At 53.4% G+C, this 70916-nt stretch overlaps 3 long non-coding RNA genes across 6 annotated transcripts; all 3 read right to left on the bottom strand.

Moving 5' to 3' along the window:
• Positions 1 to 5603: 5603 nt before the first annotated feature.
• Positions 5604 to 8652, bottom strand: LOC137456133 (uncharacterized). The gene is made up of 4 exons (XR_010990957.1): positions 8474 to 8652; positions 8193 to 8349; positions 6668 to 6829; positions 5604 to 6574 (listed from the first exon to the last, which is right to left on the bottom strand). It is a non-coding gene; the product is annotated as an uncharacterized lncRNA (long non-coding RNA).
• A 27615-nt stretch (positions 8653 to 36267) lies between these two features.
• On the bottom strand, positions 36268 to 37795 carry LOC137456154 (uncharacterized). 2 transcript variants are annotated; one of them, XR_010990975.1, is made up of 4 exons: positions 37715 to 37795; positions 37119 to 37251; positions 36471 to 36559; positions 36268 to 36387 (listed from the first exon to the last, which is right to left on the bottom strand). It is a non-coding gene; the product is annotated as an uncharacterized lncRNA (long non-coding RNA). The 2 variants fall into 2 exon arrangements; XR_010990974.1 differs by having other exon boundaries at positions 36268 to 36559.
• A 908-nt stretch (positions 37796 to 38703) lies between these two features.
• Positions 38704 to 47478, bottom strand: LOC137456144 (uncharacterized). 3 transcript variants are annotated; one of them, XR_010990966.1, is made up of 5 exons: positions 47393 to 47478; positions 44813 to 45787; positions 44403 to 44498; positions 42592 to 43664; positions 41547 to 42207 (listed from the first exon to the last, which is right to left on the bottom strand). It is a non-coding gene; the product is annotated as an uncharacterized lncRNA (long non-coding RNA). The 3 variants fall into 3 exon arrangements; XR_010990967.1 differs by lacking the exons at positions 41547 to 42207; positions 47393 to 47478 and adding an exon at positions 38704 to 38974 and having other exon boundaries at positions 44813 to 46174; XR_010990965.1 differs by lacking the exon at positions 47393 to 47478 and having other exon boundaries at positions 44813 to 46174.
• Between the last annotated feature and the right edge of the window lie 23438 nt (positions 47479 to 70916).

Here is a 70916-nt window from a genome sequence, read left to right as displayed (position 1 = left end):
CAGATGGTTGAGCTATGGACCCAGCCCTGAGGTAACCGATTCCATTGATACTGTGCTCCCCTCCAGGTGAAAGCAAACTGTGGCCGGCATTCTTCTGCAATGGGAATGGAGAAAAAGGCATTAGCAATGTCAATTGTGGCATACCACTTGGCCGCCTTCGATTCCAGCTCGTACTGGAGCTCCAGCATGTCCGGCACGGCAGCGCTGATCGGAGGAGTCACTTCATTCAGGCCACGGTAGTCCACAGTCAGTCTCCATTCCCCATTTGCCTTCCGCACTGGCCATATCGGGCTGTTGAAGGGGGAGTGAGCCTTGCTGATCACGCTATGGCTCTCCAGTCGTCGAATCAGTTGGTGTATGGGGTGCAGAGAGTGTCTGTTGGTCCTGTATTGCCTGCGATGTACTATGCGAGAGGCAATAGGTAACTTCAAATCCTGCACCTTATGGCTGCCCACTATGGAGGGGTCATCTGAAAGCTCGGGCATGGTGGACAGCTGTTCTTTGCCTGCAGTCTCCACAGCTGCCACCCCAAACGCCCACTTGTGCCCCCTAGGGTCCTTGAAGCATCCCTCCCGCAGAAAGTCAATGCCAAGAATGCAAGGTGCATCTGGACCAGTCACTATGTCGTGCTTTCCCCATTCATTCCCGGTCAGGCTTATCTCAGCTTGCAGTACAGTCAAGTCTTGTGAGCCTCCTGTGACTCCTTGAATGCTTATGGACTCAGCCCCTTTGTACCCCGATGGTATCAGGGTGCATTGGGCCCCTGTGTCCACCAGAGCTCGGTACTTCAGGGCTTCTGAAGTGCCAGGCCATTTCACGTACACATCCCAGTATACTCTGTTATCCCTGGCCTCCACCTGGCTGGAGGTAGGGCACCTCTAATGCTGGCGGCAATGTCCACACTTGTCACATGGTCCTGTGTTACTAGGGGAAGGGTCTCTTGAGCGAGAGCGACCACTCCAGGAAACTGGGGCAGCTCTTCTCCTAGATGAGTTATCCCCGTGGTGCCCACCTTGCAGTTCCCGCACCCTGTTCCAGAGGGCAGAGGTGGGTTGGCCATGCCAGGTGTCCATGTCCTCTCCATGGTCACAGAGGAACCTCCACAGAGACCCCCTTGACATTCCCCGATTGGCTTGGGGTGATCTCCTAGGGGAAGGTCGCCTGTTCCTGATTGCTGAAACCTGGACCCATTCTGAAGGAGAAGGGGAAAAGGAGGCATCGCTCCCCTTTTTCAGTTCAGACATGGAGGTCTTGATCTCTTTGACAATGTCTTTAGCCATAGTTTCTATGGCTGAGATCAGGAGTTTCTGATTTACGCTGTCCTCATGTTCCCTTAAATCATTGGCAAACTCACAGACAGTTTTAGGACTTCCATCCTGTCCAGTCAAGAGTATCCCTCCTAATGCGTGAGCATATTTCTGAGGAGCACTCTGGGTGAGTTTCTTTACGAAGGGCCGTCTCATGGGCACCTCATCTGGGTCCGAAGGGAGCTGGCCATCTCCATAAATTATTTCCATCACGGCCATCTGCCTCAGATACCGAATGCCCTGTTCCATAGTTGTCCATCTAACTGGGGCCCAGGGCAGGTCATCTCTTGAGCGGTACCGGCTCTTGATGGCGTTCAGAATCCGGGCCCAGAGAGTGTGTATTCCATCAAGTTTGGCTAACTCTTTGTCCAGACCAGCATCACGAGTCAGGGAGCCTAAAAGCTTTGTCTCCCTCTTATCCAGGTCCACTGTGTCCACCCCCTTGTCCCAGCATCTCAGGGCCCAGCTTAGTATTGGCTCACCCTCTTTCCTGGCGTAGTCCAGACGAGTTTGCCTTAGTTCCTTTCTGGGCAGCGATGTAACAGTTATTTCCTGGTCTGAATCATCTTCATCCACCGCTGGATTCTGTGAGGTGCTGGGGCCTGCTGAGATTCCTTCCTCACCATCCGTGCTTGGCGATGATTTTTGATTTCTTTTCCTGTGTGTGGTGACCGGTGCTAGAGAGACTGCATTGGCAGGAGCATCAGGGGTCAACTGTGGGACTGCTGGTGGTGGGGCAAACCCTTGTGCCTGGGGCTCAGGCTGAGAGCTGGCACAGTCATTACAACCCGACCCCTCCCTCTTTGTGTCTACAGAGTGCTTACAATGCCCACAGCAGACACGCCCCCAGTCATTAAAGAGCACAAAGGAGTGTGTTATCACCCTCCAAACAGCTCTTAATGGGTTAGCTAGTCCTCCACCCAACACGGTCCCAGCAAATGCCACTATAAGGATTACATTTAGGCATATGGAGCATATTGCAACGTAGAGCAATTTTCCATCACAGGCACTTTTATCTACACCATTGGTTTCACAACTTGCTTCAGGAAAGTTTCCTATGTTAGAAAAGTTACCACTGACAGTGAAATTCAATGGATTCAAGAGATACATGCCTAACTTAATTGGTAAAGTTTTTATCCACTTGATCAGCATCTCTATCATTAACCACACCACGTGGTAAGTTATTAATTTGTAGATGTGGGTCCAAAAGATCCAGCCAAAAGCCCATGAAAAGGCTTGGACCATCAGGTTCTTTAAAATTGCCATTTCTACTTCAAGCTCCTTTTTCAGAAAAAAAGTATTGCTTTCCCAATACAAGATCAATTTCCAAGCCCCACGTTGGAGGCGCCAAAAATTGTAGTGGTTTGAGCCTTAACTGAGAGTTAAAAGCTCAAAAGGGGAAAAGGCTGAGAATCTCTTCCCCACTTCCCCCCCACCTCCTCCCTCCAAACAGGGAGAGGAGGGAAAAAAAAAAGGTAAGGAGCAAACCCACTAAGCAACAATCTGGAGTCAGCTTGGAAGTAGAGAGGCAAGTAATTTTTTTTTCCTTATATATATATATATAGCAATAACAGGGAAAAAAGGGTTCACAAGGGCAAGGAACAAAAATGGATGGGAGGGGGATAGAAAAAGAATAATACAAAACCAGTCTGTCTCTGAGGAGGCGCAGAGGCAGCAGGGAGAAGGATCAGGTCCGGCCACGTGGCTGAGGATCAGGAGAGCAGCTGCAGTAGCTCTCATCCAGCAGAGGCAGGAGCCAAAAAGGAGATCCAACAGCTATGAGGTCCTGCTTTTTTATACCCTTGCTGGGCAGGGAGGGGGAAGTGGAACAGACTCAGCTTTCCTAGGGGGGAGACGCCCTTCAGGGAGTGTAAAGTACCCGCAAGCCCTCCACCCTGCTTTCTTCTTTTGTTTTCAGAAAAAGGTGTTAACCCACCACAACCACAAACAGAGACAGACAAAGCTTCCTTTTCTCCAATAGTTCCAGGAAGATTTCTGGCACTCCTAGGCAAACACCGACAGAGTGACGGCTGTGAGGTGACATCAGCCTGGCACTGGAGCTGGGCATTCTGAGCAGATGAGGAACCCTGGGCAACACCTGCAGAGAAATCTTGGTTCCTCTGCAGAGAAGCACTGGCCTTAGAGACAAAGCTGTCTTTGATCTGGGCACCAGCTGCAGCCCAGAGTTCCAGGTATCTCTGGGTACAGTTGAGGCAGCAGCCGCCACCCCCACAGAGCCCCGCCAGCCGAACCCGGACACCCCCCGCCGGCCGCCACCTCCCCAAAGCCCCGCGCTGCCCCGCTGGCAGCCACCCCCAAAGCCCCGCGCAGCTCCAGCGGCTGCTATAGAGAAACCCCACAAAGCAGCAGAGACTAGCACTGACCTGGGACACAGAGGAGGAGCTCCGACCTCTACCAGCCGCAACCCTGCACTGAGCCGTTTTAAAGCATCCGGCGCCATGTTGTTGAGGGCGGCGCTGCCACGCTGGGGGGGGCGGTGCCTGCGTTGTCACCTCACGCTCAGCTTTCCATGGGTTTTATTCCCCGCCAAGGCAACATGTTGAGTTCTGAGCACCTGAGGAGCCCTGGGGAACACCTCTACAGAAATGTTCCTCCAAGAGCTGTCAGAAAAACGTTCGTTCCCCCAGCAGGCAGCTCTGGCTTCAGAGAAAAAGCCTTCTGTGATCATTCTGTTTAGCTCAGCACCAGCTGCAGCCGTCAGTATTACCAAACTACACAGTAATGGCCTCCTCCCGGTGCCCTCCCGGTCCCAACAGTTTCCTCCCACCAAAGGACTGGGAGAGAACTGGAAGCGACTGGGAAGAAACTGGGAGGGACTGGGAGGGCACGAGGTGGAATCTGGGAGGGAAGGAGGAGGAAACTGTCAGAGACTGAAAGAAAACTGGGAGGAAACTGGTAGAGACTAAGAGGTAGTGGAGGCTCAAGTGGGAGGCACTGGGGAGAACTGTGAGAGAGCTCCGAGGGAACTGGAAGGGACTGGGAACAACTGGGGAAAAAGTCCCAAAGAGGATCCTAAATGGGCCCAAATGGCCCCAAAGTAAACAGAGCCCAAACTGGGGCGATCTGGACCAATGGAGCCAGTGGAAGCACTTCCCACCTAAACTGTACCGACCAAAGGGAGCGCGGCTCTGCTTTCCCACTCCGGGAAATCTGCCACGCTGCAAGATGAGAAGGAGACTGGGAGGGATTGAGAGGAACTGGGAAAGGACTAGGAGAGACTGGGAGGGGACTGGGAGTGACGGGGATGGGACTGGGAGGAGACTGGGAGAGGATTGGGAGGAATGGGAATGGGGATGGGGACAGGACTGAGAAGGGACTGGGAGAGACTTGGAAGGGACTGGAAGGAGATTGGGAAGGACCGGGAGGGACTGTGAGGAATTCCAAAGGGAATGGGAGGGAATGGGAAGGAAACGGGAGGAACTGGGATGGAAATTGGAAGGACTAGGGGTGACTGAGAAGGACTGGGAAAGAACTGGGAGGGACTGAGATACCACTGGGACCCTCAGAAGTCTATGGCACCAGATGGGATCCATCCCAGGGCAGAGAGCTCTGGCAGATGAGCACCTAGCCACTGTCCAACATTTGCCACCAGTCCTGCCCTAAAGGCTCGGGCCTTTGATCTAATCCTCAACAGCCACCAGTGACACCAGAATGGGGAGAAATGCCATTTCCCCAATAGATGGAGTCACATGCTCAGACAGCAAAAAGCAGTCTCGGGGACAGGAGGCTCTTGGCAACAGCCAGCCTGCTCTTCTGACCCGAGTGCCACAGAAGGGTATAAGAGTAGATCACCTTGAAGGCCACCGCACGGACCGCAGAGGACATTCAGGTGCTCGTGCCTAACAGAAAAGATGTGTGAAAAGCAGGTGTTGCATCACTAACCTAATGTCCCTCTGTGACCAGGGGACCTTCATCCCAATCCCATCATGGGGTGGAAAAGATTTCCTGCTGGTCGCTGTAAGGCAGGACTTTAACGCTTTCCCTAGCAAGTTTCTCTGAAAAGAAAATGGGGAATGAGACTTGAAGGAGTAAGGAGGAGATGAAGAAGATGGACTGTAGCACAGGCCATCTCACCAGCTACAGACATTTTCCCCTGCCCATGTGCTCTGTGGACTAAGAAGAGTTCCCTTCTTTTGGCGTGAAAGCACTGGCTTCAATGAAAGAGCTGGCTCCTCCTGAAGGGCAAGTATGAATGGAGCTCTCAAAGTACCACACTTCAGAGCCTCCTACTTGCTAGCACTAAGACAACTGTTCATGTAGAACGACTGGCCACTCACTTCAACAAACCCCACAGAACTGGCTCCTATCAACTCTCCAGAAGACACTGCTGCACTAGCTTGGCTGCCTGACCGGCTCAGTTCAGGTGGCTTAGGATCTCACAGAGAGTACCACAAGAACTGAGTGCCGCAAGAAGGGGCCGCTTATTCGACCAATTTGATCAGCGGAATCCAACTTTATTGAGCATCAGACACATCTTATATACAGTCTGCTATAATTATGCCCACTTGGCAACATACTATTGGTTGCTCTCTAAAAGGTTACATCATTGTTTTCACAACTCGGTGGAATTCTTCTATCAGGTCTAATTGCTCTCTTCCCCAGATCTCGCCTCCTCCTTATCTTGCTTGCCTCCCATCTCAGAGGCAGCTGGACTTCAGCATACCAAGCAATCAGCACTTTCTCACATCTCTTACTCCGCCACTATATTATCACAGAGAATTCTTCAAGGCCTGAATTGCACAGGCGTTCCTGGGACCCAAGGCCCCTCTTGCTCAAAACAATCCTCAACAACTGAGGGGACTGCAATCTTTGCAGCTTCAACTTTCCTTCTCTGCTACTTCTTTTTTCAGATGGATTTTTTTTCAAAGGGACTGCTGGACAGCAGAACAGGATGGATGGCTGGGCCCCAAGAGCGGTGGGGAACAGAGTTAAACCCAGCTGGTGGCTGGCCCGGCAGAAGTGGTGTTCCCCAGCACACAGAGGTGAGAGAGTGTCCCCAGAGAAGGGCCACAAAGCTGGTGAAGGGTCTGGATAACAAGTCTTATGAGGAGTGGCTGAAGGAACTGGGACTGTTTAATCTGCAGAAGAGGAAGCTGCGGGAATTAAGGTGTGGTCTGGCTTCAGCTCTCAACTAGTTCCACGTTGAACAAGAACAGCTTGTACTCACAGAAGGCACTGGCTGCTTGGGTTCAAGGTTCCTGTAGAGCTCAGGCTATCTCTCTTCTTTAGTGAGGTCATTCTCTCACCTAGGCAGAGAGAAGAAAATGCAGCTATAAAATTAGACCACTGGAATCGTGAGACTCGTTCTGTGTGCGACTCCAGGAGAATCCAAACCTAACCTTGGAGCTGCCCTTAAGAGCTCCTCTTTGGAAAACTCTCGCTGCCGGGCCCCACAAACCCCACACCCTCTGTCAGCAAACCGGATGTACGAGCTGAAGAGTGTCAACAGAAACCGTACGTGGACAGCTCAGGAAAATCCTGCCAGTCCCAGCACACCAGACCTGGAATGATCAAAGAAAGTCTGTTAACAACTGTCTGTGTGTCTGCTCATAGCTTGAGGAGTAACAGAGCAGGAACAATTCTCAAAAGGTTTTCACTGCATTCCTAGGGCACTTGAAGGATTGCCCTGGCTGTAGTTAATACCTAGAAATTCCTATCAAAATCTTTGCAGCACAGCAAGGAAACTAAAACAACCAACAAAGCACAGACTACTTTATATTATCAAGCAGGAACTTGAAATCCTACTGGAATTGTGGGGTTTTTATGACAAATTGTGATGAATATACTGGTGATCTATGTTTAAAATTATAAGACTTAGAGTGCCCTGGGATTAAGGGTCAGGATCTTGTGAGGCCTGTTTTGAGAGCAAAGGGAAAGAAACATATCTTGCAGACTTGCAAGGATACTGTCTGGTTAGTTGGACACATCACGGCTGAGGCGGAGCTTATCTTAAAGATAAACATTCAGACCTAGGAATTTGTTTTCTTCAGATAAGAAGCCTGCAAAATTGTGCACGTGAGAAAATGGATACATTGACCCTTACCACCCGAATGTGGGGAGAAGGGATTTGACCGCCTACTCTAAGACTCATTATCACATGCCTGCCTTCTGTTTAGCATAAGTTTGCTTATGTAGATGATGTAACTATAGAAGATGAAGAAAACTATTGTAAGGCTGCTGTGGAGGTGGAGTTTTGTCCCCTCTCAAGCCCAGCGCGCTGCTTTGCTTGCCTTTTATTGCACTTTATTCCCTTTTTATGATCTTTTAGTGCCAATAAAACTGTTACCAAAAACTTTTACCTGGAGTCATCTATAACGCAAATTATTCCTGTTCTTTTTTCCTTCTTTTGGTGTCGTACCACCTAGTACACATTCACCACCTAACCGAACGTCACAGTTGTGATTCAAAGCCAAGCAAGACAAAGTGTATCGAGGGAAAGAAAAGAGAGAGAAAGCTAAAGAGTTCTCCTCCTCTTCACTTTTCCCCTTGAGAGATCCAACACTACAGGAAGGCAGGCCTGAATTTCATGAGCTCTGGGATTCAGATGAGCTCGGGAAATCATTTGGTTTGCACTTCACGGCTGTACACACACAGCTGTGTTCAGCTGTAGAACGACCTCCTTGCAACATGAAATACAGGCTTCCGAAACTGGAGCGTCTGTCCCACTGAGACTTCCACGACCCTGTGTCCAAACCCTACTGACATGTCAATTCAATTGTTCACAGCTTTTACCACAGGTCACTCTTAGCACCTGAGTTTCTGAGCCTAGATGAGACATCCTGCTGTCTGGCTCTGAGCTCAGGAGAACATGCCAAGCTGCTGGCTACCTGCAGACATCACATTGCTAGGACTGAATTGGCTCACCTTTATCTTTCCAACAGGCAGCGCCTCTCTGAATGCTGGATTCACATGAATGTGCCTAAGGCAGATGACACAAGCAGGCTCTGTGGCCGGCACAGCCCTGAGGGCACTCGCCAGCTAGCAAACAAGCATCACACAGCAGGATGTGGGGGGAAGACAACTGGAAGGGGGAAAGTGAGAAAACTCAGGGGTAGGAATAATAGTAATACCAATAATAAGAGCAATAATAACAATAGCAGAAGTCCTAAGGAGGATAAGGAATGGAAATTAAGGCTATTGCTCACCATCAGCTGAGTGAGGTCAATCCAGTCCTGGAGAGTAGTCCACCGGCCAACCTGCCCTCCAGTCTTCTGGCTGAGCATGTGACATAGCCTTGCTAAATTAGAAAATCCTTGCTGAATATGCAATGCGCTCAGTGGGAATTAAAACGTCCCTGCATTATCAACGCTGTTTGCAGCACAAACCCAAACCCAAACCCACCCCGAGACACCCCCAGCTCCCACGGGAGCCTGCAGAGACCTCCCAAAGGGTCCGTCGGAGGTGCCCAGCTGCCTCTCCACGACCCTTGATCCTTTCAGATGGCCCCACCAGAACTTTACATATCCCCAGACCCTTTTAGGTGCCCCCAGACCTCCTCCGTCACCCCCAAAAGCCCTGCCGATGGCCCCAGACCACCTTCAGACGCCGGAAGGAACACACCTGGGAGTCCCGGGCCGGCAGCGACACCGGAAACCGCACTGCAAGCTCCCTGAATGCGCCAGGACCCCTTGCCCCGCCAAAGGACGGCGGTTCGCAGGCACCCTGGGGCACAGAACGGCATCATGCGCCGAATCAGGGCTCTCCGCGACCGGTCCGGCTCCAAAGCTGCTCTGCACGGCGCCCGCCCCCCCGGCCAGAAAAGCGGGGCGCAGCCCGCGAGGAGGGCGCGTGCACGGGACCGGACCCGCTGCGGCGCAGGCGCCGTATCCATAGCGACGACCGGGACGCTGCACCTCTGGCGCGAGCAGAGCCGGGCTAGGGCGCAGGCGCCGTATCCATAGCGACCACCGGGACGCTGCCCCCCTGGCGCGAGCAGAGCCGGGCTAGGGCGTAGGCGCTGGATCCATAGCGACGCTCGAGTCAAGCTCTCCGCTCTCCGCTCTTCCCCTAAGAATTTTCGAGCATTCAGCGCAGTTAGGCTGCAGAAATTAGCTCCCCCGGGGCGGCACACGCCGCGGCACGGCAGCACTGGCCTTAGAGACAAAGCTGTCTTTGATCTGGGTACCAGCTGCAGCTCTCAGCAGTGCCTAGCTGCAGAGCAATGGCCTGCACCTTCATCCTGATCCAGGTGGAGAGAGAACTGCCAGGAACACAGCTTCTCTGCTACGGTTGCAGCATCCCCAGGGGCCGAGCGCAGCCTTGCTGTTAGTGAGGAACACAGCCCCTGTGAGAAGCTTCTGGGGTCAGGGGACAAACAAGGGGTTTTCCACACTGGAAACAAGGGAAGTCTCTTTGCCACCCCCTTTGCCACCACCCCTAACCCTAACCCCCTAACCCCAACCCCCTAACCCTACGTCTGCTGGCCCCTGCACCCTCACCCTGGTGCTGTCCACGACACAAACCCTAAACCCCCTGACCACCACACTATCGTTAACCCCGACCCCAAACGCAATCCTCACCCGGACCCTAAGTTGCCCATCCGCCCCTTTGCCCATCCGCCCCTTCCCCTAATCTCCGCCTGAATAATCTCTCCTCCCTACCTCCATACTCACAAATGCTATTACTGGGCATTTAGAAAGCTTTAGCTAGCACCCCTGTCCTTCTCCTCACTTACCTGCAAAGGCTTCTAGCATGTAAAAACAAATTGCACATACTACAACACACAGTTTAGAAATATGCCAGGTTCTTCCCTTAGGCAGGGGACCTTCCTTCATTTGTTTTCAGAAGGATGTTGCTACTTCCTTGCCCTGCTTTTGTTTCTTAGTTTATTAGTACTAGAAACCATATACGCATCCTACACCAAACCACAATGAAGTGCAACAACGACTAATGCTGCAGATTCCGTGACTGGCCGTGCTCCCATTGACACCTTTCGCTTCGTCCGTCTCTGGCCACGCTCCTTGCGAAGACGTGGAACCGCAGATCGGGACTCCCGGTCGCTTCGCAGCTATTTTCTACGTCTCAGTCGTGCCCGCTCTCACTCGCACGCTCAAAGCATCAACAGAGTGTCAAACATAGGAGGAACCTCCCCTGCCTCCACACAAGCCCTCCTACAATTCATTACGTCCCTAAGGGACACAGGCTTTAGGACCAACACAGTCAGTTTACAAGGTTCAGTGGCAACATTGTCAGTTCACAGGGTTCAACAGCAACACCATGAGTTTACAGGTTTCAGCAGCAACACAGACCGTTTACAGAGTTCAGCGGCAACACTTTCACTTTACAGAGTACAACGGCAACACAGTCTGTTTACAGAGTTCAGCGGCGACACTGTCAGTTTACAGAGTTCAGCGGCGACACTGTCAGTTTACAGAGTTCAGCGGCGACACTGTCAGTTTACAGAGTTCAGCGGCGCCACTGTCAGTTTACAGAGTTCAGCGGCGCCACTGTCAGTTTACAGAGTTCAGCGGCGACACTGTCAGTTTACAGAGTTCAACCGCCACACAGTCCACTTACAGAGTTCAACAGCAACACTGTCCGCTCACAGAGTTCGGCAGCAACACTTTCAGCTCACAGAGTTCAGCGGCAACACAGTAGACTTACAGAGTTCGGCGGAAGCACAGTCCGCTTACAGAGTTCAGCGGCAACGCTTTCAGTTTACAGAGTTCGGCGGCAACACAGTAGACTTACAGAGTTCGGCGGCAACGCTTTCAGTTTACAGAGTTCGGCGGCAACACGGTTTGTTACCGCTGAGCGTGGGAAGGAGCTTAGCCAGCTTTTGTTCAGATGGCTTTCCATTCTAATAAAAGACAGAAAACCAGACACGCCCAAGTCAGTGAATACTTAAAAACCCTACAACGCATGCAAAGGAAAAAGCGTTCCTTGCATATTAGACAGACATGCTGCAAGCTTACGTATTCCGCAACCCCGTGGAGCTCGTTTCAAAGCCCCTTTTCGGGCAGATGAATACCACACTTCCACACCTCTTAAACAAGAGGGCCTTGGAGTTGGAGGAGAGGGGTCAGGGTTAGCTGGCCTACTAGAGGTCATAATCCCCTCCAAGAACATACAGGCATTTCAAACCTTCTAGGTTGATACAGAAGAACCCCAGAGAGCAGAAGAGGCTTGGACTTACCTGGAGGGGAACCCAAGGACATCCAAAAAGCCGAGCAGAGAGCCGACCTCAACGGAGCCGCCGAGGGGAACTGAGCCCGGCCGAGCCCAGTCTAAAGTAGCCGGGCTTGACGGAGCCGACATCTGTCTAGGGAAAGAAAATGCTCTCTCTTTACTGACCAGTCCTACGCATACAATTACTAGCCACACACCCATTCACAACTTTCGCTTCGTCCATCTCTGGCCACGCTCCTCGCAAAGACGTGGAACCGCAGATCGGGACTCCCGCTCGCTTCGTAGCTACTTTCTACGTCTCTGCCGTGCCTGCTCTCACCCACACGCTCAAACATCAACAGGGTGTCTAACATAGGAGGAACCTCCCCTGCCTCCACACAAGCCATCCTACAATTCATTACATCCCTAAGGGACACAGAGTTCGGCAGCCCCACAGTTTGTTAGCTTACAGCGTTTGGCAGCCCCACAGTGAGTTTACAGCGTTCGGCAGCAACACAGTTTGTTACCGCTGTGCATGGGAAGGAGCTCAGACAGCTTCTGTTCGGAAGGCTTTCCAGTCTAATAAAAGAAAGAAAAACAGACACGCCCAAATCAGTAAATATTTAATAACCCTACAACACACGCAAAGGAAAAAGCACTCCTTGTGTATGACACGGACACGCTGTAAGCTTACGTATTCCAGAACCCCGTGTAGCTCATTTCAAAGCCTCTTTTCAGACACATGAATACCACACTTCTACACCTCGTTAAACAAGAGAGCTAGAGAGTTGGAGGAGAGGGGTCAGGGTGACCTGGCCTCCTAGGGGTCTTAATCCCCTCCAAGACCATGCAGGCATTTCAAACATTCCAGGTTGATACAGAAGAACCCCAGAGAGCAGCAGAGGCATGGACTTACCTGGAGGGGAACCCAAGGACATCAAAAAAGCTGAGCAAAGAGCCAACCTTGGCAGAGCTTGGCACCACCAAGCCCCACCGAGCCCGGTCTAAAGTAGCCAGGCTTGACGGAGCCACCATCCTTCTAGGGAAAGAAAATTGTCTCTCTTTACTGACCGGTCCTACACATACAATTACTAGCCACACGCCCGTTGACAACTTTCGCTTCGTCCATCTCTGGCCACGCTCCTCGCGAAGACGTGGAACCACAGATCGGGACTCCCGCTCGCTTCGTAGCTATTTTCTACGTCTCAGTCGTGCCCGCTCTCACTCGCACGCTCAAAGCATCAACACGGTGTCAACCATAGCAGGAACCGCCCCTGCCTCCACACAAGCCATCCTACAATTCATTACGTCCCTAAGGGACACAGGGTTTAGGACCAACACTGTCAGTTTACAAGGTTCAGCGGCAACACTGTCAGTTCACAGGGTTCAACAGCAACACCATGAGTTTACAGGTTTCAGCAGCAACACAGACCGTTTACAGAGTTCAGCGGCAACACTTTCACTTTACAGAGTTCAGCGGCAACACTTTCACTTTACAGAGTACAACGGCAACACTTTCACTTTACAGAGTACAACGGCAACACAGTCTGTTTACACAGTTCAGCGGCGACACAGTCTGTTTACAGAGTTCAGCGGCGACACAGTCTGTTTACAGAGTTCAACTGCCACACAGTCCACTTACAGAGTTTGGCGGCAACACAGTCCGCTTACAGAGTTCAACAGCAACGCTGTCCGCTTACAGAGTTCGGCAGCAACACTTTCAGCTTACAGAGTTCGGCAGCAACACTTTCAGCTTACAGAGTTCGGCGGCAGCACAGTCCGCTTACAGAGTTCAGCGGCAACGCTTTCAGTTTACAGAGTTCGGCGGCAACACGGTTTGTTACCGCTGAGCGTGGGAAGGAGCTTAGCCAGCTTCTGTTCAGAAGGCTTTCCATTCTAATAAAAGACAGAAAACCAGACACGCCCAAGTCAGAGAATACTTAAAAACCCTACAACGCACGCAAAGGAAAAAGCGTTCCTTGCATATTAGACAGACACGCTGCAAGCTTACGTATTCCGCAACCCCGTGGAGCTCGTTTCAAAGCCCCTTTTCGGGCAGATGAATACCACACTTCCACACCTCTTAAACAAGAGGGCCGTGGAGCTGGAGGAGAGGGGTCAGGGTTAGCTGGCCTACTAGGGGTCATAATCCCCTCCAAGAACATACAGGCATTTCAAACCTTCTAGGTTGATACAGAAGAACCCCAGAGAGCAGAAGAGGCTTGGACTTACCTGGAGGGGAACCCAAGGACATCCAAAAAGCCGAGCAGAGAGCCGACCTCAACGGAGCCGCCGAGGGGAACTGAGCCCGGCCGAGCCCAGTCTAAAGTAGCCGGGCTTGACGGAGCCGACATCTGTCTAGGGAAAGAAAATGCTCTCTCTTTACTGACCAGTCCTACGCATACAATTACTAGCCACACACCCATTCACAACTTTCGCTTCGTCCGTCTCTGGCCACGCTCCTCGCGAAGACGTGGAACTGCAGATCGGGACTCCCGCTCGCTTCGTAGCTACTTTCTACGTCCCTGCCGTGCCTGCTCTCACCCACACGCTCAAACATCAACAGGGTGTCTAACATAGGAGGAACCTCCCCTGCCTCCACACAAGCCATCCTACAATTCATTACATCCCTAAGGGACACAGAGTTCGGCAGCCCCACAGTTTGTTAGCTTACAGCGTTTGGCAGCCCCACAGTGAGTTTACAGCGTTCGGCAGCAACACAGTTTGTTACCGCTGTGCATGGGAAGGAGCTCAGACAGCTTCTGTTCAGAAGGCTTTCCAGTCTAATAAAAGAAAGAAAAACAGACACGCCCAAATCAGTAAATATTTAATAACCCTACAACACACGCAAAGGAAAAAGCACTCCTTGTGTATGACACGGACACGCTGTAAGCTTACGTATTCCAGAACCCCGTGTAGCTCATTTCAAAGCCTCTTTTCAGACACATGAATACCACACTTCTACACCTCGTTAAACAAGAGAGCTAGAGAGTTGGAGGAGAGGGGTCAGGGTGACCTGGCCTCCTAGGGGTCTTAATCCCCTCCAAGACCATGCAGGCATTTCAAACATTCCAGGTTGATACAGAAGAACCCCAGAGAGCAGCAGAGGCATGGACTTACCTGGAGGGGAACCCAAGGACATCAAAAAAGCTGAGCAAAGAGCCAACCTTGGCAGAGCTTGGCACCACCAAGCCCCACCGAGCCCGGTCTAAAGTAGCCAGGCTTGACGGAGCCACCATCCTTCTAGGGAAAGAAAATTGTCTCTCTTTACTGACCGGTCCTACACATACAGTTACTAGCCACACGCCCGTTGACAACTTTCGCTTCGTCCATCTCTGGCCACGCTCCTCGCGAAGACGTGGAACCACAGATCGGGACTCCCGCTCGCTTCGTAGCTATTTTCTACGTCTCAGTCGTGCCCGCTCTCACTCGCACACTCAAAGCATCAACAGGGTGTCAACCATAGCAGGAACCTCCCCTGCCTCCACACAAGCCATCCTACAATTCATTACGTCCCTAAGGGACACAGGGTTTAGGACCAACACTGTCAGTTTACAAGGTTCAGCAGCAACACTGTCAGTTCACAGGGTTCAACAGCAACACCATGAGTTTACAGGTTTCAGCAGCAACACAGACCGTTTACAGAGTTCAGCGGCAACACTTTCACTTTACAGAGTACAACGGCAACACTTTCACTTTACAGAGTACAACGGCGACACAGTCTGTTTACACAGTTCAGCGGCGACACAGTCTGTTTACAGAGTTCAGCGGCGACACAGTCTGTTTACAGAGTTCAGCGGCGACACTGTCAGTTTACAGAGTTCAGCGGCGACACTGTCAGTTTACAGAGTTCAGCGGCGACACTGTCAGTTTACAGAGTTCAACAGCAACGCTGTCCGCTTACAGAGTTCGGCAGCAACACTTTCAGCTTACAGAGTTCGGCAGCAACACTTTCAGCTTACAGAGTTCGGCGGCAGCACAGTCCGCTTACAGAGTTCAGCGGCAACGCTTTCAGTTTACAGAGTTCGGCGGCAACACGGTTTGTTACCGCTGAGCGTGGGAAGGAGCTTAGCCAGCTTCTGTTCAGAAGGCTTTCCATTCTAATAAAAGACAGAAAACCAGACACGCCCAAGTCAGTGAATACTTAAAAACCCTACAACGCACGCAAAGGAAAAAGCGTTCCTTGCATATTAGACAGACACGCTGCAAGCTTACGTATTCCGCAACCCCGTGGAGCTCGTTTCAAAGCCCCTTTTCGGGCAGATGAATACCACACTTCCACACCTCTTAAACAAGAGGGCCGTGGAGCTGGAGGAGAGGGGTCAGGGTTAGCTGGCCTACTAGGGGTCATAATCCCCTCCAAGAACATACAGGCATTTCAAACCTTCTAGGTTGATACAGAAGAACCCCAGAGAGCAGAAGAGGCTTGGACTTACCTGGAGGGGAACCCAAGGACATCCAAAAAGCCGAGCAGAGAGCCGACCTCAACGGAGCCGCCGAGGGGAACTGAGCCCGGCCGAGCCCAGTCTAAAGTAGCCGGGCTTGACGGAGCCGACATCTGTCTAGGGAAAGAAAATGCTCTCTCTTTACTGACCAGTCCTACGCATACAATTACTAGCCACACACCCATTCACAACTTTCGCTTCGTCCGTCTCTGGCCACGCTCCTCGCGAAGACGTGGAACTGCAGATCGGGACTCCCGCTCGCTTCGTAGCTACTTTCTACGTCTCTGCCGTGCCTGCTCTCACCCACACGCTCAAACATCAACAGGGTGTCAAACATAGGAGGAACCTCCCCTGCCTCCACACAAGCCATCCTACAATTCATTACATCCCTAAGGGACACAGCGCTCGGCAGCCCCACAGTTTGTTAGCTTACAGCGTTCAGCAGCCCCACAGTTTGTTAGCTTACAGCGTTCGGCAGCCCCACAGTTTGTTAGCTTACAGCGTTTGGCAGCCCCACAGTGAGTTTACAGCGTTCGGCAGCAACACAGTTTGTTACCGCTGTGCATGGGGAGGAGCTCAGACAGCTTCTGTTCGGAAGGCTTTCCAGTCTAATAAAAGAAAGAAAAACAGACACGCCCAAATCAGTAAATATTTGATAACCCTACAACACACGCAAAGGAAAAAGCACTCCTTGTGTATGACACGGACGCGCTGTAAGCTTACGTATTCCAGAACCCCATGTAGCTCATTTCAAAGCCTCTTTTCAGACACATGAATACCACACTTCTACACCTCGTTAAACAAGAGAGCTAGGGAGTTGGAGGAGAGGGGTCAGGGTGAGCTGGCCTCCTAGGGGTCTTAATCCCCTCCAAGACCATGCAGGCATTTCAAACATTCCAGGTTGATACAGAAGAACCCCAGAGAGCAGCAGAGGCATGGACTTACCTGGAGGGGAACCCAAGGACATCAAAAAAGCTGAGCAAAGAGCCAACCTTGGCAGAGCTTGGCACCACCAAGCCCCACCGAGCCCGGTCTAAAGTAGCCAGGCTTGACGGAGCCACCATCCTTCTAGGGAAAGAAAATTGTCTCTCTTTACTGACCGGTCCTACACATACAATTACTAGCCACACGCCCGTTGACAACTTTCGCTTTGTCCATCTCTGGCCACGCTCCTCACGAAGACGTGGAACCACAGATCGGGACTCCCGCTCGCTTCGTAGCTATTTTCTACTTCTCAGTCGTGCCCGCTCTCACTCGCACGCTCAAAGCATCAACACGGTGTCAACCATAGCAGGAACCGCCCCTGCCTCCACACAAGCCATCCTACAATTCATTACGTCCCTAAGGGACACAGGGTTTAGGACCAACACTGTCAGTTTACAAGGTTCAGCGGCAACACTGTCAGTTCACAGGGTTCAACAGCAACACCATGAGTTTACAGGTTTCAGCAGCAACACAGACCGTTTACAGAGTTCAGCGGCAACACTTTCACTTTACAGAGTTCAGCGGCAACACTTTCACTTTACAGAGTACAACGGCAACACTTTCACTTTACAGAGTACAACGGCGACACAGTCTGTTTACAGAGTTCAGCGGCGACACAGTCTGTTTACAGAGTTCAGCGGCGACACAGTCTGTTTACAGAGTTCAACTGCCACACAGTCCACTTACAGAGTTTGGCGGCAACACAGTCCGCTTACAGAGTTCAACAGCAACGCTGTCCGCTTACAGAGTTCGGCAGCAACACTTTCAGCTTACAGAGTTCGGCAGCAACACTTTCAGCTTACAGAGTTCGGCGGCAGCACAGTCCGCTTACAGAGTTCAGCGGCAACGCTTTCAGTTTACAGAGTTCGGCGGCAACACGGTTTGTTACCGCTGAGCGTGGGAAGGAGCTTAGCCAGCTTCTGTTCAGAAGGCTTTCCATTCTAATAAAAGACAGAAAACCAGACACGCCCAAGTCAGAGAATACTTAAAAACCCTACAACGCACGCAAAGGAAAAAGCGTTCCTTGCATATTAGACAGACACGCTGCAAGCTTACGTATTCCGCAACCCCGTGGAGCTCGTTTCAAAGCCCCTTTTCGGGCAGATGAATACCACACTTCCACACCTCTTAAACAAGAGGGCCGTGGAGCTGGAGGAGAGGGGTCAGGGTTAGCTGGCCTACTAGGGGTCATAATCCCCTCCAAGAACATACAGGCATTTCAAACCTTCTAGGTTGATACAGAAGAACCCCAGAGAGCAGAAGAGGCTTGGACTTACCTGGAGGGGAACCCAAGGACATCCAAAAAGCCGAGCAGAGAGCCAACCTCAACGGAGCCGCCGAGGGGAACTGAGCCCGGCCGAGCCCAGTCTAAAGTAGCCGGGCTTGACGGAGCCGACATCTGTCTAGGGAAAGAAAATGCTCTCTCTTTACTGACCAGTCCTACGCATACAATTACTAGCCACACACCCATTCACAACTTTCGCTTCGTCCGTCTCTGGCCACGCTCCTCGCAAAGACGTGGAACCGCAGATCGGGACTCCCGCTCGCTTCGTAGCTACTTTCTACGTCTCTGCCGTGCCTGCTCTCACCCACACGCTCAAACATCAACAGGGTGTCAAACATAGGAGGAACCTCCCCTGCCTCCACACAAGCCATCCTACAATTCATTACATCCCTAAGGGACACAGAGTTCGGCAGCCCCACAGTTTGTTAGCTTACAGCGTTCGGCAGCCCCACAGTGAGTTTACAGCGTTCGGCAGCAACACAGTTTGTTACCGCTGTGCATGGGAAGGAGCTCAGACAGCTTCTGTTCAGAAGGCTTTCCAGTCTAATAAAAGAAAGAAAAACAGACACGCCCAAATCAGTAAATATTTAATAACCCTACAACACACGCAAAGGAAAAAGCACTCCTTGTGTATGACACGGACACGCTGTAAGCTTACGTATTCCAGAACCCCGTGTAGCTCATTTCAAAGCCTCTTTTCAGACACATGAATACCACACTTCTACACCTCGTTAAACAAGAGAGCTAGAGAGTTGGAGGAGAGGGGTCAGGGTGACCTGGCCTCCTAGGGGTCTTAATCCCCTCCAAGACCATGCAGGCATTTCAAACATTCCAGGTTGATACAGAAGAACCCCAGAGAGCAGCAGAGGCATGGACTTACCTGGAGGGGAACCCAAGGACATCAAAAAAGCTGAGCAAAGAGCCAACCTTGGCAGAGCTTGGCACCACCAAGCCCCACCGAGCCCGGTCTAAAGTAGCCAGGCTTGACGGAGCCACCATCCTTCTAGGGAAAGAAAATTGTCTCTCTTTACTGACCGGTCCTACACATACAGTTACTAGCCACACGCCCGTTGACAACTTTCGCTTCGTCCATCTCTGGCCACGCTCCTCGCGAAGACGTGGAACCACAGATCGGGACTCCCGCTCGCTTCGTAGCTATTTTCTACGTCTCAGTCGTGCCCGCTCTCACTCGCACGCTCAAAGCATCAACACGGTGTCAACCATAGCAGGAACCGCCCCTGCCTCCACACAAGCCATCCTACAATTCATTACGTCCCTAAGGGACACAGGGTTTAGGACCAACACTGTCAGTTTACAAGGTTCAGCGGCAACACTGTCAGTTCACAGGGTTCAACAGCAACACCATGAGTTTACAGGTTTCAGCAGCAACACAGACCGTTTACAGAGTTCAGCGGCAACACTTTCACTTTACAGAGTTCAGCGGCAACACTTTCACTTTACAGAGTACAACGGCAACACTTTCACTTTACAGAGTACAACGGCAACACAGTCTGTTTACACAGTTCAGCGGCGACACAGTCTGTTTACAGAGTTCAACTGCCACACAGTCCACTTACAGAGTTTGGCGGCAACACAGTCCGCTTACAGAGTTCAACAGCAACGCTGTCCGCTTACAGAGTTCGGCAGCAACACTTTCAGCTTACAGAGTTCGGCAGCAACACTTTCAGCTTACAGAGTTCGGCGGCAGCACAGTCCGCTTACAGAGTTCAGCGGCAACGCTTTCAGTTTACAGAGTTCGGCGGCAACACGGTTTGTTACCGCTGAGCGTGGGAAGGAGCTTAGCCAGCTTCTGTTCAGAAGGCTTTCCATTCTAATAAAAGACAGAAAACCAGACACGCCCAAGTCAGTGAATACTTAAAAACCCTACAACGCACGCAAAGGAAAAAGCGTTCCTTGCATATTAGACAGACACGCTGCAAGCTTACGTATTCCGCAACCCCGTGGAGCTCGTTTCAAAGCCCCTTTTCGGGCAGATGAATACCACACTTCCACACCTCTTAAACAAGAGGGCCGTGGAGCTGGAGGAGAGGGGTCAGGGTTAGCTGGCCTACTAGGGGTCATAATCCCCTCCAAGAACATACAGGCATTTCAAACCTTCTAGGTTGATACAGAAGAACCCCAGAGAGCAGAAGAGGCTTGGACTTACCTGGAGGGGAACCCAAGGACATCCAAAAAGCCGAGCAGAGAGCCGACCTCAACGGAGCCGCCGAGGGGAACTGAGCCCGGCCGAGCCCAGTCTAAAGTAGCCGGGCTTGACGGAGCCGACATCTGTCTAGGGAAAGAAAATGCTCTCTCTTTACTGACCAGTCCTACGCATACAATTACTAGCCACACACCCATTCACAACTTTCGCTTCGTCCGTCTCTGGCCACGCTCCTCGCAAAGACGTGGAACCGCAGATCGGGACTCCCGCTCGCTTCGTAGCTACTTTCTACGTCTCTGCCGTGCCTGCTCTCACCCACACGCTCAAACATCAACAGGGTGTCAAACATAGGAGGAACCTCCCCTGCCTCCACACAAGCCATCCTACAATTCATTACATCCCTAAGGGACACAGCGCTCGGCAGCCCCACAGTTTGTTAGCTTACAGCGTTCAGCAGCCCCACAGTTTGTTAGCTTACAGCGTTTGGCAGCCCCACAGTGAGTTTACAGCGTTCGGCAGCAACACAGTTTGTTACCGCTGTGCATGGGGAGGAGCTCAGACAGCTTCTGTTCGGAAGGCTTTCCAGTCTAATAAAAGAAAGAAAAACAGACACGCCCAAATCAGTAAATATTTGATAACCCTACAACACACGCAAAGGAAAAAGCACTCCTTGTGTATGACACGGACGCGCTGTAAGCTTACGTATTCCAGAACCCCATGTAGCTCATTTCAAAGCCTCTTTTCAGACACATGAATACCACACTTCTACACCTCGTTAAACAAGAGAGCTAGGGAGTTGGAGGAGAGGGGTCAGGGTGAGCTGGCCTCCTAGGGGTCTTAATCCCCTCCAAGACCATGCAGGCATTTCAAACATTCCAGGTTGATACAGAAGAACCCCAGAGAGCAGCAGAGGCATGGACTTACCTGGAGGGGAACCCAAGGACATCAAAAAAGCTGAGCAAAGAGCCAACCTTGGCAGAGCTTGGCACCACCAAGCCCCACCGAGCCCGGTCTAAAGTAGCCAGGCTTGACGGAGCCACCATCCTTCTAGGGAAAGAAAATTGTCTCTCTTTACTGACCGGTCCTACACATACAATTACTAGCCACATGCCCGTTGACAACTTTCGCTTCGTCCATCTCTGGCCACGCTCCTCGCGAAGACGTGGAACCACAGATCAGGACTCCCGCTCGCTTCGTAGCTATTTTCTACGTCTCAGTCGTGCCCGCTCTCACTCGCACGCTCAAAGCATCAACAGGGTGTCAACCATAGCAGGAACCTCCCCTGCCTCCACACAAGCCATCCTACAATTCATTACGTCCCTAAGGGACACAGGGTTTAGGACCAACACTGTCAGTTTACAAGGTTCAACAGCAACACCATGAGTTTACAGGTTTCAGCAGCAACACAGACCGTTTACAGAGTTCAGCGGCAACACTTTCACTTTACAGAGTACAACGGCAACACTTTCACTTTACAGAGTACAACGGCGACACAGTCTGTTTACACAGTTCAGCGGCGACACAGTCTGTTTACAGAGTTCAGCGGCGACACAGTCTGTTTACAGAGTTCAGCGGCGACACTGTCAGTTTACAGAGTTCAGCGGCGACACTGTCAGTTTACAGAGTTCAGCGGCGACACTGTCAGTTTACAGAGTTCAACAGCAACGCTGTCCGCTTACAGAGTTCGGCAGCAACACTTTCAGCTTACAGAGTTCGGCAGCAACACTTTCAGCTTACAGAGTTCGGCGGCAACGCTTTCAGTTTACAGAGTTCGGCGGCAACACGGTTTGTTACCGCTGAGCGTGGGAAGGAGCTTAGCCAGCTTCTGTTCAGAAGGCTTTCCATTCTAATAAAAGACAGAAAACCAGACACGCCCAAGTCAGTGAATACTTAAAAACCCTACAACGCACGCAAAGGAAAAAGCGTTCCTTGCATATTAGACAGACACGCTGCAAGCTTACGTATTCCGCAACCCCGTGGAGCTCGTTTCAAAGCCCCTTTTCGGGCAGATGAATACCACACTTCCACACCTCTTAAACAAGAGGGCCGTGGAGCTGGAGGAGAGGGGTCAGGGTTAGCTGGCCTACTAGGGGTCATAATCCCCTCCAAGAACATACAGGCATTTCAAACCTTCTAGGTTGATACAGAAGAACCCCAGAGAGCAGAAGAGGCTTGGACTTACCTGGAGGGGAACCCAAGGACATCCAAAAAGCCGAGCAGAGAGCCGACCTCAACGGAGCCGCCGAGGGGAACTGAGCCCGGCCGAGCCCAGTCTAAAGTAGCCGGGCTTGACGGAGCCGACATCTGTCTAGGGAAAGAAAATGCTCTCTCTTTACTGACCAGTCCTACGCATACAATTACTAGCCACACACCCATTCACAACTTTCGCTTCGTCCGTCTCTGGCCACGCTCCTCGCGAAGACGTGGAACTGCAGATCGGGACTCCCGCTCGCTTCGTAGCTACTTTCTACGTCTCTGCCGTGCCTGCTCTCACCCACACGCTCAAACATCAACAGGGTGTCAAACATAGGAGGAACCTCCCCTGCCTCCACACAAGCCATCCTACAATTCATTACATCCCTAAGGGACACAGCGCTCGGCAGCCCCACAGTTTGTTAGCTTACAGCGTTCAGCAGCCCCACAGTTTGTTAGCTTACAGCGTTCGGCAGCCCCACAGTTTGTTAGCTTACAGCGTTTGGCAGCCCCACAGTGAGTTTACAGCGTTCGGCAGCAACACAGTTTGTTACCGCTGTGCATGGGGAGGAGCTCAGACAGCTTCTGTTCGGAAGGCTTTCCAGTCTAATAAAAGAAAGAAAAACAGACACGCCCAAATCAGTAAATATTTGATAACCCTACAACACACGCAAAGGAAAAAGCACTCCTTGTGTATGACACGGACACGCTGTAAGCTTACGTATTCCAGAACCCCGTGTAGCTCATTTCAAAGCCTCTTTTCAGACACATGAATACCACACTTCTACACCTCGTTAAACAAGAGAGCTAGAGAGTTGGAGGAGAGGGGTCAGGGTGACCTGGCCTCCTAGGGGTCTTAATCCCCTCCAAGACCATGCAGGCATTTCAAACATTCCAGGTTGATACAGAAGAACCCCAGAGAGCAGCAGAGGCATGGACTTACCTGGAGGGGAACCCAAGGACATCAAAAAAGCTGAGCAAAGAGCCAACCTTGGCAGAGCTTGGCACCACCAAGCCCCACCGAGCCCGGTCTAAAGTAGCCAGGCTTGACGGAGCCACCATCCTTCTAGGGAAAGAAAATTGTCTCTCTTTACTGACCGGTCCTACACATACAGTTACTAGCCACACGCCCGTTGACAACTTTCGCTTCGTCCATCTCTGGCCACGCTCCTCGCGAAGACGTGGAACCACAGATCGGGACTCCCGCTCGCTCTATAGCTATTTTCTACGTCTCAGTCGTGCCCGCTCTCACTCGCACGCTCAAAGCATCAACACGGTGTCAACCATAGCAGGAACCGCCCCTGCCTCCACACAAGCCATCCTACAATTCATTACGTCCCTAAGGGACACAGGGTTTAGGACCAACACTGTCAGTTTACAAGGTTCAGCGGCAACACTGTCAGTTCACAGGGTTCAACAGCAACACCATGAGTTTACAGGTTTCAGCAGCAACACAGACCGTTTACAGAGTTCAGCGGCAACACTTTCACTTTACAGAGTTCAGCGGCAACACTTTCACTTTACAGAGTACAACGGCAACACTTTCACTTTACAGAGTACAACGGCAACACTTTCACTTTACAGAGTACAACGGCAACACAGTCTGTTTACAGAGTTCAGCGGCGACACAGTCTGTTTACAGAGTTCAGCGGCGACACTGTCAGTTTACAGAGTTCAACAGCAACGCTGTCCGCTTACAGAGTTCGGCAGCAACACTTTCAGCTTACAGAGTTCAGCGGCAACGCTTTCAGTTTACAGAGTTCGGCGGCAACACGGTTTGTTACCGCTGAGCGTGGGAAGGAGCTTAGCCAGCTTCTGTTCAGAAGGCTTTCCATTCTAATAAAAGACAGAAAACCAGACACGCCCAAGTCAGTGAATACTTAAAAACCCTACAACGCACGCAAAGGAAAAAGCGTTCCTTGCATATTAGACAGACACGCTGCAAGCTTACGTATTCCGCAACCCCGTGGAGCTCGTTTCAAAGCCCCTTTTCGGGCAGATGAATACCACACTTCCACACCTCTTAAACAAGAGGGCCGTGGAGCTGGAGGAGAGGGGTCAGGGTTAGCTGGCCTACTAGGGGTCATAATCCCCTCCAAGAACATACAGGCATTTCAAACCTTCTAGGTTGATACAGAAGAACCCCAGAGAGCAGAAGAGGCTTGGACTTACCTGGAGGGGAACCCAAGGACATCCAAAAAGCCGAGCAGAGAGCCGACCTCAACGGAGCCGCCGAGGGGAACTGAGCCCGGCCGAGCCCAGTCTAAAGTAGCCGGGCTTGACGGAGCCGACATCTGTCTAGGGAAAGAAAATGCTCTCTCTTTACTGACCAGTCCTACGCATACAATTACTAGCCACACACCCATTCACAACTTTCGCTTCGTCCGTCTCTGGCCACGCTCCTCGCGAAGACGTGGAACTGCAGATCGGGACTCCCGCTCGCTTCGTAGCTACTTTCTACGTCTCTGCCGTGCCTGCTCTCACCCACACGCTCAAACATCAACAGGGTGTCAAACATAGGAGGAACCTCCCCTGCCTCCACACAAGCCATCCTACAATTCATTACATCCCTAAGGGACACAGCGCTCGGCAGCCCCACAGTTTGTTAGCTTACAGCGTTCAGCAGCCCCACAGTTTGTTAGCTTACAGCGTTTGGCAGCCCCACAGTGAGTTTACAGCGTTCGGCAGCAACACAGTTTGTTACCGCTGTGCATGGGGAGGAGCTCAGACAGCTTCTGTTCGGAAGGCTTTCCAGTCTAATAAAAGAAAGAAAAACAGACACGCCCAAATCAGTAAATATTTGATAACCCTACAACACACGCAAAGGAAAAAGCACTCCTTGTGTATGACACGGACGCGCTGTAAGCTTACGTATTCCAGAACCCCATGTAGCTCATTTCAAAGCCTCTTTTCAGACACATGAATACCACACTTCTACACCTCGTTAAACAAGAGAGCTAGGGAGTTGGAGGAGAGGGGTCAGGGTGAGCTGGCCTCCTAGGGGTCTTAATCCCCTCCAAGACCATGCAGGCATTTCAAACATTCCAGGTTGATACAGAAGAACCCCAGAGAGCAGCAGAGGCATGGACTTACCTGGAGGGGAACCCAAGGACATCAAAAAAGCTGAGCAAAGAGCCAACCTTGGCAGAGCTTGGCACCACCAAGCCCCACCGAGCCCGGTCTAAAGTAGCCAGGCTTGACGGAGCCACCATCCTTCTAGGGAAAGAAAATTGTCTCTCTTTACTGACCGGTCCTACACATACAATTACTAGCCACATGCCCGTTGACAACTTTCGCTTCGTCCATCTCTGGCCACGCTCCTCGCGAAGACGTGGAACCACAGATCGGGACTCCCGCTCGCTTCGTAGCTATTTTCTACGTCTCAGTCGTGCCCGCTCTCACCCGCACGCTCAAAGCATCAACAGGGTGTCAAACATAGGAGGAACCCCCCCTGCTTCCACACAAGCCATCCTACAATTCATTACGTCCCTAAGGGACACAGGGTTTAGGACCAACACTGTCAGTTTACAAGGTTCAGCAGCAACACTGTCAGATCACAGGGTTCAACAGCAACACCATGAGTTTACAGGTTTCAGCAGCAACACAGACCGTTTACAGAGTTCAGCGGCGACACTGTCAGTTTACAGAGTTCAACTGCCACACAGTCCACTTACAGAGTTTGGCGGCAACACAGTCCGCTTACAGAGTTCAACAGCAACACTTTCAGCTTACAGAGTTCAGCGGCAACACAGTAGACTTACAGAGTTCGGCGGCAGCACAGTCCGCTTACAGAGTTCAGCGGCAACGCTTTCAGTTTACAGAGTTCGGCGGCAACACGGTTTGTTACCGCTGAGCGTGGGAAGGAGCTTAGCCAGCTTCTGTTCAGAAGGCTTTCCATTCTAATAAAAGACAGAAAACCAGACACGCCCAAGTCAGTGAATACTTAAAAACCCTACAACGCACGCAAAGGAAAAAGCGTTCCTTGCATATTAGACAGACACGCTGCAAGCTTACGTATTCCGCAACCCCGTGGAGCTCGTTTCAAAGCCCCTTTTCGGGCAGATGAATACCACACTTCCACACCTCTTAAACAAGAGGGCCGTGGAGTTGGAGGAGAGGGGTCAGGGTTAGCTGGCCTACTAGGCGTCATAATCCCCTCCAAGAACATACAGGCATTTCAAACCTTCTAGGTTGATACAGAAGAACCCCAGAGAGCAGAAGAGGCTTGGACTTACCTGGAGGGGAACCCAAGGACATCCAAAAAGCCGAGCAGAGAGCCGACCTCAACGGAGCCGCCGAGGGGAACTGAGCCCGGCCGAGCCCAGTCTAAAGTAGCCGGGCTTGACGGAGCCGACATCCTTCTAGGGAAAGAAAATGCTCTCTCTTTACTGACCGGTCCTACACATGCAATTACTAGCCACACGCCCGTTGACAACTTTCGTCGTCCGTCTCTGGCCACGCTCCTCGCAAAGACGTGGAACCGCAGATCGGGACTCCCGCTCGCTTCATAGGTATTTCCTACGTCTCAGTCTTGCACACGCTCCCATTCACAACTTTCACTTCGTCCGTCTCTGGCCACGCTCCTCACGAAGACGTGGAACCGCAGATCGGGACTCCCACTCGCTTCGTAGGTACTTCCTACGTCTCTGCCGTGCCCGCTCTCACCCACACGCTCAAACATCAACAGGGTGTCAAACATAGGAGGAACCTCCCCTGCCTCCACACAAGCCATCCTACAATTCATTACGTCCTTAAGGGACACAGAGTTCAGCAGCCGCACAGCTTGATAGCTTACAGAGTTCAGCAGCCGCACAGTTTGATAGCTTACAGAGTTCAGCAGCCGCACAGTTAGTTTACAGAGTTCAGCAGCCACACAGTTTGTTAGTTTACAGAGTTCGGCAGCCGCACAGTTTGATAGTTTACAGAGTTTGGCAGCCGCACAGTTTGATAGTTTACAGAGTTCGGCAGCCGCACAGTTTGTTTGTTTACAGAGTTCGGCAGCAGCACAGTGAGTTTACAGCGTTCGGCAGCAGCACAGTGAGTTTACAGCGTTCGGCAGCAGCACAGTTTGTTACCGCTGTGCATGGGAAGGAGCTCAGACAGCTTCTGTTCGGAAGGCTTTCCAGTCTAATAAAAGAAAGAAAAACAGACACGCCCAAATCAGTAAATATTTAATAACCCTACAACACACGCAAAGGAAAAAGCACTCCTTGTGTATGACACGGACACGCTGTAAGCTTACGTATTCCAGAACCCCGTGTAGCTCATTTCAAAGCCTCTTTTCAGACACATGAATACCACACTTCTACACCTCGTTAAACAAGAGAGCTAGGGAGTTGGAGGAGAGGGGTCAGGGTGAGCTGGCCTCCTAGGGGTCTTAATCCCCTCCAAGACCATGCAGGCATTTCAAACATTCCAGGTTGATACAGAAGAACCCCAGAGAGCAGCAGAGGCTTGGACTTACCTGGAGGGGAACCCAAGGACATCAAAAAAGCTGAGCAAAGAGCCAACCTTGGCAGAGCCTGGCACCACCAAGAGGAGCTGAGCCCCACCAAGCCCGGTCTAAAGCAGCCAGGCTTGATGGAGCCACCATCCTTCTAGGGAAAGAAAAATGTCTCTCTTTACTGACCGGTCCTACACATACAATTATTAGCCACACACCCGTTGACAACTTTCGCTTCGTCCGTCTCTGGCCACGCTCCTCACGAAGACGTGGAACCGCAGATCGGTACTCCTGCTCGCTTCGTAGCTATTTTCTACGTCTCGGTCTTGCACACGCTCCCCGCACGCTCATAACATCAGTGTCAAACATTTAAAGTACTCTGAGGAACTTCCCCTGATTCCACACAAACCATCCTACAATTCATTAAGATCTCAAGGGATCCGTTTCACAGAGCGCACCGTTGTTTCACAGAGCGCACCGTTGTTTCACAGAGCGCACCGTTGTTTCACAGAGCGCACCGTTGTTTCACAGAGCGCACCGTTGTTTCACAGAGCGCACCGTTGTTTCACAGAGCGCACCGTTGTTTCACAGAGCGCACCGTTGTTTCACAGAGCGCACCGTTGTTTCACAGAGCGCACCGTTGTTTCACAGAGCGCACCGTTGTTTCACAGAGCGCACCGTTGTTTCACAGAGCGCACCGTTGTTTCACAGAGCGCACCGTTGTTTCACAGAGCGCACCGTATGAGCCGCCACAGGGAACCGAGACACGCTGCCCTCTAAGACAAAAAATCAAAGTGAAAAAAAAAAGCCCTCTCTTTATAGATAGCCAAGAATGGTATTAATTGCTATGACAAAAGGCTTTGAAATCACCCCCACTGGATCTCTTCCATTAGATGCAAAAACTTCTAGAGTTGTAGAAGCACATTCTAAGTAGAACAAAACGGATATTGCAGACATACCTATAAAAGGTGTATGAATTAAAAACCAGGGACCTTCCCTTGTGTGTAATCAGGAAGGCATTTGTCATTTTTTTTTTTAATTTGTCGTGGACTTACTTGCTCTTTTGTTTTTACTTTGAACGCAAAGCCCTCTGAACAGAGCCCAGCAAAGCTGCTTCCCCATGCACGAAGGCAGGAGAAGCCCCTAACTGGGCTGCCACAATACCTTTCAAGGGGTTCTGATGGCATCTGAGATAGCGCCGAGGAGCCGAGCCGCCGAGCCGAGCCGAGGAGCCAAGCAGCCGAACCGAGCAGCCGAGCCGAGGAGCCGAGCCGAGCCGAGGAGCCGAGCCCCGCACCATTTCACTTCAGAGGGCCCCGCACCATTTCACTTCACATCAGCATTGCAGCGCTTCATCATTGCAGAGAGCCCCACACCATTTCATTTCACTTCAGCATTGCACCATTTCATTTCAGAGAGCCCACCGTTCCATTTCAGGTCATCGTTTCATCATTTCATTTCACAGGGCCCCACACCCTTTCATTTCAGGTCAGCATTGCAGTATTTCAGCATTTCATTTCACAGAGCCCCACACCATTTCATTTCACTTCAGCATTGCAGCATTTCATTTCACAGAGCCCCACACCATTTCATTTCACGTCAGCATTGCAGCATTTCATTTCAGAGAGCCCACCGTTTCATTTCAGGACATCGTTACATCATTTCATTTCACAGAGCCCCACACCATTTCATTTCACATCAGCATTGCAGTGCTTCATCATTGCAGAGAGCCCCACACCCTTTCATTTCAGGTCAGCATTGCAGTATTTCAGCATTTCATTTCACAGAGCCCCACACCATTTCATTTCACTTCAGCATTGCAGCATTTCATTTCACAGAGCCCCACACCATTTCATTTCACGTCAGCATTGCAGCATTTCATTTCAGAGAGCCCACCGTTTCATTTCAGGACATTGTTTCATCATTTCATTTCACAGAGCCCCACACCATTTCATTTCACATCAGCATTGCAGCGCTTCATCATTGCAGAGAGCCCCACACCATTTCATTTCACTTCAGCATTGCACCATTTCATTTCAGAGAGCCCACCGTTTCATTTCAGGTCATCGTTTCATCATTTCATTTCACAGGGCCCCACACCATTTCACTTCAGGTCACCATTGCAGCATTTCACCTCTTTTCAGTTCAGAGAGCCCCACACCATTTCATTTCAGGACAGCATTGCAGCATTTCATTTCACAGAGCCCCACACCATTTCATTTCACGTCAGCATTGCACCATTTCATTTCAGAGAGCCCACCGTTTCATTTCAGGACATCGTTTCATCATTTCATTTCACAGAGCCCCACATCATTTCATTTCACATCAGCACTGCAGCGCTTCATCATTTCAGAGAGCCCCACACCATTTCATTTCACGTCACCATTGCAGCATTTCACCTCTTTTCATTTCAGAGAGCCCCACACCGTTTCCTTTCAGGTCAGCATTGCACCATTTCATTTCAGAGAGCCCACCGTTTCATTTCAGGTCATCGTTTCATCATTTCATTTCACAGGGCCCCACACCCTTTCATTTCAGGTCAGCATTGCAGTATTTCAGCATTTCATTTCACAGAGCCCCACACCATTTCATTTCACTTCAGCATTGCAGCATTTCATTTCACAGAGCCCCACACCATTTCATTTCACGTCAGCATTGCACCATTTCATTTCGGAAAGCCCACCGTTTCATTTCAGGACATCGTTTCATCATTTCATTTCACAGAGCCCCACACCATTTCATTTCACATCAGCATTGCAGCACTTCATCATTTCAGAGAGCCCCACGCCATTTCATTTCAGGTCACCATTGCAGCATTTCACCTCTTTTCAGTTCAGAGAGCCCCACACCCTTTCATTTCAGGTCATCGTTTCATCTCGTGACGTCCCACACCTGAGCTGCCGCATGTCGTCTGTTTCTTAGTTTTTAAATAGAAACCCTTTTCCCCTCCAAACGCACACCAAAACCAAATAAAACAACAATGACCGGTCCTAAACACACAAATAGTGGCCACGCTCCCATTCACAAGTTTCACTTTTAGGTTCTTTTAGCAACTTCCTCTGCTTCCCCACAGACAATCCTACAATACATTACGTTGTTACGGGATCCCCCGATCCCACACGCTTTACCCTTATTCCTCTTTTCTGCCGAGGGGAGCCGAGCCGCCTCTCGCGTCTCTCAGAGCGCTGAGGCAACTCACCCCAAGACTAAAAATCGAACTGAAAATCTCTCCCCTTTATATTGATAGACAATAATGGTATTAATTGCAATTTGAAAAGGTTTTGAAGTCATCCCCACTGGACCTCCTCTATTAGATGCAAATGCTTCTGGAATGCAGAAGCAAATTCTAAAGTAGAGCAAAACAAATGTTGAGAACATACCTACAAAAGGTGTATCAATTAAAAACAGGGGACCTTCCTTTGTGTGTATCAAGGGACATCTGTCTTTATTATTTCTTGTTTTATTTGTTGTGGAATTATTTGTTCTTTGTTTTTAATTTGAATGGAAAGCCCTCTGAACAGAGCTTAGCAAAACTCCTTCCCCCATACACAAGGGCAACAGAGGCCCCTAAGTGGGCTGTTAACACGCCTTTTAAGGGGTTCTGATGGCAACTGAGGTGGGTCTGAGGGTATCACTGGAGAATTTGGGGCCATATGGAGGGATGTGGGGAGCCTCCAGAAGGCTCCAAGAGAATCTTTTAGTCGGACCTTTAGGGTTACTTGCCGACAGCCAACCACAACAACCAGAACAGCTACTACTACTACGGTGCCTGCCACCAGACAACCACAATCACGACAACCACCACCACCACAACAAATACTATGGCACCTGCCGCCAGCCAACCACAACCACCGCAACGGTGCCTGCTGCCAGCCAACCACAACCACGACAACCGCCAGAAAAACAGCAACTGCTACGGCGCCTGCCGCCAGCCAACCACAGCAACCACCAGAAAAACAGCAACTACTACGGCGCCTGCCACCAGCCAACCACAACCACGACAAATACCAGAACAACGACGACTACTACGGCGCTTGCCGCCAGCCAACCACAACTAGCCCTAACCATCCCACTAGAATACCCACTGGAGACCCTCCATTGGCATCCACACGCCCCTAAATTCCCTTTGGGTAGCCCCACACCCACCACAGATGCACACAGACCCCCTTAGGAGAGGTGGCAACACTGACCAGTTAGGGGGCTATCTCATGCTGCTGTGCATGGGAAGCGCCTCAGCCGGCCTCTGTTCAGAAGGTTTTTCATTCAAATTAAAAAAAAAAAAAAAAAAAACACACAAACAAAAAAAACCCACAAACAACCAAGCCAATGAATATTTAAAAATCCTAGAACACACACAAAGGAAAATCCATTCTTTGTGTATTATAGATATACACTGCAAGTTTACGTAACACAGAACCCCATGTAGCTCATTTCAAAGCCTCTTTTGAGACTAATTCTGTATTTCTACACCTCGTTAAACAGGACAGCTATGGAGTTGGAGGAGGGTCAGGGTTAGCTGGCCGCTTAGGGGTTTTAATCCCCTCCAAGAACATGCAGGCATTTCAAATGTTCCAGGCTGATACAGAAGAGCCCCAGAGAGCAGAGGAGGTTGACACTTACCTGGAGGAGAGCCCAAGGAAGCCAGAAAAAAGCTGAGCAAAGAGCCATCCTCAGCAGAGCCGGGCACCACCGAGGGGAGCTGAGTCCCACTGGGCTCAGTCTGAAGTAGCCAGGCTTGCAGAGCCACCATCCTTTCAGGGAAAGAAAATGCTCTCGCTTTGCTGAAAGGTCCTAAACATACAATTACTGGCCACGCTCACATTTAAAATTTTCACTTCGTGTGTCTCTGGCCATGCTTATCACAGAACTGCAGGTCAGGACTCCAACTCGCTTTGGAGATTTTTTCCTACATCTCAACCGTGCCCACGCTCAGCTGCACGCTCCACACAAACTACGTTTCTAACATTTTAAGGTCTTTTAGGAACTTCCCCTGGTTCCACGCAGATAACACTACGATACCTTAAGTTCTCAGGGGATCCCCCTGTTCCCATATGCTTGGCCCCAGCTTCCATTTTGTATAATGCAACACGGTACCACCTTTTCAGCATAGAAAATAAGCAAAAAGCCCTATTATACACACAAAAGAAAATCCACTCTGTATTACGGAAGCACACTGTATACTTATATATTTCAGAACCCCATGTAGCTCATTTCAAAGCCTCCTTTCATACAAATCAATACTATTCTTCTACATCTACTTGAACAGGAGAGCTATGGAGTTGGATGGATTGAGACTCCCTCTCGCTTCATAGTTTTTTGGGTTTTTTTTCCTTCTGTGTCTCGATCGTGCACACTCAGCCACACGCTCTAAACAAGGTTTCTAACATTAAGTTCCTTAGGGAACTATCCCTGCTTCCCCACGGACAATGTCTACAATACTTTAAGTTCTTAGAGGATCTGCCGACCCCATACACTTAACATCTGTAATACTTCAAGTTAAGCAGTACCTGTAATAAAAGAATAACAGAAACAATGCTTATACTACTTTTGGAACTCCCTGGTTCTGACCCAAGAGCTCTTTTACCTCGGACAGCAGTTTGCCTCTCCCGTGTAAGGGGTCCCGTTACAGCTTATGCATTGCCCCTTTCCCTTCAAAGCATACGTTTTTCTGCCTGGTGGCCCTTGTCCGTTCCTGCGCTGACCTGAGAGAGTTTAAGGAGCTCTGCCCGAGAAGCCTCGGAGGGGGCACCCGGAGAGATCCCGTTCCTCGGCAGGTCCCGCTGCGGTGGCAAGAAAATGATCTGTGGAAAAAGACAAACTCCACAACTCAAATAAGTTGGAGTTTTACATGCTTTATTACAGTGCTGGACAGACGTGGGATCTCTCCTGAAGCCATGTGCCAAACAACTTCACATGCTCAGGTTATTTCTATAATACAGGAAGTGGTAGTGTTTCAGTGCCAGAAATCTACTGCCTTTTTTTGTGTTTTCTGTGGGTTACTACGTATGTTTTTCATCTTTTTTTTAAAATCAGTCACTTAACTATCCCTTGCTGTTATTTTGCTCCTTCGATGCTCACAGTTTACCATTCTTATTTCATATAAAAGGCTAATCTTTTCCCATGTTAATTCTTATTTTATACAAAAAGGTTAATTTTTCTTATCAGGCTCAGCCAGCCTCCGTTCAGAGGGTTTTCCTTTCACATAAAAAACAATCGACAACAAAATCGATACGTTTTAAAAAGCCACTCTTTGCATATTATAGATACACACTGCACATTTATATATTTGAGAACCCCACGTACCCCATTTCAAAGCCTCCTTTCTTACAAATTAACACTGTAGTATAGATGTTTTACTTACTTTGAGCAGTGCTTTCTGGGCCAGATGTAAGCAGCTGAAGACATTTATTACATTATACAGCAAAGTTATATAGTCTAATCAGAAGGCACACGTGGCACATCTCAGTTGGGCATTTTCTACTGGCATACGTGTAATTAAGGCATACAGTAGGTCGTAACAACAAAACTATTTTAACACGTCCAACCAAACTCTGCCCAGTTTCTCTCCTTCGGTTCCAAAGTGTTTACATTACTCTCAGAGTCAAAGGCAAAACATAGCTTTCTCTGACTCGAGCAAAGGCAAATCTTCCCCGTAGTCTTCCAAAGCTATCCCAAAACACCTTCCCACATCATACTATTCTTCTACATCCACTTAAACAGGAGAGCTTCTGGAATGTAAAAGCAAATTCTAGGGAGAGCAAAACAGGGTTTCAAAGCATAAATATAACATGTGTATCACATAAAAACAGTAGACCTTCCTTTTTGTCTGTCACGGGAGGGGGGGGGTTGCCCTTCTTTGTTCCTTTGGGGTTTTTTTCTTTTTGTTTCTTAGTTTTCAATACAAATGGAAAAACCTTCAAAGAGGGCCGCACTCAGCTGCTCCCCACACACAGGGGCAAGAGAAGCCCCTAACTGGTCAGTGTTGCCACCCCTCTTAAGGGGATCGGTTGGCACCTAAGGTGCACCTGGGGGTATCAAAGGGGAATTTGGGGGCACATAGAGGGATGAGGAGGGCCTCTGGAGAGTCTCCCAAAGGATTAGTTGGATATTTAGGGTTATTTGGACCCCCGCCACAAAGGCCACTACTGCAAAGCTTTCCCCCCACCACCACAACTAACCCTAACCATCCGACTAAAATACCCACAGGAGACCTTCCATTAGTCCCCACATGCCTCTATATTCCCCTTGACTTCCCATTCAAATTAAGAAACTAAAAATAAAACCAGTGATGTTTCTTTTGTGTGTCTTGTGGGGTTTTTTAGTTTGCAAATAAGAGTCATTTCAAAGCCTTTTTGCATCCACATTACTACTGTTCTGCAATCTCTCGATTAAGAGCACAGCTTTTTCTCTGCTGGAATACCTCACACTAACATTTTTTTCATGGGTTTTCATCCCCTCTGAGAGCATTCAGGCAGCTTTTTTGGGCAGCATCCCCCACCCCTCACTCACCTGCTCCTCTCCTGCATCAGCACCCACCCCCATATGGTATCATGGAAGGAAAGAGACAGCTGAGGGGCTTTTTATCACCCTGACCCACGGACACCCTTCTGGGTAGGATTTGCACCTTCAGCACACAGCTGAGTTTTTGCTGCGCTTCCCTCCTCTGTGACAGCTGCTGCGCAGGTCTGCATCTCCAAGCGTGTCACACCTTCTGGGATTTACTACCCCATAATCGCCTTGCAGTTGGTGCATTTCTTGCTGGCAATCAACCCATCTCTTCCATGTGTTGCTCTCATTGTTTTGTTTCAGCTTTCTGAGCCTGTGTCGGTACAAGTCCTTCTCAGGGCACCGCAAACAGAGACAGACAAAGCTTCCTTTTCTCCAATAGTTCCAGGAAGATTTCCGGCACTTCTAGGCGAGCACCGACAGAGTGACGGCTGTGAGGGGACATCAGCCTGGCACTGGAGCTGGGCATTCTGAGCAGATGAGGAACCCTGGGCAACACCTACAGAGAAATCTTGGTTTCTCTGCAGAGAAGCACTGGCCTTAGAGACAAAGCTGTCTTTGATCTGGGCACCAGCTGCAGCTCCCAGCGGTGCCTAGCTGCAGAGCAATGGCCTGCACCTTCATCCTGATCCAGGTGGAGAGAGAACTGCCAGGAGCACAACTTCTCTGCTACGGTTGCAGCATCCCCAGGGGCCGAGCGCAGCCTTGCTGTTAGTGAGGAACACAGCCCCTGTGAGAAGCTCCTGGGGTCAGGGGACAAACAAGAGGTTGTCCACACTGGAAACAAGGGAAGTCTCTTTGCCACTCCCATTATACCCATCAGAGGACTTCTGCTTGCTTACCTACCTGCTCGGTTGGAGTCTACACTGGAAGAAGTTTCAGCTCCTCGGTAAAAGCGTGGACTGAGCAGTTTCTTTTTCAGCCTTTCCTTCCTGACTGACAGATCAAACCCTACCTGGAGCCCACACAAGCCAAGCAGGAGATCCCCTGCTAGGCTGGCAGGGCGAGGCTGTACCTTCGCAGCAGCCGTAGCCCTTGTGCCGACCGTGTCGCTGCTGCACGTCTTGCTTGCTCGGTTAATGAAGTGGAAAGCAAAGAGTCAATCTGTAAAGAATAAAGCAAAAAGCAAAGAACAGATCTCAGTTACTCACATTGTAAAGCTCTGAGGAGGTTAGCATGCATTCAATAAAAATACCACAAAATCATTTGTTCTCCCTTCAGCGTTCATTTAACTCACAGAGCTGTGAACTGATGCTGTCCCAAAACACACAGTCAGCATCTGGTGGTACTTGGAGCACCAAGAAGAGAGTTTGGCATGCTGGGAGAACACTTCCCCACTGAGGGAAGATCTGGGGCCCCACTGGGAGACTTGGGAAGGCACTGGGAGCACTAGAAAAGGATTTTGGAGTTACTGGGAAGAAGAGGGAGAACACAGGGGCCATGCTGGGAGCAATCAGGAAAGCAGAATAGAATACAGACTTAACCAGGTTGGAAAAGACCTTCCAGAACACTGAGTCCAACCTATCACCCACCACCATCTAGTCAACCAAACCATGGTACTCAGTGCCTCATCCAGTCTTACTTTAAACACTTGCAGTGATGGTGACTCCATCACCTCCCAGGGCAGCTCATTCCTCATGAGTGCAACACAAAGCAGACTTACTTGTGGTCTTGTTCTCCAAAGCACAACGTATAGACTGCTCCTGATGTAGACATACACACACACCCCACATGTGGAGAACAGCAAGAGTCCTGCAGACAAGACTCCTAACAGGAGTGGGGAAACACTGGGTGTACTAGAAAAGAAAAGAGATAAAGGGCCAATTCTGTTATCACTTACAGCTCCACACTTCCGTCATTATTGCATGCACTAGAAGCACAGAGTTACAGGTATCTCTAGGTACAGTTGAGGCAGCAGCCGCCACCCCCCCAAAGCCCCGCGCTGCCCCGCCGGCCGCCGCCGCCGCGGCCAGCCCCCAAAGCCTCGCGCAGCCCCGCCTGGGGCCACCCCCCCATGCCCCGCGCAGCACCGCCGGCGGCCACCCCCCCAAAGCCCCGCGCAGCACCGCCGGCGGCCACCCCCCCAAAGCCCCGCGCAGCACCGCCGGCGGCCACCCCCCCAAAGCCCCGCGCAGCACCGCCGGCGGCCACCCCCCCAAAGTCCCGCGCAGCACCGCCGGCGGCCACCCCCCCAAGCCACGCGCAGCTCCAGCGGCTGCTATAGAGAAACCCCACAAAGCAGCAGAGACTAGCACTGACCTGGGACACAGCAGAAGAGCTCCAACCTCGACCAGCCACGACACTGCACTGAGCCATTTTAAAGCATCTGGCGCCATGTTGTTGAGGGCGGTGCCACGCTGGGGGGTGGGGTTCAGGCTGGGGGGGGCGGTGCCACATGGGTGGAGGCGGTGCCACGCTGGGGGGCGGTGCCACATGGGTGGAGGCGGTGCCGCGCTGGGGGAGGCGGTGCCGCGCTGGGGGAGGCGGTGCCGCGCTGGGGGAGGCGGTGCCGCGCTGGGGGAGGCGGTGCCGCGCTGGGAAGGGCGGTGCCGCGCTGGGAAGGGCGGTGCCGCGCTGGGAAGGGCGGTGCCGCGCTGGGAAGGGCGGTGCCGCGCTGGGAAGGGCGGTGCCACCCTGGGGGGGGGCGGTGCAACCCTGGGGGGGGGCGGTGCAACCCTGGGGGGGGGGGCGGTGCAACCCTGGGGGGGGGCGGTGCCTGCTTTGTCACTTCACGCTCAGCTTTCCATGGGTTTTATTCCCCTCCAAGATTGTTGAGTTATGAGCAGCTGAGGAGCCCTGGGGAACACCTGTACAGAAATGTTCTTCCAAGAGCTGTCAGAAAAATGTGACTGAGAAGGACTGGGAAAGAACTGGGAGGGACTGGGATACCACTGGGACCCTCACAAGTCTATGGCACCAGATGGGATCCATCCCAGGGCAGAGAGCTCTGGCAGATGAGCTCCAAGCTACTGCCCAACATTTGCCACCAGTCCTGCATGACCACAGAGGTCCCAGGTGGCTGGAAGCTGCCAGTGTGATGCCATTCACGAGAAGGGCTGGAGGGAAGAACCTGGGAACTCCAGGCCTGTAAGCCTGACCTCAGTGCCTGGCAAGACTATGGAGCAGATCGTCCTGGGGGCAATCACAGCAAACCTGCAGGACGGGCAAGGGCTCAGGCCCAGCCAGCAAAGATTTGGTGGGAGGGGCAGGTCCTGCCTCACCAACCTGATTAGAATAAACCTTTATTAGAATAAACCAAACCAGGTTGGAAGAGACCTTCAAGATCATCGTGTCCAACCCATCAACCAATCCAACCCACCCAAACAGCTAACCCATGGCACCAAGCACCCCGTCAAGTCTCCTTCTGAACACCTTCAATGACGGCGACTCCACCACCTCCCCGGGCAGCCCATTCCATAGCGCAATCACTCTTTCTGTATAGAACTTCTTCCTAACATCCAACCGGAACCTCCCCTGGCGCAGCCTGAGACTGTGTCCTCTTGTTCTGGTACTGGGTGCCTGGGAGAAGAGACCATCATCAGCCTGTCTACAACCTCCCTTCAGGTAGTTGTAGAGAGTGATAAGGTCACCCCTGAGTCTCCTCTTCTCCAGGCTAAGCAGCCCCAGCTCCCTCAGCCTCTCCTCATAGGGCTTGTGTTCCAAACCCCTCACCAACTTTGTTGCTCTTCTCTGGACTCGTTCCAGCAAGTCAACCTCCTTCCTAAACTGAGGGGCCCAGAACTGGACACAGTACTCGAGGTGTGGCCTAACCAGTGCAGTGTACAGGGGCAGAATGACCTCCCTGCTCCTGCTGGCCACACTGTTCTTGATGCAGGCCAGGATGCCATTGGCCCTCTTGGCTGCCTGGGCACACTGCAGGCTCATGTTAAGCCTACCATCAACCAGCACCCCCAGGTCCCTCTCTGCCTGGCTGCTCTCTAGCCACTCTGACCCCAGCCTGTAGCACTGCATGGGGTTGTTGTGGCCAATGTGCAGAACCCGGCATTTGGATGTGTTCAATCTCATGCTCTTGGACTCTGCCCATCTGTCCAGCCTGTCGAGGTCTCTCTGCAAAGCCTCTCTACCCTCCAGCAGATCAACTCTTGCCCCCAGCTTGGTGTCGTCAGCAAATTTACTGATGATGGACTCAATGCCCTCATCCAGATCATCAATAAAGATGTTAAAGAGCACAGGGCCCAGCACTGATCCTTGGGGCACACCACTAGTGACTGGCTGCCAGCTGGATGTGGCACCATTCACCACCACTCTCTGGGCTCGGCCCTCCAGCCAGTTCCTAACCCATCGCAGTGTGCTCCCGTCCAAGCCGTGGGCTGACAGCTTGGCCAGCAGTTTGCTATGGGGGACGGTGTCAAAGGCCTTGCTGAGGTCCAGGTAGACTACATCAACAGGCTTCCCCACATCCACCAGGCAGGTCACCTGATCATAGGAGATCAGGTTGGTCAGGCAGGACCTGCCCTTCCTAAATCCATGCTGGCTAGGCCTGAGCCCTTGGCCATCCTGTAAGTGTTGTGTTATTGAACTCAGGATGACCTGTTCCATGATCTTGCCTGGCACTGAGGTCAGGCTGACAGGCCTGTAATTCCCTGGCTCATCCAACCGGCCCTTCTTATGGATGGGCACCACGTTGGCCAGCTTCCAGTCCTCTGGGACCTCGCCAGTGAGCCAGGACTGCTGGAAAATGCTGGAGAGTGGCTTGGCCAGCTCATCTGCCAGCTCTCTCAGCACCCTAGGATGAATCCCATCTGGTCCCATGGACTTGTGGGGATCCAAGCTGCTAAGGAGAGTTCCAACCACCGCCTCATGGAACATAGGGAAACTGTGCAGCTCCCTGGCTCCTTCTGCTAGCTCTGCAGGCCAGCTGTCAGGAAGACGTTCTGCCCTTCTAGTAAAAATTGAGGCAAAGAAGGTGTTAAGTATCTCTGCCTTTTCCTTATCCTTGGTTACAATGTTCCCCTCCGTATCCACCAAGGAGTGGAGGTTTTCCTTCCCCTTCCTCTTACTATTAATGTATTTATAGAAGGACTTTTTGTTGTCCTTCACAGTAGAGGCCAGTTTAAGCTCCAAGTGTGCTTTTGCCTCCCTAATTCTCTTCCTACAAGACCTAGCAACATCCTTAAACATTCTGTGGGTTGCCTCCCCTCGCTTCCAAAGGTGATACACCCTCTTTTTTTCCCTCAGTTCCATTAAAAGTTCATGAACCATCCAGGCTGGCCGTCTGCCCCGGCGGCTCATCTTCTGGCACATTGGCACAGCCTGTCCCTGAGGCTTCAACAATTCTTCATTGAAGTAGGTCCAGCTCTCCAGATCTCCTTCTATGCCCAGGTGACTGCCTGGTAGGTGTGGGGAAGGCTGTGGATGTAGTCTGCCTGGACTTCAGCAAGGCCTTTGACACTGTCTGCCACAACAAACTCCTGGCCGAGCTGACAGCCCACATCCTGGACAGGAGCACTCTGTGCTGGGTTAGGAACTGGCTGGAGCCCTGGGCCCAGAGAGTGGTGGTGAATGGTGCCACATGCAGCTGGCAGCCGGGCACTAGTGGTGTCCCCCAGGGATCAGTGCTGGGTCCCATCCTGTTCAATATCTTTATTGATGATCTGGATGAGGGGATCGAGTCCATCATCAATAACTTTGCAGATGACACCAAGCTGGGGGCAGGAGTTGATCTGCTGGAAGGTAGGAGAGCTCAGCAGAGGGACCCTGACAGGCTGGACAGATGGGCAGAGTTTGGAAAGCATGCATGGACTCCCTGGTTGGTGAAGCAGCAATTGTTTAGTGGTACAGAACAAGCAGTGTATGTAGGAAAAATCAAGCAGGCTAAGCAATTCCCTGGCATTCTTGCACCAGTGCTGCTAATTGAGTTTTCTCCTTTGATATGCAGCTCTCCATTATTATCTTCATCCCATAGCAGGTTGAGCTTCTCTGGCACGGAGGCGAGCGTCCTTCTGTCTCGTGCTTCAGGCTGTTTACTGCAGTCAGCTCTTCTTTATCATCAGACCGTTCTTCCGTCGTCAGCAGCCTGTTGTTCTTTCCTGTCCTGAAACCTTCCATAGATACTTTCTGCTTTCCTCCAGGCAGAGTCCAAGGGCATGATATTGAACACATCCAAGTGCCAGGTTCTACACATTACCACAACAACCCCAGGCATTGCTACAGGCTGGGGTCAGACTAGCTGGAGAGGAACCAGGCAGAAAGGGACCTGAGGGTGCTGGTTGACACCAGCTGAACATGAGCCAGCAGTGTGCCCAGGTGGCCAAGAATGCCAAATACATCCTGGCCTGCATCAGGAACAGTGTGGCCAGCAGGAGCAGGGAGGTCATTCTGCCCTGTGCTCAGCACTGGTCAGGCCACACCTTGAGTTCTGGGTCCAGTTCCTGGGCCCCTCAGTTTAGGAAAGATGTTGAGATGCTGGAAGGTGTCCAGAGAAGGGCAACAAAGCTGGGGAGGGGTCTGGAGCACAGCCCTGTGAGGCAAGGCTGAGGGAGCTGGGGTTGCTTAGCCTGGAGAAGAGGAGGCTCAGGGGAGACCTTCTTGCTCTCTACAACTACCTGAGGGCAGATTGTAGCCAGGTGGGGTTTGGTCTGTTCACCCAGGCACCCAGTACCAGAACAAGAGGACACAGTCTCAGGCTGTGCCAGGGAAGGTTTAAGCTAGAGGTGAGGACAAAGTTCATCCCAGAAAGAGGAACTGGCCATTGGAATGTGCTGCCCAGGGAGGTGGTGGAGTCCCCATCCCTGGAGATGTTCCAAAAAAGAACTGGATGTGGCACCTGGAGCCACGGTTTAATTGTGAGGAGGGGATAGGGATGCAGACATAGGAGGGAATTGATGAGATCTGAGGTCTCTTCAAACCTGGTTGATTATGTGAGACTGGGAGGTACTAGGAGGAACTGGGGGTTACTGGGAAGTACTAGAAGGTACTGGGAGGCTGTGGAAGGACTCTGAGGGTGGAGAGTTACTGGGGGGGAGTGAGGGGGCACTGGAGAACTATAAGGGTTAACTGGGAGGTACTGGGAAGGGCTCTGAATGGCACTGGGAAAAACTCAGAGACTGTGGAGAGACTTTGGGGCAGTCTGCAGGGGGTGAAGGGGTCACTGGGGGTTATGGGGAGATACTCACAGTGCTCCCAGTGCTCTCGCAGTTGTCTCCCAGTTCCTCCCAGTGCTCCCAGTTGAGTTCCTGATGCTTTCAGTTGTATCCCAGGGCTCCAGAACTGACTCCAGGTGCTGCAGGTATGGCTCCCAGTCCCTCCCAGTGCCTCTCAGCCCCTGCCAGCCTCCTCCCAGACTGGGAACGGACTGGGAGGGGCTCAGGACAGTAGTGGGGAGGTACTGGGAAACTGTGGAAGGACTCTGGGGGGGAATTGGGGATGCTCAGTGGGGTACAGAGGGTCACTGGGAGGCTGTGGAAGGACTTCCTCGGTGGAACTGGGAGGGCTCAGGGGGGCACTGGGGGTTACTGGAAGGTACTGGGAGGTAGTGGGGAGTACTGGGAGGCTGTGAAAGGACTCTGGGAGGGGAGGGTTACTGTGGGGGGAGTGAGGGGGCACTGGGGAAGTCTAAGGGTTAACTGGGAGGTACTGGGAAGGGCTCTACATGGCACTGGGAAGAACTCAGAGACTGTGGAAAGACTTTGGGGCGGTCTGGAGGGGCTGAGGGGGGCACTGGGGGTCATGGGGAGATACTCCCAGTGCTCTCCCAGTTCCTCCCAGGGACCCCTAGTGCTCCCAGTTGGGTTCCTGCTGCTTCCAGTTGTGTCCCAGGGCTCCAGCAATGCCTCCAGCTGGTCCAGGCATGTCTCCCAGTGCCTCCTGGTCCCTACTGGTCTCCTCCCATACTGGGATAGGACTAGAAGGGATTGGGAGGTACTGGGAGGGACAGGAATAAACAGGGAGGGACTGGGAAGGGAGTGGGACAGTGTGGGAGGGGACATGGAGGGACAGGGAGGGGACATAGTGGGAATGGACTGGGAGGGACTGGCAGGGACTGGGAGGGGACTTTCACAGCTGTCTCCCAGTTTTGTCCCAGTTGGGTTCCTGCTGCTTCCAGTTGTCTCCCAGGGCTCCAGGTCTGACTCCAGCTGCTGCAGGTATGGCTCCCAGACTCTCCCAGAAACTTCCAGCCCCTACCAGTCTCCTCCCAGACTGGGAAAGGTGTAGGAGAAAATGGGATGGACTGGGAGGCTGTAAAGGGCTGTGGGAGGGAAATGGGGGACTGAGGGGGGCACTGGGAATTCCTGGGTCATGCTCCCAGTGCTCCCAGTTGTCTCCCAGTGGGGATGCTACTGCTTCCAATTGTCCACCAGGGCTCTTGCCAGGTAGTGCAGGTAGAACTGGGAGGGTACTGGAAAGGGATGGGGAAGGGACTGGTTGGGGACTGTGAAGGGACTGGGATGGAATGGGAGGAACTGGGAGGGGCTGGGATGGACTGGGGGGCACTGGGAAGAGACTGGGATGGGAGTGGGAAAGGACAGGGAGGAACTGGGTGTACTGGAATGGGAGGGAACTGGGAGAGACTGGGAAGGACTGGGAGTGCACTGCGACGGGACTGGGAGGGGAGTGGGGAGCCAGTGGGAGGGGAGTGGGAGGGAACTAAGAAGGGAATGGGAAGGGAAAAGAGTTGGAAGGGACTGGGATGGAGTGGGATGGATCAGGGAGGGAATTGGAAAGGGCTCAGGACAGTACTGTAAAGGACAGGGAGGCTGTTAAGGGCTCTGGGGGGGCACTGGGAGGTACTGGGAGGCTGTGAAAAGATCTGGGGGGGGAGGGTTACTGGGGGGAGTGAGGGGGCACTGGAGAACTATAAGGGTTAACTGGGAGGTACTGGGAAGGGCTCTGAATGGCACTGGGAAGAACTCAGAGACTGTGGAATGACTCTGGGGGGGTCTGGAGGGGCTCAGGGGGGCACTGGGGGTCATGAGGAGATACTCACAGTGCTCCCAGTGCTCTCCCAGTTCCTCCCAGTGCTCCCAGTTGAGTTCCTGCTGCTTCCAGTTGTCTCCCAGGGCTCCAGAACTGACTCCAGGTGCTGCAGGTATGGCTCCCAGTCCTTCCCAGTGCCTCTCAGCCCCTGCCAGCTCCCTCCCAGACTGGGAAAGGACTGGGAGGCACTGGGAGGGTCTCAGGACAGTACTGGGAAGGACTGGGAGGCTGTGGAAGGATCTGGGGCGGGGAGGGTTACTGGGGGAGAGTGAGGGGGCACTGGGAAAATTCTAAGGGTCAACTGGGAGGTACTGGGAAGGGCTCTGAATGGCACTGGGAAGAACTCAGAGACTCTGGAAAGACTTTGAGGAGGTCTGGAGGGGCTGAGGGGGGCACTGGGGGTTATGTGGAGATACTCACAGTGCTCCCAGTGCTCTCCCAGTTGTCTCCCAGTTGTTCCCAGTGCTCCCAGTTGAGTTCCTGCTGCTTCCAGTTGTCTCCCAGGGCTCCAGCAATGCCTCCAGCTGGTCCAGGCATGTCTCCCAGTGCCTCCTGGTCCCTACTGGTCTCCTCCCATACTGGGATAGGACTAGAAGGGATTGGGAGGTACTGGGAGGGACAGGAATAAACAGGGAGGGACTGGGAGGGGACTGGGAAGGGAGTGGGACAGTATGGTAGGGGACTTGGAGGGACAGGGAGGGGACATAGTGGGAATGGACTGGGAGGGACCGGCAGGGACTGGGATGGAGTGGCATGGGACAGTAAGGGGATTGGGAAGGGACAGGAAAGGGACAGGGAGGGGATTGGGATGGGACTGAGTGAACTGGGAAGGGAATGAAAGGGACTGGGATGGACTGTTAGGGGCTTGGGTGGACTGGGATTGACAGGGAGGGCAGTGGTAGGGAATGGGAGGGATGGGAGGGGACTGGGAAGGAACTGGGAAGGGCCTGGGTCAAACTGGAAGGGGACTTGGAGGGAACTGGGAGGACCTGAGTGAAATTGGAGGGGACTGGGAGGGAGTGGGAGGAAACTGGGAGGGAATTGGTAGGGAACAGTGAAGGGACTGGGAGGGCACTGGAAGGGTTTTGGAAAGGGAGTGGGAAAGGACAGGGAGGAACTGGGTGTAGTGGAATGGGAATGGGAAGGAACTGGGAGAGAATGCGAAGGACTGGGAGTGCACTGCGATGGGACTGGCTGGCCACGCCCCCTCCCAAATAAGGGAGGGAGAGTGAAACGGACGAGGGCGGCTGGCCACACCCACAAAGGGAGGGGGAGTGAAGAAGCAAGGTGGGGGGCTGGCCACGCCACCCCCCCAAATAAGGGAGGAAGAAAGTGAAGCGGAGGCGGGTGGCTGGCCATGCCCCCTCCCCCCACCAAGCTAAAAGGGGGAGGGAGCTTCTGGCGCGGTGCGGCCAATAGGAGGGAGGGGAAGCGCAAAGGCGGGAAAGGGATTAGGGGTGGGAGGCAAAAGGGGAGGGGAGGGTGGGAAAGGAATAAGGAAGGGGAAGGGAGGAGAGAGGAAGAGAGGGGGGACCAGTATGTACCAGTATGTACCAGTATGGAGCCAGGGCTAGACCAGTCTGGACCGGTCTGGACCAGTTTGGACCAGTCTGGACCGGTTTGGACCAGTCTGGACCGGTCTGGACCATTTTGGACCAGTTTGGAACAGTATGGATCAGTTTGGACCAGTGTAGACTGGTTTGGACCGGTTTGGACCAGTCTGGAGTGTTTTGGACCAGTTTGGACTGGTCTGGACCAGTTTCAAGCGGTTTCGACCAGTCCAGACCGGTTTAGACCTGTCTGGACCGGTCTGGACCGGCTTGGACCAGTTTGGACTGGTCAGGACCAGTCTGGACCGGTTTGGACCAGTCTGGACCGGTCTGGACCGGCTTGGACCGGTTTGGACCGGTTTGGACCGGTCTGGACCGGTTTCGACCGGTCCGGACCGGTCTGGACCAGTTTGGACCGGTCTGGACCAGTTTGGACCGGCTTGGGCCGGTTTGGGCCGGTCTGGACCGGTTTGGACCAGTCTGGACCGGTCTGGACCGGCTTGGACCGGTTTGGACCGGTCTGGACCAGTCTGGACGGCTTGGACCGGTTTGGACCGGTTTGGACCTGTCTGGACCGGTTTGGACCGGTTTGGACCGGCTTGGACCGGCTTGGACCGGTCTGGACCGGTCTGGACCGGTCTGGACCAGTCTGGACCGGCTTGGACCGGTTTGGACCGGTTTGGACCGGTTTGGACCGGCTTGGACCGGTCTGGACCAGTCTGGACCAGTCTGGACCGGTCTGGACCGGCTTGGACCGGTCTGGACCAGTCTGGACCGGCTTGGACGGGTTTGGACCGGTCTGGACCGGTTTGGACCAGTCTGAACGAGTCTGGATCAGTATCGAGCTTGGGTGGCCACTAATGAGCTACGGTGGCCACTAATGACCCCCCCCCCAGCCTGTCCCTCCCACCCCTCCTCCTCCTCTCCCCTCCCATTCTCCCTTTCCCGCGCTCCCCGCGGCCCCACTCCACTCTCTGATGTCACCGCGCGGGGCAGCCCTGGTGCCCTCCTCCCCACTCCCGCCTGGGCGCTCCGCCCCCTTGCTCTGACGTAATCAGCAGCCATCGCCTCTCTGCCCCAGCTGCTCAGGCCACGCCCCCCGTGACATAGCCTGCGCTATTCCCATCCCCATCATAGCCATCCTGCTGCCCTCCTCCAGCCCCGCCCCCTCCTATAGCCATCCAATTGTCGCTCTCCAGCCCCGCCTCCAGTCCTCCAGTCCCACCTCCTGCAACCTCCCTCAGCCCTTTCCGCGCCCCCTCCATAACCATCCTATTTCACTCAAACCCCACCCCCTTGTGACGCAGCTGCCCTCTCGTTCCCGCCCCCTCGCTTAGGCATTCTATTGCCACCCGCTAGCCCCGCCTCCAGTGACGTAACCTGCGCGCTCTTCCCCGCTCCCCCTCCCCTCTAGCTCCCTTCCCACCCCTTCCCTTTCCTATCCCCTCACAGCGCCGCCGCCGCTTTCTCTGCTCCCCGCCCCTCCTTTGCGCGGCCCCTAATCACGTGACGATCGCTGGGCGAGTCTGGGTGCTGCTGGGTTCACCCTGGGATCGCTGGGCGAGTCTGAGGGCATTGGGGTCAGCCTGCAAGAGCTGGGAGAGACAGGAGAACAGCTCGTGAACTGGGAGCAGACTGCTCCCGACCGCGGCAAATCGACACCCACCCCCCCCCCCTCGCTGCTGGTGTTTCTCGCCCCCCCCCCTCGCTGCCGCCCACCCTCAGACCCATAGCAGAGTCCTGCAGCAGGCACAGAGCAACTCCAGAGAGCAGCAGAGTCCACACTGAGCTGATGCGGAGCGGAGAAAGCAGAGGGGACGAGGATTACGCTGGCTAGGTCGGAGCCGACGGGGCGAGGGCGGCGCCATCTTGGGAAGGGCAGGCGCTGTCACGGGGAGGGCGACGCCATCTTGGAAAGGGCAGGCGCTGTCACGGGGAGGGCGACGCCATCTTGGGAAGGGCAGGCGCTGTCACGGGGAGGACGGTGCCGTCTTGGTGCCCTCACTTCCGTCTACATGCCCCCAGCCCTCCTTTCTCACCCTCTAAGGCCCTTGAGGTGCTCGCAGCTCGCCTTGAGATGCCGGGGGAGATGTGGCTGGGGGACCCTGGGACTGCAGGACACCCAATACCGGGGTGAGACCACCCCAATCCTGCGGGACCCCAAACCCTGGAACCCCCCCGAGACCTCTAACACAACACCACCACTCCCCGCCCCCTCAGCTGCTTCAGGACCCTCCAGAGACCCCCCCGGAGACCCTCCAGAGGCCGCCAGACACCTCTCGATGCCCACAAAGCCCCTCTAGACGCCCCAGAATACCTCTCTGCGCCTCCCTGCAGAGGCCACTCACACCCTTGGCAGCAGGCGACAGCAAGCAGTACCTGGCCGTGCCCACAAGGTGGGAGCAGTGAGCAGAAGAGCCAGGGGCGCTAGGGACACCGAGACTCCAGCAGTGCCACACAGCAACCCACACGCTGTGGGGACCTGACACAGAGACCCCGAAACCACACTGAGGCACAGACCCCCCCCACTCCTCCCTGACCCTCCAGACATGACCCAGGAGCCCCTCCAGAGGTCCCCAGACACCTCTAGATGCTCCCAGAACCCTTCACATGCCCCCAAATTCCCCTTTCATACCCCCAAGCCCACTTCAGATGACAGCAGACCCTCCTTAACAGGCCCCCAGCGCTCAGCAGGTCCGGTGCTGCTGTGCCTCGGGAGCAGATCAGCTGGTCTCCCTGCAGAGCTTTTTCCAGTCAATGAAAAAACAGCACACCACACACACACACGAAAGACAATCCACTGTTTTAATTGAGAGACAGTTGCTATTTCTGCTTCAAACCACACCCCACACCCCCCCGTGGCTCTGCTCAGGATGTGCTTTTCTCCTCTAGAAGCTTTTCTACAGAACAGAGGGGGGTCACGTCAAGGCCTTTCTGCACACAAATCACTGCCCTTCTGCAATCTCTCAATAAGCAGCACCGCTGTTCCTCGGCTGGAACACCTCACACTCACTCTTACACTTGCCCGGGGCTTTCCCTCCCCTCCAAGAACGTCCTGGCATTTCAAACATTTGGCATTTCAGGTCTGCAAGCAGCCTTTGTGGGAGGCTGCCCTCACCCCTCCCTCACTGCTCCTCTGCTGTATCCTCGCCCACCCCGCTGTGGCATCACAGAAGGAAAGACAGCCGAGCGGCTACGCTCCTGTTCTTTTTATCACCCCGAGCCGGGGACAGCCTTCTGGGCAAGGTTTGCAGCTTCAGCACACAGCTGAGCTTTGCTCTCACCCATTAAACCCTTTGGTGGTTTCAGCTTCCCGAGGATGTGTCGGCACAAGTCCTTGTCGGGGCACCGCAAACAGGGAGAGACAAAGCTCCGAGATCCAGGAAGAGGACGGCTGAGCAGACACCCCTAAAGAGAGAAACTTCATCAGCTGAACCTCACACTTCTCCCAGCTTTGCAACAGCAAAGAACTTTGTGAACAACACAGTGGTGCTCCTAAGGAGGTCACCAGCTTGCAAGTTACAGGAGAAATAAAAACCTTTTTATTACAGAAGCACTGGCAAAAATTTACGGACAGGAACAGCAGACGAGCAAATTCTGCGATTGAGCTAACGATAGACATCAGGCCTAGGATCTGGCTACCCTGACAAAGGATGCCAACAGGACAGAGTGAGGCCTCAGCAGCACTCCCAAAAAGCCCCACAGAGAGCCACAGGCTCTGGCCCGTGCCCCACCTACGGGCCGGCCCTCCTGGCAGCAGCGCAACACCACCTCTTCAGGAGCCCAGGGACTGACCTCAGCCCCCTAAGGGCCAGGCAAGGTTGGTTCCTGTTAGCTGCCTAAAGCAGCCTCCCCAGCCCTGCTTACAGGGACCTTGGGCTGCTGCTGGGGACAGAAGGGGGATGGAGGGCTCCACAACTCGTCACACAGGCCCCGAGCACAGGGCTGTTAAGCTGACAGGGTGCCAAGGGAACAGGCTGCCATGAAGGCACAGACCCAGGCCCTGAACTACAGGGTGGGTCACCTTGCCGCAGCAACACGACCCAGCGGCTTCGCTGCGTCCGACGAATAAAAGGAGGAAGTTCCACAGGAACAGAAGGGAAAACCTTTTCACTGTGTGTGCCAGAGCCCTGGAGCAGGCTGCCCAGAGAGTTAGTGGAGTCTCTGGAGACATTCAAAACCCGCCCCAGGTGATCCTGCACTGGCACAGGGGTTGGACCGGATGCTATTTTGGGGTCCCTTCCAACCCCTAACACTCAGTGATTCTGTGATTAGCTATGCTGGTGACAGAGTCTCACTGAGTGCTCTTTAAAATGTTTTTCTTTTCTTTCAGCCTAGGAGTTTCATATTTAAATAGACCTTCTGCTCTGTCTTCCCCCTTCCTTCTTCCATCTTGCGTCTAAACACTAGGAGAGCTTGATGAGCTGTATCCTGGGCGTCCCAACGTAACACATCTCAACTGCATACATGGATTTTGTAATCTTTTGCCCCATTGCTCGCACAGGGTGGATTAAGTTCATTACTTAGAGCTTGTCAGGACAGCTGTTGAAGTGTCCTGTGCAATGCAGGAGGAGTTGAATCCCATAGGAAACCACATTACTGTGCTTTGTCAGCCTGGTTATGGTCAGAAACCTCCTTCATTTTTTTTTCTCTTGAACAGATATATCACATGAGTCCCCAGAATTAATTTGCCTCTTCTCATAATTATTTCTTTAAAACTGTCTTAGAAGTGTCCCTGTCCTTCCCTCTCTCTAGATACTGGCCTCCTGAGCCCACGGCAGACTTGCACAGAGCTACTGCGAGCACCACTCTGCACGGCCTCTGGGGGGCTTTCAAGCACAGGCACCCCAGGAGAATCCAAACCTAACCTTGCAGCTGGCCTTAGAGCTCCTCTTTGGAAAAGTGTCGCTGCCAGGGCCCACAAACCAACGTCCTCTGTCGGCAAACCGGATGTAAGGGCTGAAAAGTGTCAACGGAAACCGTAATCGGATGGCCCAGGAAGATCCTGCCGGTCTGAACACACCAGACCTGGAATGCACAAAGAAACTCTGTTAACAACTGCCTGTGTGTCTGCTCATAGCTTGAGGAGTAACAGAGCAGAACCAATTCCCAAAAGGTTTTCACTGCGTTCCCAGGGCAAGTAGAGGCTTGCTCTGGCTGTAGTTAATACCTAGAAATTCCTATCAAAATCTTTGCAGCACAACAAGAAAAAAACCAAACCAACCAAACCACAAACTGCTTTATATTATTAAGTAGGAACTCGAAAGCTTACAGGAACTGTGGGGATTTTTTTATGACAAATTATTCCTTTTCTTTTTTTCAGTGAGCAATTGGGTTTCCAACAGCTCCACATTCTGACACCAAAGCACCCCGCTCCGTGTCAGGGCTTGTGGCTGAGGCCGAATACAAATCTGCAACTGGTCCTCAGGCAAAGCAGTTAAGCTCCCTGAAAAAAAAGGAAAGAAAGCAAGAGTGAGTCAACCATAAAAACAAGACCTAACCAAACCCCCAAAGCCATTTTGTCAGGAAGTCGCCTCCACTATCACCCGCCACATGCTGAAATTCCCTTCCCCTGGGGCTCCTGCTTGGCCCACAGCTGGGGAACATAAAGCAAGGCACAGCCCTGTGGGTACCTGCTGCCCTGGAGCCACCAAAACCGGAGCACCCAGTCACTACCAATCCCACAGCAGACCCAAGATACAACAGGGACTCCATAGAGACTCCAAAACCTCACTGAGAACCCCCCAACTCCTTCAGGACCCCCACAGATTCTCCAACTTAGATGCCCACAAAACCCCTTTGGTTGCACCCAAACCCCCCATCTGAAACACCCAGCTCCACTTTAGGTACCCCCAGATGCTTCCAATGTCCCCAGACCCGCTGGTGGACCAGCCCAGAACCCCCTGACACTATCCCAGACCCTTTCAGGGGGCTCCACACCCCTTCTAGATGCCCACAAAACCCCTTCACACGCCAAAAGAAACCTTTACCTGCCTCCAAACCCCACGTGGGGGCCACTTAGCAGCAGGTGGCAGCAACCAAGTCTGTTGCTCTCACCAATTAAACCCTTTGGTGCTCTCAGCTCTCTGACCCTGTGTCAGTGCAAGTCCTTGTCGGCCGGCACCTTCGTCCTGATCCAGGCGGAGAGAGAACTGCCAGGAACACAGCTTCGCCGCTCCGCTTGCGGCACGCCTGCTGCCGAGGGCAGCCTCGTCCGCAGCCTGCCCGAGAGGAACACGGCCCCCGGGGCCGGGGGACACACAAAAGCCTTCCACAAAGGTAACAAGGGAAGTCTCTTGGCCACTCTTCACGTGCCGAGTGCGATTGTCATGCGGAACACACCGCGGCATCTGGAACGAGTTTAAGTCCAGGTCTGTGGCAGCACAGAGGTTCCTGGAATATCCCGGTACATCGATCCACAGGAGGTTGTCTTTCGGTCCCCAGTCTGATGCTTGGCAGCACAGCCATCACACCATTTCTCTCGAGTGCTTTGAACTGACAATTCATGCAGGAGAATAAAACCAAACAGGAGTAAGCAGCTTGGAAAAGAACTTTGATCATCACCAGGCCCAGCAAGAGGACACAGTCTCAGGCTGCACCAGGGGAGGTTTAGGCTAGAGGTTAGGAAGAGGTTCTGCACGGAGAGAGTGATGGCCCATTGGAATGGGCTGCCCAGGGTGGTGGTGGAGTCACCATCTTTGGAGGTGTTCAGGAGGAGACTGGATAGGGTGCCTGGTTGCTTGGTTTAGTTGATTAGGTGGTGTTGGATGATAGGTTGGACACGATGATCTTGAAGGTCTCTTCCAACTCGGTCTGGTCTATTCTATTCTATTCCGTTCCATTCCATTCCAACACCATCTAATCAACTAAACCACGGCACTGAGTGCCTCATCCAGTCTCTTTCTAAACACTTCCAGTGATGGTGACTCCCTGGGCACCACCTCCCTGAGCAGCACATTCCAAAGGCCAATCTCTCTTTCAACCTGCTCTATTCTATTCTATGAAGACCTTCTTCCTAACATCCAGCCTAAACCTCCCCTGGCACAGCTTGAGACTGTGTCCTCTTGTTCTGGTGCTGCTTGCCTGGGAGAAGAGACCAACCCCCACCTGGCTACAACCAGAACTGAGGGGACTGCAATCCTTGCAGCTTCAGCTTTCCTTCTCTGCTACTTCTTTTTTCAGATGGATTGTTTTTCAAAGGGACTGCTGGACAGCAGAACAGGATGGATGGCTGGGCCCCAAGAGCGCTGGGGAACAGAGTTAAACCCAGCCGGTGGCCGGCCGGGCACAAGTGGTGTTCCCCAGGACACCCCTTGTGAGAGAGTGAGTCCAGAGAAGGGCCACAAAGCTGGTGAGGGGTCTGGATAACAAGCCTTAGGAGGAGTGGCTGAAGGAACTGGGACTGTTTAATCTGCAGAAGAGGAAGCTGAGGGAATTAAGGTATGGTCTGGCTTCAGCTCTCAACTACTTCCACGTTGAGCAAGGACAGCTTGTACTCACAGAAGGCACTGGCTGCTTGGGTTCAAGGTTCCTGCAGAGCTCAGGCTCTCTCTCTTGATTAGTGAGGTCGTCCTGTCACCTAGGCAGAGAGAAGAAAATGCAGCTATGAAATGAGACCACTGGAATCGTGAGACTCGTTCTGTGTGAGACTCCAGGAGAATCCAAACCTAACCTTGGAGCTGCCCTGAAGAGCTCCTCTTTGGAAAAGTCTCGCTGCCGGGCCCCACAAACCCCACACCCTCTGTCAGCAAACCGGATGTACGAGCTGAAGAGTGTCGACAGAAACTGTACGTGGACAGCTCAGGAAGATCCTGCCAGTCCCAGCACACCAGTCCTGGAATGATCAAAGAAAGTCCGTTAACAACTGTCTGTGTGTCTGCTCATAGCTTGAGGAGAACCCCCCAACTCCTTCAGGACCCCCCCAGACTCCCCAACTTAGATGCCCACAAAACCCCTTTGGATGCACCCAAACCCCCCATCTGATACGCCCAGCTCCGTTTTAGGTACCCCCAGACGCTTCTAATGTCCCCAGACCCGCTGGTAGACCAGCCCAGAACCCCCTGACACTATCCCAGACCCTTTCAGGGGGCTCCACACCCCTTCTAGATGCCCACAAAACCCCTTCACATGCCAAAAGAAACCTTTACCTGCCTCCAAACCCCATTAGGGGGCCACTCAGACCCCTTAGCAGCGGGTGGCAGCAACCAAGTCTGTTGCTCTCACCAATTAAACCTGGATGTTAGGAAGAAGGTCTTCATAGAATAGAATAGAGCAGGTTGAAAGAGAGATTGGCCTTTGGAATGTGCTGCCCAGGGAGGTGGTGGAGTCACCATCACTGGAAGTGTTTAGAAAGAGACTGGATGAGGCACTCAGTGCCGTGGTTTAGTTGATTAGATGGTGATGGAATGGAATGGACCGGACCAGGTTGGAAGAGACCTTCAAGATCATCGTGTCCAACCTATCATCCAACACCACCTAATCAACTAAACCATGCAACCAAGCACCCTATCCAGTCTCCTCATGAACACCTCCAAAGATGGTGACTCCACCACCTCCCTGGGCAGCCCATTCCAATGGGCAATCACTCTCTCTGTGCAGAACCTCTTCCTAACCTCTAGCCTAAACCTCCCCTGCCACAGCTTGAGACTGTGTCCTCTTGTTCTGGTGCTGCTTGCCTGGAAGAAGAGACCAACCCCCACCTGGCTACAACCTCCCTTCAGGGAGTTGCAGAGAGCAAGAAGGTCTCCCCTGAGCCTCCTCTTCTCCAGGCTAAGCAACCCCAGCTCCCTCAGCCTCTCCTCACAGGCCTGTGCTCCAAACCCCTCCCCAGCTTTGTTGCCCTTCTCCAGACTCCTTCCAGCAACTCAACGTCTTGCTTAAACGGAGGGGCCCAGAACTGGACACGGGACTCAAGGTGTGCCCTAACCAGTGCCAAGTGCAGGGGCAGAATGACCTCCCTGCTCCTGCTGGCCACACTGTTCCTGATATTGGCCAGGTTGCCAGTGGCCTTCTTGGCCACCCGTGCACGCTGCTGGTCACGACCAGAAGACAGGGATCAGAAGAGTCTTCGGCCAAGCTGTAAACCACTTCCTAACATTCAGCCTAAACCTCCCCTGGCACAGCTTGAGACTGTGTCCTCTTGTTCTGGTGCTGCTTGCCTGGGAGAAGAGACCAACCCCCACCTGGCTACAACCAGAACTGAGGGGACTGCAATCCTTGCAGCTTCAGCTTTCCTTCTCTGCTACTTCTTTTTTCAGATGGATTGTTTTTCAAAGGGACTGCTGGACAGCAGAACAGGATGGATGGCTGGGCCCCAAGAGCGGTGGGGAACAGAGTTAAACCCAGCCGGTGGCCGGCCGGGCACGAGTGGTGTTCCCCAGGACACCCCTTGTGAGAGAGCGAGTCCAGAGAAGGGCCACAAAGCTGGTGAGGGGTCTGGATAACAAGCCTTAGGAGGAGTGGCTGAAGGAACTGGGACTGTTTAATCTGCAGAAGAGGAAGCTGAGGGAATTAAGGTATGGTCTGGCTTCAGCTCTCAACTACTTCCACGTTGAGCAAGGACAGCTTGTACTCACAGAAGGCACTGGCTGCTTGGGTTCAAGGTTCCTGCAGAGCTCAGGCTATCTCTCTTCATTAGTGAGGTCGTCCTGTCACCTAGGCAGAGAGAAGAAAATGCAGCTATGAAATGAGACCACTGGAATCGTGAGACTCGTTCTGTGTGCGACTCCAGGAGAATCCAAACCTAACCTTGGAGCTGCCCTGAAGAGCTCCTCTTTGGAAAAGTCTCGCTGCCGGGCCCCACAAACCCCACACCCTCTGTCAGCAAACCGGATGTACGAGCTGAAGAGTGTCGACAGAAACTGTACGTGGACAGCTCAGGAAGATCCTGCCAGTCCCAGCACACCAGTCCTGGAATGATCAAAGAAAGTCCGTTAACAACTGTCTGTGTGTCTGCTCATAGCTTGAGGAGAACCCCCCAACTCCTTCAGGACCCCCCCAGACTCCCCAACTTAGATACCCACAAAACCCCTTTGGATGCACCCAAACCCCCCATCTGATACGCCCAGATCTGTTTTAGGTACCCCCAGACGCTTCTAATGTCCCCAGACCCGCTGGTAGACCAGCCCAGAACCCCCTGACACTATCCCAGACCCTTTCAGGGGGCTCCACACCCCTTCTAGATGCCCACAAAACCCCTTCACATGCCAAAAGAAACCTTTACCTGCCTCCAAACCCCATTAGGGGGCCACTCAGACCCCTTAGCAGCGGGTGGCAGCAACCAAGTCTGTTGCTCTCACCAATTAAACCTGGATGTTAGGAAGAAGGTCTTCATAGAATAGAATAGAGCAGGTTGAAAGAGAGATTGGCCTTTGGAATGTGCTGCCCAGGGAGGTGGTGGAGTCACCATCACTGGAAGTGTTTAGAAAGAGACTGGATGAGGCACTCAGTGCCGTGGTTTAGTTGATTAGATGGTGATGGAATGGAATGGACCGGACCAGGTTGGAAGAGACCTTCAAGATCATCGTGTCCAACCTATCATCCAACACCACCTAATCAACTAAACCATGCAACCAAGCACCCTATCCAGTCTCCTCATGAACACCTCCAAAGATGGTGACTCCACCACCTCCCTGGGCAGCCCATTCCAATGGGCAATCACTCTCTCTGTGCAGAACCTCTTCCTAACCTCTAGCCTAAACCTCCCCTGCCACAGCTTGAGACTGTGTCCTCTTGTTCTGGTGCTGCTTGCCTGGAAGAAGAGACCAACCCCCACCTGGCTACAACCTCCCTTCAGGGAGTTGCAGAGAGCAAGAAGGTCTCCCCTGAGCCTCCTCTTCTCCAGGCTAAGCAACCCCAGCTCCCTCAGCCTCTCCTCACAGGCCTGTGCTCCAAACCCCTCCCCAGCTTTGTTGCCCTTCTCCAGACTCCTTCCAGCAACTCAACGTCTTGCTTAAACGGAGGGGCCCAGAACTGGACACGGGACTCAAGGTGTGCCCTAACCAGTGCCAAGTGCAGGGGCAGAATGACCTCCCTGCTCCTGCTGGCCACACTGTTCCTGATATTGGCCAGGTTGCCAGTGGCCTTCTTGGCCACCCGTGCACGCTGCTGGTCACGACCAGAAGACAGGGATCAGAAGAGTCTTCGGCCAAGCTGTAAACCACTTCCTAACATTCAGCCTAAACCTCCCCTGGCACAGCTTGAGACTGTGTCCTCTTGTTCTGGTGCTGCTTGCCTGGGAGAAGAGACCAACCCCCACCTGGCTACAACCAGAACTGAGGGGACTGCAATCCTTGCAGCTTCAGCTTTCCTTCTCTGCTACTTCTTTTTTCAGATGGATTGTTTTTCAAAGGGACTGCTGGACAGCAGAACAGGATGGATGGCTGGGCCCCAAGAGCGGTGGGGAACAGAGTTAAACCCAGCCGGTGGCCGGCCGGGCACGAGTGGTGTTCCCCAGGACACCCCTTGTGAGAGAGCGAGTCCAGAGAAGGGCCACAAAGCTGGTGAGGGGTCTGGATAACAAGCCTTAGGAGGAGTGGCTGAAGGAACTGGGACTGTTTAATCTGCAGAAGAGGAAGCTGAGGGAATTAAGGTATGGTCTGGCTTCAGCTCTCAACTACTTCCACGTTGAGCAAGGACAGCTTGTACTCACAGAAGGCACTGGCTGCTTGGGTTCAAGGTTCCTGCAGAGCTCAGGCTATCTCTCTTCATTAGTGAGGTCGTCCTGTCACCTAGGCAGAGAGAAGAAAATGCAGCTATGAAATGAGACCACTGGAATCGTGAGACTCGTTCTGTGTGCGACTCCAGGAGAATCCAAACCTAACCTTGGAGCTGCCCTGAAGAGCTCCTCTTTGGAAAAGTCTCGCTGCCGGGCCCCACAAACCCCACACCCTCTGTCAGCAAACCGGATGTACGAGCTGAAGAGTGTCGACAGAAACTGTACGTGGACAGCTCAGGAAGATCCTGCCAGTCCCAGCACACCAGTCCTGGAATGATCAAAGAAAGTCCGTTAACAACTGTCTGTGTGTCTGCTCATAGCTTGAGGAGAACCCCCCAACTCCTTCAGGACCCCCCCAGACTCCCCAACTTAGATACCCACAAAACCCCTTTGGATGCACCCAAACCCCCCATCTGATACGCCCAGATCTGTTTTAGGTACCCCCAGACGCTTCTAATGTCCCCAGACCCGCTGGTAGACCAGCCCAGAACCCCCTGACACTATCCCAGACCCTTTCAGGGGGCTCCACACCCCTTCTAGATGCCCACAAAACCCCTTCACATGCCAAAAGAAACCTTTACCTGCCTCCAAACCCCATTAGGGGGCCACTCAGACCCCTTAGCAGCGGGTGGCAGCAACCAAGTCTGTTGCTCTCACCAATTAAACCTGGATGTTAGGAAGAAGGTCTTCATAGAATAGAATAGAGCAGGTTGAAAGAGAGATTGGCCTTTGGAATGTGCTGCCCAGGGAGGTGGTGGAGTCACCATCACTGGAAGTGTTTAGAAAGAGACTGGATGAGGCACTCAGTGCCGTGGTTTAGTTGATTAGATGGTGATGGAATGGAATGGACCGGACCAGGTTGGAAGAGACCTTCAAGATCATCGTGTCCAACCTATCATCCAACACCACCTAATCAACTAAACCATGCAACCAAGCACCCTATCCAGTCTCCTCATGAACACCTCCAAAGATGGTGACTCCACCACCTCCCTGGGCAGCCCATTCCAATGGGCAATCACTCTCTCTGTGCAGAACCTCTTCCTAACCTCTAGCCTAAACCTCCCCTGCCACAGCTTGAGACTGTGTCCTCTTGTTCTGGTGCTGCTTGCCTGGAAGAAGAGACCAACCCCCACCTGGCTACAACCTCCCTTCAGGGAGTTGCAGAGAGCAAGAAGGTCTCCCCTGAGCCTCCTCTTCTCCAGGCTAAGCAACCCCAGCTCCCTCAGCCTCTCCTCACAGGCCTGTGCTCCAAACCCCTCCCCAGCTTTGTTGCCCTTCTCCAGACTCCTTCCAGCAACTCAACGTCTTGCTTAAACGGAGGGGCCCAGAACTGGACACGGGACTCAAGGTGTGCCCTAACCAGTGCCAAGTGCAGGGGCAGAATGACCTCCCTGCTCCTGCTGGCCACACTGTTCCTGATATTGGCCAGGTTGCCAGTGGCCTTCTTGGCCACCCGTGCACGCTGCTGGTCACGACCAGAAGACAGGGATCAGAAGAGTCTTCGGCCAAGCTGTAAACCACTTCCTAACATTCAGCCTAAACCTCCCCTGGCACAGCTTGAGACTGTGTCCTCTTGTTCTGGTGCTGCTTGCCTGGGAGAAGAGACCAACCCCCACCTGGCTACAACCAGAACTGAGGGGACTGCAATCCTTGCAGCTTCAGCTTTCCTTCTCTGCTACTTCTTTTTTCAGATGGATTGTTTTTCAAAGGGACTGCTGGACAGCAGAACAGGATGGATGGCTGGGCCCCAAGAGCGGTGGGGAACAGAGTTAAACCCAGCCGGTGGCCGGCCGGGCACGAGTGGTGTTCCCCAGGACACCCCTTGTGAGAGAGCGAGTCCAGAGAAGGGCCACAAAGCTGGTGAGGGGTCTGGATAACAAGCCTTAGGAGGAGTGGCTGAAGGAACTGGGACTGTTTAATCTGCAGAAGAGGAAGCTGAGGGAATTAAGGTATGGTCTGGCTTCAGCTCTCAACTACTTCCACGTTGAGCAAGGACAGCTTGTACTCACAGAAGGCACTGGCTGCTTGGGTTCAAGGTTCCTGCAGAGCTCAGGCTATCTCTCTTCATTAGTGAGGTCGTCCTGTCACCTAGGCAGAGAGAAGAAAATGCAGCTATGAAATGAGACCACTGGAATCGTGAGACTCGTTCTGTGTGCGACTCCAGGAGAATCCAAACCTAACCTTGGAGCTGCCCTGAAGAGCTCCTCTTTGGAAAAGTCTCGCTGCCGGGCCCCACAAACCCCACACCCTCTGTCAGCAAACCGGATGTACGAGCTGAAGAGTGTCGACAGAAACTGTACGTGGACAGCTCAGGAAGATCCTGCCAGTCCCAGCACACCAGTCCTGGAATGATCAAAGAAAGTCCGTTAACAACTGTCTGTGTGTCTGCTCATAGCTTGAGGAGAACCCCCCAACTCCTTCAGGACCCCCCCAGACTCCCCAACTTAGATGCCCACAAAACCCCTTTGGATGCACCCAAACCCCCCATCTGATACGCCCAGATCTGTTTTAGGTACCCCCAGACGCTTCTAATGTCCCCAGACCCGCTGGTAGACCAGCCCAGAACCCCCTGACACTATCCCAGACCCTTTCAGGGGGCTCCACACCCCTTCTAGATGCCCACAAAACCCCTTCACATGCCAAAAGAAACCTTTACCTGCCTCCAAACCCCATTAGGGGGCCACTCAGACCCCTTAGCAGCGGGTGGCAGCAACCAAGTCTGTTGCTCTCACCAATTAAACCTGGATGTTAGGAAGAAGGTCTTCATAGAATAGAATAGAGCAGGTTGAAAGAGAGATTGGCCTTTGGAATGTGCTGCCCAGGGAGGTGGTGGAGTCACCATCACTGGAAGTGTTTAGAAAGAGACTGGATGAGGCACTCAGTGCCGTGGTTTAGTTGATTAGATGGTGATGGAATGGAATGGACCGGACCAGGTTGGAAGAGACCTTCAAGATCATCGTGTCCAACCTATCATCCAACACCACCTAATCAACTAAACCATGCAACCAAGCACCCTATCCAGTCTCCTCATGAACACCTCCAAAGATGGTGACTCCACCACCTCCCTGGGCAGCCCATTCCAATGGGCAATCACTCTCTCTGTGCAGAACCTCTTCCTAACCTCTAGCCTAAACCTCCCCTGCCACAGCTTGAGACTGTGTCCTCTTGTTCTGGTGCTGCTTGCCTGGAAGAAGAGACCAACCCCCACCTGGCTACAACCTCCCTTCAGGGAGTTGCAGAGAGCAAGAAGGTCTCCCCTGAGCCTCCTCTTCTCCAGGCTAAGCAACCCCAGCTCCCTCAGCCTCTCCTCACAGGCCTGTGCTCCAAACCCCTCCCCAGCTTTGTTGCCCTTCTCCAGACTCCTTCCAGCAACTCAACGTCTTGCTTAAACGGAGGGGCCCAGAACTGGACACGGGACTCAAGGTGTGCCCTAACCAGTGCCAAGTGCAGGGGCAGAATGACCTCCCTGCTCCTGCTGGCCACACTGTTCCTGATATTGGCCAGGTTGCCAGTGGCCTTCTTGGCCACCCGTGCACGCTGCTGGTCACGACCAGAAGACAGGGATCAGAAGAGTCTTCGGCCAAGCTGTAAACCTCTTCCTAACATTCAGCCTAAACCTCCCCTGGCACAGCTTGAGACTGTGTCCTCTTGTTCTGGTGCTGCTTGCCTGGGAGAAGAGACCAACCCCCACCTGGCTACAACCAGAACTGAGGGGACTGCAATCCTTGCAGCTTCAACTTTCCTTGTCTGCTACTTCTTTTTTCAGATGGATTGTTTTTCAAAGGGACTGCTGGACAGCAGAACAGGATGGATGGCTGGGCCCCAAGAGCGCTGGGGAACAGAGTTAAACCCAGCCGGTGGCCGGCCGGGCACAAGTGGTGTTCCCCAGGACACCCCTTGTGAGAGAGTGAGTCCAGAGAAGGGCCACAAAGCTGGTGAGGGGTCTGGATAACAAGCCTTAGGAGGAGTGGCTGAAGGAACTGGGACTGTTTAATCTGCAGAAGAGGAAGCTGAGGGAATTATGGCGTGGTCTGGCTTCAGCTCTCAACTAGTTCCACGTTGAGCAAGGACAGCTAGTACTCACAGAAGGCACTGGCTGCTTGGGTTCAAGGTTCCTGCAGAGCTCAGGCTATCTCTCTTCATTAGTGAGGTCGTCCTGTCACCTAGGCAGAGAGAAGAAAATGCAGCTATGAAATTAGACCACTGGAATCGTGAGACTCGTTCTGTGTGAGACTCCAGGAGAATCCAAACCTAACCTTGGAGCTGCCCTGAAGAGCTCCTCATAGCTTGAGGAGTACCAGAGCAGGAACAATTCCCAAAAGGTTTTCACTGCATTCCTAGGGCACTTGAAGGATTGCCCTGGCTGTAGTTAATACCTAGAAATTCCTATCAAAATCTTTGCAGCACAGCAAGGAAATTGAGGGATGGGAAGGCAATATGTACTTACACGTTAGGCAAGAATTGGCTTTGCAAACTAATCTCTCTAACTGTTGGATATGCACTGAACTTCCTCGAGGCCAAATGAGGACCCCTTTATTTGGGGAAGCCTCAATGAATTGGACTTGGGGGGCATCAGACTGGGTGACTACATCTGAGAGTACCTTCCACAAGTGTCAGCATGGGAAAGATAGCTCAGAAAGCCTGGGTCCAAAGTTTGCCTTAAGAAAATATAGTATAGGAATATACTGTTGGCTGTGAGAAAGGGGGGAACTGATGAACAGAAAAGTCTCATTAACAGAACCACAGAGTTGATAAGAATTTTCCGCTTGTTAGCTGAAATGCTGGGACGCAGGGAGGGGGAGAGGGGTTGGCAGACAGCCTTTGGATAGAGAAGGAATAACAGGATTTGTCAGTGATTCACTTCTGTTAGTCTTGGACAAGATGCTCTTTTGGATAAGACAAAGGACACCTGCATGATATGTGTACTTCTGCTCTTTTAGAGAGATAAGCTTTGTATAGATAGGCAGCATCTGGACCTCTGTCATTATAGACAGATAACTTTTTGTATAAAAGTTTGCCCAAACCTCTCTGAAGACACACAGCTCTTTTGAAATGATCCTACCTGTGTCAGGCGCCAGAATAGAAGCACGATACAAGAGACTTACTGAGTCTCTTGTGTGTCTTTCTCTAAGTCATTATCAACGCTGTTTGCAGCACAAACCCAAACCCAAACCCACCCCGAGACACCCCCAGCTCCCACGGGAGCCTGCAGAGACCTCCCAAAGGGTCCGTCGGAGGTGCCCAGCTGCCTCCCCACGACCCTTGACCCTTTCCGATGGCCCCACGAGAACTTTACGTATCCCCAGACCCTTTTAGGTGTCCCCAAGACCTCCTCCGTCACCCCCAAAAGCCCTGCCGATGGCCCCAGACCACCTTCAGACGCCGGAAGGAACACACCTGGGAGTCCCGGGCCGGCAGCGACACCGGGACCGGACCCGCTGCGGCGCAGGCGCCGTATCCATAGCGACCACCGGGACGCTGCCCCCCTGGCGCGAGCAGAGCCGGGCTAGGGCGCAGGCGCCGGATCCATAGCGACGCTCGAGTCAAGCTCTCCGCCCTCCGCTCTTCCCCTAAGAATTTTCGAGCATTCAGCGCAGTTAGGCTGCAGAAATTAGCTCACCCAGGGCGGCACACGCCGCGGCACGGCTGCACTGCCGGCCATTACACACCGGGTTGAGCACTGACCTCCCACGGGGCGGTATACGCCGCGGCACGGCTGCACTGCCGGCCATTACACACAGGGTTGAGCACTGAGCTCCCCCGGGGCGGTATACGCCGCGGCACGGCTGCACTGCCGGCCATTACACACCGGGTGGCAGCATTGAGCTCCCCCGGGGCGGCACACGCCGCGGCACGGCTGCACTGCCGGCCATTACACACAGGGTGGCAGCATTGAGCTCCCACGGGGCCTCTGGGTACGGTTGAGGCAGCAGCCGCCACCCCCGCAGAGCCCCGCCGGCCAAGCCCGGACACGCCCCCCGCCCCCCTCCCCAAAGCCCCGCGCTGCCCCGCCGCTGGCCACCCCCCCAAGCCCCGCGCAGCTCCAGCGGCTGCTATAGAGAAACCCCCCAAAGCAGAAGAGACTGGCACTGACCTGGGACACAGCAGAAGAGCTCCAACCTCTAGCAGCCACAACCCTGCACTGAGCCACTTTAAGCATCTGGCGCCATGTTGTTGAGGGCGGTGCCACGCTGGGGGGGCGGTGCCACGCTGGGGGGGCGGTGCCACGCTGGGGGGGGGCGGTGCCACGCTGGGGGGGGCGGTGCCACGCTGGGGGGGGCGGTGCCACGCTGGGGGGGGCGGTGCCACGCTGGGGGGGGCGGTGCCACGCTGGGGGGGGCGGTGCCACGCTGGGGGGGGCGGTGCCACGCTGGGGGGGGGCGGTGCCACGCTGGGGGGGGGCGGTGCCACGCTGGGGGGGGCGGTGCCACGCTGGGGGGGGCGATGCCACGCTGGGGGGGGGCGGTGCCACGCTGGGGGGGGGCGGTGCCACGCTGGGGGGGGCGGTGCCACGCTGGGGGGGGCGGTGCCACGCTGGGGGGGGCGGTGCCACGCTGGGGGGGGCGGTGCCACGCTGGGGGGGGGCGGTGCCACGCTGGGGGGGGCGGTGCCACGCTGGGGGGGGCGGTGCCACGCTGGGGGGGGGCGGTGCCACGCTGGGGGGGGGCGGTGCCACGCTGGGGGGGGGCGGTGCCACGCGGGGGGGGGCGGTGCCACGCGGGGGGGGGCGGTGCCACGCTGGGGGGGGCGGTGCCACGCTGGGGGGGGGGCGGTGCCTGCATTGTGACCTCACGCTCAGCGTTCCATGGGTTTTATTCCCCTCCAAGACAACACGTTGAGTTCTGAGCAGCTGAGGAGCCCTGGGGAACACCTGTACAGAAACGTTCCTCCAAGAGCTGTCAGAAAAACGTTCGTTCCGCCAGCACTGCCGGCCGTTACACACCGGATGGCAACATTGAGCTCCCCCGGGGCGGCACACGCCGCGGCACGGCTGCACTGCCGGCCGTTACACACAGGGTGGCAGCATTGAGCTCCCACGGGGCGGCACACGCCGCGGCACGGCTGCACTGCCGGCCGTTACACACCGGGTGGCAGCACTGAGCACCTCCCTGGGCGTGGGCAGTAGCCGGGCCCCCACCTGGCTTTTATTTTCCAATGCTAAAAGCCTTTTAGAAGCAGAGAGGGCAGACAGGGGTCGTTTCCAAAGCTTTCTTACGCACCAGTCACTCCAAGCCCTCCCTCTCCAGCTGCAAACCAGAGGTTTGCCTCCGCCTCGCCTCACCCCAGTACTTACACTTTTAAAGATAGTGTGGTCCCCTCGGAGAATTTTCAGCACTTTAGGGGGGGGCCCCCAGCCCTCGCTCACCTGCTCCTCTGCTGCAGCAGCCCCCTGCCCCACGTGGCAGAACCAGCCCACCCACAAGCCCCCCACTCCCTTTGAGTCGCCCCCAAAAAGGCACAAAATAAAGCAAACTGCCCAGCCAGCACCTCCTGCCTTTCACAGCAAGGACTGAACATTGCAGCTTTGGCCAAGACCATCAGCCCAAAGGAAGGCCTGGGCCCTGAGGAACTAAATGCAAGTGAACTATCTGACACCACCACAGTCCTGTGAACGTTGCAAAGCAGTAGTGCATGCGGTATAATAATTCGAAAGTTAAGGGCTGCTCAAGCTTTACACAAAGTATCCTATTCAGTTTTGGGTTCCACTTAACACAAAGTAAAAGTATAAAAGGTCAGAGGGAAAGCCAACTCTACCTCTGAACTACAGCAAGAAATACTGGAATCAAGGGGCCCTTTCTTCTGCTATTCATAGATGAAGAGAACATGAAAACTGATGGGCTAAACCAACAGGGCAAGATTAGAATAACTAGTAGAGAGAACGGAAGATACAAAGCTTCAACTGCATCTGTTTAGCAACGACTCCTACCAGATAACTTCCATGCCATAACTTTGCTGATTTCAAACAAGCCAGCTGGTGAAGCGTCTCGCTCACAGGCGGCCGACGAGGAGACGTGCAGAAGGCAGAGGCGAGGGAACAAGTCCTGAGCTTTGCTGCAGGCTGTCCTGCGGCTTCCCCTACCGACTCTTTCCCGTACACCACCGCAGAAGGAGTTGGGTGAATTTTGTCTCAAACCGGCTCCTAAGACAACCTCCGCTTTTTCCCTGGGTGCCTACGTGGGTGTTGCTTCATCTTTCCCTCACGCTCGGTACGGCATTCGGGTGCAGAGCAAGGCTCTGGACAGCCAAACCGAACTCCTGTGCTGAAGAAAAGGAAGCGGAAGCACAGGCTGAGCCCCTGAGCTCTAAACATTCACTGAGCCCCAGGAAATGCCTGCATGTGCTGGCTGCTGCCACCTCCTCGTTGCCCCGGGCCTGCTCATTGGAGGCTGCCTGGCAAAAGCACCTGCCCCCACTTTCCTCGGCGTTCTTTGAATACCCAGGTTGGAAACCTAAGAGGTAGCGTACTAATTGGAAAGCATGTTCCAGCGGGCGTGGCTGGAGGCTGGGCGCCGCCGCCGCTTTCTCTGCTCCCCGCCCCTCCTTTGCGCGGCCCCTAATCACGTGACGATCGCTGGGCGAGTCTGGGTGCTGCTGGGTTCGCCCTGGGATCGCTGGGCGAGTCTGGGTGCTGCCGGGTTCACCCTGGGATCGCTGGGCGAGTCTGAGGGCATTGGGGTCAGCCTGCAAGAGCTGGGAGAGACAGGAGAACAGCTCGTGAACTGGGAGTAGACTGCTCCCGACCGCGGCAAATCGACACCCACCCCCCCCCCCCCGCCGCTGGTGTTTCTCGGCCCCCCCCTCGCTGCCGCCCACCCTCAAACCCATAGCAGAGTCCTGCAGCAGGCACAGAGCAACTCCAGAGAGCAGCAGAGTCCACACTGAGATCGCTGATGCGGAGCGGAGAAAGCAGAGGGGACGAGGATTACGCTGGCTAGGTCGGAGCCGACGGGGCGAGGGCGGCGCCATCTTGGGAAGGGCAGGCGCTGTCACGGGGAGGGCGACGCCATCTTGGAAAGGGCAGGCGCTGTCACGGGGAGATCGACGCCATCTTGGGAAGGGCAGGCGCTGTCACGGGTAGGGCGGCGCCATCTTGGGAAGGGCAGGCGCTGTCACGGGGAGGACGGTGCCGTCTTGGTGCCCTCACTTCCGTCTACATGCCCCCAGCCCTCCTTTCTCACCCTCTAAGGCCCTTGAGGTGCTCGCAGCTCGCCTTGAGATGCCGGGGGAGATGTGGCTGGGGGACCCTGGGACTGCAGGACACCCAATACCGGGGTGAGACCACCCCAATCCTGCGGGACCCCAAACCCTGGAACCCCCCCGAGACCTCTAACACAACACCACCACTCCCCGCCCCCTCAGCTGCTTCAGGACCCTCCAGAGACCCCCCCGGAGACCCTCCAGAGGCCGCCAGACACCTCTCGATGCCCACAAAGCCCCTCTAGACGCCCCAGAATACCTCTCTGCGCCTCCCTGCAGAGGCCACTCACACCCTTGGCAGCAGGCGACAGCAAGCAGTACCTGGCCGTGCCCACAAGGTGGGAGCAGTGAGCAGAAGAGCCAGGGGCGCTAGGGACACCGAGACTCCAGCAGTGCCACACAGCAACCCACACGCTGTGGGGACCTGACACAGAGACCCCGAAACCACACTGAGGCACAGACCCCCCCACTCCTCCCTGACCCTCCAGACATGACCCAGGAGCCCCTCCAGAGGTCCCCAGACACCTCTAGATGCTCCCAGAACCCTTCACATGCCCCCAAATTCCCCTTTCATACCCCCAAGCCCACTTCAGATGACAGCAGACCCTCCTTAACAGGCCCCCAGCGCTCAGCAGGTCCGGTGCTGCTGTGCCTCGGGAGCAGATCAGCTGGTCTCCCTGCAGAGCTTTTTCCAGTCAATGAAAAAACAGCACACCACACACACACACGAAAGACAATCCACTGTTTTAATTGAGAGACAGTTGCTATTTCTGCTTCAAACCACACCCCACACCCCCCCGTGGCTCTGCTCAGGATGTGCTTTTCTCCTCTAGAAGCCTTTCTACAGAACAGAGGGGGGTCACGTCAAGGCCTTTCTGCACACAAATCACTGCCCTTCTGCAATCTCAATAAGCAGCACCGCTGTTCCTCTGCTGGAACACCTCACACTCACTCTTACACTTGCCCGGGGCTTTCCCTCCCCTCCAAGAACGTCCTGGCATTTCAAACATTTGGCATTTCAGGTCTGCAAGCAGCCTTTGTGGGAGGCTGCCCTCACCCCTCCCTCACTGCTCCTCTGCTGTATCCTCGCCCACCCCGCTGTGGCATCACAGAAGGAAAGACAGCCGAGCGGCTACGCTCCTGTTCTTTTTATCACCCCGAGCCGGGGACAGCCTTCTGGGCAAGGTTTGCAGCTTCAGCACACAGCTGAGCTTTGCTCTCACCCATTAAACCCTTTGGTGGTTTCAGCTTCCCGAGGATGTGTCGGCACAAGTCCTTGTCGGGGCACCGCAAACAGGGAGAGACAAAGCTCCGAGATCCAGGAAGAGGACGGCTGAGCAGACACCCCTAAAGAGAGAAACTTCATCAGCTGAACCTCACACTTCTCCCAGCTTTGCAACAGCAAAGAACTTTGTGAACAACACAGTGCTGCTCCTAAGGAGGTCACCAGCTTGCAAGTTACAGGAGAAATAAAAACCTTTTTATTACAGAAGCACTGGCAAAAATTTACGGACAGGAACAGCAGACGAGCAAATTCTGCGATTGAGCTAACGACAGACATCAGGCCTAGGATCTGGCTACCCTGACAAAGGATGCCAACAGGACAGAGTGAGGCCTCAGCAGCACTCCCAAAAAGCCCCACAGAGAGCCACAGGCTCTGGCCCGTGCCCCACCTACGGGCCGGCCCTCCTGGCAGCAGCGCAACACCACCTCTTCAGGAGCCCAGGGACTGACCTCAGCCCCCTAAGGGCCAGGCAAGGTTGGTTCCTGTTAGCTGCCTAAAGCAGCCTCCCCAGCCCTGCTTCCAGGGACCTTGGGCTGCTGCTGGGGACAGAAGGGGGATGGAGGGCTCCACAACTCGTCACACAGACCCCGAGCACAGGGCTGTTAAGCTGACAGGGTGCCAAGGGAACAGGCTGCCATGAAGGCACAGACCCAGGCCCTGAACTACAGGGTGGGTCACCTTGCCGCAGCAACACGACCCAGCGGCTTCGCTGCGTCCGACGAATAAAAGGAGGAAGTTCCACAGGAACAGAAGGGAAAACCTTTTCACTGTGTGTGCCAGAGCCCTGGAGCAGGCTGCCCAGAGAGTTAGTGGAGTCTCTGGAGACATTCAAAACCCGCCCCAGGTGATCCTGCACTGGCACAGGGGTTGGACCGGATGCTATTTTGGGGTCCCTTCCAACCCCTAACACTCAGTGATTCTGTGATTAGCTATGCTGGTGACAGAGTCTCACTGAGTGCTCTTTAAAATGTTTTTCTTTTCTTTCAGCCTAGGAGTTTCATATTTAAATAGACCTTCTGCTCTGTCTTCCCCCTTCCTTCTTCCATCTTGCGTCTAAACACTAGGAGAGCTTGATGAGCTCTATCCTGGACGTCCCAACGTAACACATCTCAACTGCATACATGGATTTTGTAATCTTTTGCCCCATTGCTCGCACAGGGTGGATTAAGTTCATTACTTAGAGCTTGTCAGGACAGCTGTTGAAGTGTCCTGTGCAATGCAGGAGGAGTTGAATCCCATAGGAAACCACATTACTGTGCTTTGTCAGCCTGGTTATGGTCAGAAACCTCCTTCATTTTTTTTTCTCTTGAACAGATATATCACATGAGTCCCCAGAATTAATTTGCCTCTTCTCATAATTATTTCTTTAAAACTGTCTTAGAAGTGTCTCTGTCCTTCCCTCTCTCTAGATACTGGCCTCCTGAGCCCACGGCAGACTTGCACAGAGCTACTGCGAGCACCACTCTGCACGGCCTCTGGGGGGCTTTCAAGCACAGGCACCCCAGGAGAATCCAAACCTAACCTTGCAGCTGGCCTTAGAGCTCCTCTTTGGAAAACTGTCGCTGCCAGGGCCCACAAACCAACGTCCTCTGTCGGCAAACCGGATGTAAGGGCTGAAAAGTGTCAACGGAAACCGTAATCGGATGGCCCAGGAAGATCCTGCCGGTCTGAACACACCGGACCTGGAATGCACAAAGAAACTCTGTTAACAACTGCCTGTGTGTCTGCTCATAGCTTGAGGAGTAACAGAGCAGAACCAATTCCCAAAAGGTTTTCACTGCGTTCCCAGGGCAAGTAGAGGCTTGCTCTGGCTGTAGTTAATACCTAGAAATTCCTATCAAAATCTTTGCAGCACAACAAGAAAAAAACCAAACCAACCAAACCACAAACTGCTTTATATTATTAAGTAGGAACTCGAAAGCTTACAGGAACTGTGGGGATTTTTTTATGACAAATTATTCCTTTTCTTTTTTTCAGTGAGCAATTGGGTTTCCAACAGCTCCACATTCTGACACCAAAGCACCCCGCTCCGTGTCAGGGCTTGTGGCTGAGGCCGAATACAAATCTGCAACTGGTCCTCAGGCAAAGCAGTTAAGCTCCCTGAAAAAAAAGGAAAGAAAGCAAGAGTGAGTCAACCATAAAAACAAGACCTAACCAAACCCCCAAAGCCATTTTGTCAGGAAGTCGCCTCCACTATCACCCGCCACATGCTGAAATTCCCTTCCCCTGGGGCTCCTGCTTGGCCCACAGCTGGGGAACATAAAGCAAGGCACAGCCCTGTGGGTACCTGCTGCCCTGGAGCCACCAAAACCGGAGCACCCAGTCACTACCAATCCCACAGCAGACCCAAGATACAACAGGGACTCCATAGAGACTCCAAAACCTCACTGAGAACCCCCCAACTCCTTCAGGACCCCCACAGATTCTCCAACTTAGATGCCCACAAAACCCCTTTGGTTGCACCCAAACCCCCCATCTGAAACACCCAGCTCCACTTTAGGTACCCCCAGATGCTTCCAATGTCCCCAGACCCGCTGGTGGACCAGCCCAGAACCCCCTGACACTATCCCAGACCCTTTCAGGGGGCTCCACACCCCTTCTAGATGCCCACAAAACCCCTTCACACGCCAAAAGAAACCTTTACCTGCCTCCAAACCCCACGTGGGGGCCACTTAGCAGCGGGTGGCAGCAACCAAGTCTGTTGCTCTCACCAATTAAACCCTTTGGTGCTCTCAGCTCTCTGACCCTGTGTCAGTGCAAGTCCTTGTCGGCCGG

This window comes from Melanerpes formicivorus, unplaced genomic scaffold (genome assembly GCF_026170545.1).
Source record: "Melanerpes formicivorus ecotype bairdi unplaced genomic scaffold, bMelFor1.0.p_v2 SCAF_117, whole genome shotgun sequence".
In the NCBI taxonomy this organism is placed as follows: Eukaryota; Metazoa; Chordata; class Aves; order Piciformes; family Picidae; genus Melanerpes; species Melanerpes formicivorus.
Note: the sequence above shows the minus strand (reverse complement) of the source record. Positions and strands in the feature narration are given on the sequence as shown.